The 72,089-nt window shown below is 34.5% G+C and overlaps 4 protein-coding genes and 1 non-coding gene across 8 annotated transcripts; 1 reads left to right on the plus strand and 4 right to left on the minus strand.

Annotated features, from left to right (window-relative positions):
• Positions 1–20,232: 20,232 nt before the first annotated feature.
• On the minus strand, positions 20,233–21,999 carry LOC149495543 (uncharacterized). The gene is made up of 4 exons (XM_089723192.1): positions 21,109–21,999; positions 20,900–21,054; positions 20,680–20,809; positions 20,233–20,598 (listed from the first exon to the last, which is right to left on the minus strand). Exons 1-4 carry the CDS (start codon positions 21,997–21,999, stop codon positions 20,233–20,235), a joined length of 1,542 nt encoding a protein of 513 aa, XP_089579318.1.
• LOC119371225 (small nucleolar RNA R71) lies at positions 21,299–21,405 on the plus strand. The gene has a single exon (XR_005178804.1). It is a non-coding gene; the product is annotated as a small nucleolar RNA R71 (small nucleolar RNA).
• A 3,461-nt stretch (positions 22,000–25,460) lies between the features above and the next one.
• On the minus strand, positions 25,461–25,820 carry LOC119371224 (uncharacterized). Its single transcript, XM_037640991.1, has one exon. The coding sequence runs from the start codon at positions 25,818–25,820 to the stop codon at positions 25,461–25,463; it is 360 nt and encodes a 119-aa protein (XP_037496919.1).
• Positions 25,821–43,767: 17,947 nt separating this feature from the next.
• On the minus strand, positions 43,768–47,084 carry LOC105641404 (uncharacterized). Of its 3 annotated transcripts, none has more exons than XM_012225932.4 (4): positions 46,727–47,084; positions 45,098–45,317; positions 44,910–45,017; positions 43,768–44,321 (listed from the first exon to the last, which is right to left on the minus strand). In XM_012225932.4, the coding sequence occupies exons 2-4, from the start codon at positions 45,281–45,283 to the stop codon at positions 43,890–43,892; spliced, it is 726 nt and encodes a 241-aa protein (XP_012081322.1). In that variant the 5' UTR covers positions 45,284–45,317; positions 46,727–47,084; the 3' UTR covers positions 43,768–43,889. The 3 variants fall into 3 exon arrangements, with proteins under 3 accessions (XP_012081322.1, XP_012081323.1, XP_012081324.1); XM_012225933.4 differs by having other exon boundaries at positions 45,098–45,284; positions 46,727–47,083; XM_012225934.4 differs by having other exon boundaries at positions 45,098–45,287; positions 46,727–47,082.
• Positions 47,085–47,275: 191 nt separating this feature from the next.
• On the minus strand, positions 47,276–52,752 carry LOC105641405 (zinc knuckle (CCHC-type) family protein). 2 transcript variants are annotated; one of them, XM_037640992.2, is made up of 5 exons: positions 52,340–52,752; positions 50,738–50,860; positions 50,416–50,515; positions 49,515–49,609; positions 47,276–47,563 (listed from the first exon to the last, which is right to left on the minus strand). In XM_037640992.2, the coding sequence occupies exons 1-5, from the start codon at positions 52,670–52,672 to the stop codon at positions 47,417–47,419; spliced, it is 798 nt and encodes a 265-aa protein (XP_037496920.1). In that variant the 5' UTR covers positions 52,673–52,752; the 3' UTR covers positions 47,276–47,416. The 2 variants fall into 2 exon arrangements, with proteins under 2 accessions (XP_037496920.1, XP_012081325.1); XM_012225935.4 differs by having other exon boundaries at positions 49,515–49,636; positions 52,340–52,748.
• Positions 52,753–72,089: the final 19,337 nt, after the last annotated feature.

Raw genomic sequence — 72,089 nt, forward strand, 5'->3', positions numbered from 1 at the left:
GTTTCGATGCATAGTAGGTACTCATCCGGAAACTCCAATTCCCAAGGTTCATCACTTGCAATTGGATTTTCTGCCAGGAATTCTGCTATAGCCCGACCTTTGACCATTTTCTTCGTTAAACTCTGCATCCATGCTAGACATCTGAATTAACCACTTAGACAACCGTCCCTCTAGAGTAGGCGTTTTCTGCAAGTACTTCAGAGGATCAATCTTGGAGACAAAAGTGACCTTGAAGGAATCAAAGTAAGGCCTCAACTTCTTTATCGACCATACTACTGCCATGCATGTTTTCTCAATCAGATTGTACTTCTCTTCTGTAGGCAGTAGTTTCTTGCTAATGTAATAGATAGCCTTTTCTACTCCAGCTGTGTCCGGCTGTACCAATTGCTCCCACTCCTGTGTCTTCTATAGATAGATACAAGATTAGAGGTTCTCCCGGTCTTAGTGAACTGAGCACCGGTGGATTCATCAAGTATTTCTTTATGTGGTCAAAGGCCTTCTAGCATTCCTCGTTCCACTTGACTGGCTGATTCTTCTTCAGTAGCTTAAAAATTGGAGCACAGGTGATGGATAACCTCGAAATGAACCTGCTGATGTACTGAATTTTACCCAGGAAGCTTCTCACCTGTCGTTCTGTTCTCGGCGGTTCCATGTCCTGAATGGCTTTTATTTTGTCGGGGTCAACCTCAATCCCATTAGGTCCTACAACGGAACCTAACAACTTTCCCTTTGTTACTCCAAATACGCATTTCTTGGGATTGAGTCTCAAGTTGTACTGCTTCACTCGTGCGAAGAACTTTTCCAACATCTCTGCATGTTCTTCCTGTGTCTTTGTCATGATCACCATGTCGTCCACATATACTTCTAACCCTTTATGGATCATATCATGAAACAAAGACGTAGCCATTCTCTGGTATGTTGCCCCGGCATTCTTCAATCCGAATGGCATCACTTTGTAGCAAAATGTTCCGAAGTCCGTGGTGAAGGCCGTCTTGTGCTTGTCCACTAAAGCCATCAATATCTGGTTATATCCGGAGAAACCATCCATGATAGAATAACATCCCATTCCGGCAGCACTGTCGATTAAAACATCTATGTGCGGAAGTGGAAAGTCATCTTTGGGTGAGGCTTTATTCAAGTCTCTGTAATCAACACAGACCCTTATCCTCCCATCTTTCTTCAGTACCGGGACTATATTCGCCAGCCATTCCGGATAATGAACTACTTCTAAGAATCCTGCATGCAACTGCTTCTGGACTTCCGCTTTGATCTTGTCTTGCCATTCTGGTCTGACCCTCCTCCTTTTCTGTTTTACCGGCTTAACTCTCGGATCAGTAGGAATGAAGTGCTCTGCAATTGATCTGTCGATCCCTGGCATGTCCGCATAGCTCCAGGCAAACACCTCTGAATTTCTTTTGATACATTCTTGAAGATCCTGTCTGAGTTCAGGTTTAAAGTCTGATCCGATTTCGATTATTTTAGGATCTTCAGTGGTGCTTAAGTTAAATGCAAAATGATGCAATGCATTTATGTCAAATATGCGCGTGGTATAATCAATGCCATGAATGTGACAGTTAGGAAAACAAGAAAACAAATAGTCAAAGTTCACTTCCATTGATTGAAATAAAAGAGGAAAACCATCCATATTGTTCTCAAAACAAGCATCAGAAAAGCAAAATACAGGATTAATTGCCTGTTCAATACATTCATTACAAGTGTCTTTTATTGCCTGGACCACTTTATCGGCATTCGTAACCTCTTCTTCTTCCTCTGGGGTAGCTTCTATCTTCTCTTCAGCTAGCTTCGCCTCCAATGCCTTCCTCTCCGCCTCTTCGGCGTCTTCGGCAGCTAGAACCGACTGTAGGATGCGCGCCTTGGCCTTTTGCTCTTACGCCAACTTGGAAGTTTCATCCCCAATCCCCAGAAAGTCTTCAAACTCGGATATCTTCTTCAACCAATCAGATTCAGTGCTTGCTTGTGTCATACCAACTATAAACTCAGTCTCATCCACCAGCTGTTCCAAGGAAGGTTCGGGCGACTTGATCAGCTTCTCCTCATAATCAGTCATAAATATCTCCAAACCGGGGTAGGTCTTTCCCCTACTCTGAAATTCCCCTTCAGCTTGTGGAACAAAGAAGATCTAATTCACATTCGACGCTCTGATTGGAGACCGAACCTCATATTTTTCCTTCCTTATATTTTCAGAATAGTCCAATCCGCGCTTGTCTTGTTGCCCTAATGCCGATGAGAGAGGCTCAAACCTTCCTTGCAACTCCCGGCCTAGACCCTTGCCGTATTGCCAATTCATCTTCTTCATCATCTTCCTAGAGAAAGGACTCATTCTATTCATTGCGCTTTTGCTCTTGGTGAGGGACGCATCGATTACTGCCACCTGAAAACCTGTTAACGGTACTGCCAGCTCTAAACCTTCCACTGTTGCCACACTCAGATCCTCTTGCGCGTTGACTGTCACCACATCCGTACCCCACGAAATTTTTACTTTTCTGTGCAGAGTGGACAGAACTGCGCCTAAAGGGTGTAGCCATAGTCTTCCTAGCAAAAGAGCATAATTGGCTAAGATGTCAAGCACCACTACATCTACCCAACGTTCCACAGCTCCCGTGGATATTTTTGCTTTAAAAGTCCCTTTTGCATTCCGCATAGTGTTATCATAAGCCTTGATCACCATATTTGACGGTTCGAGTTCAGACTCTTCAATTTTAAATTTGGATAGCATCTTTTGCAGACATACACACAGTGCTGATCCATTATCCACCATCACATTTCGGGTATCTCGTCCATTGATGGCGATTTGAATATACAACGGCTTACAGTGGTTTGTTCCTTCTAGTGGAAGGTCTGAGTCAAAGAAAGTGATCTCGCCTATCCTCCGTTGTAGCACATTGATCATATCAACACTTTGAATTCGCGCTGGCACTCTGACAAAAGTCATGGCTTCAAGTAAAGCTTCCCTATGTTCCTTAGATGCTATCAACAAATCCCATATTGAAATGTCAGCTCTTGTTCTTTGTAATTTACTCAGCACCGAACTGGCAGTCACCCCATTAGGAGCCTTGTTCTGACTGCTTTCTCCAACCTCAACAGCCTTCTTCTGTCCTTTTACTGCCTCTTCCTCTTTCTTCTTTTCTTTCGGCTCCTCTCCGCCTTTCTCTGTCATTCTCTTCTTCGTTCCGTCAACAGCAACCTCTTTCCCCTTGGTCTGCATACTGCTCTCGGGATTGTATACCCGCCCACTCCGGGTCAAACTCTGAACACCTACCTCGTTCACTTCCTCCTCACTGCTATAGTACCACTGTTCTTCTTGATCAGCTAAGCTCTTCTGAATGGCCAGCTGGAGCTGTTCATCTTCATCCTCTGGTACATCACCCACTTTCACAGTGATACTTTTCTCGATTTCAATCTTCACTGGCATCTTCTCTTCCTCATCACTACTACAGTCATCCCATATGTTTAACATGGCACACATCCGCTCTTCCCATTCTGCTTCAGCCAATACTACCTCTTCTGGTAATCCACTCCCGATTGCATTGACCGATCCACCTATTTGAGTCTTACGGGAGGGATAAATATAATGATATTGGGGAAGCGGGTTGTTCTTGGTGCTTGGCTTATTCTTGTCTGAAGGCTTGGTAATCTTCCCACTGTCAATCAAATCTTGAATATCATGCCTCAATTTGAAACATTCATCAGTTGAATGCCCTTTGCACTGATGATAATCAGAATTTCTGTCCATGTACCTCCCTCGCACGGGCTTAGTTGGATCGACTGGCAGCTTTGACAACACTCCGTTCTTGATGCATGACCTTAGCACTGTGCTCAAGGGTCTGCCTAAATCTGTGAATTCTCTTCTGGCTCTCTCATTAACTGCCCCCACTATGGCATTACTGTTCCCTGACTGGTTCTGATTACTGCCCCCGGCACCTCTATCACCATAAGAAGTCCGGTAGTTGCCAAACCCTCTGTTCTTTTTCTTTTCTTCCTTATACAGCTCTTCAATGTTCAGGCCAGCGCTTTGAACTAGAGCAAAATCGGTGAGAGGTTGGGTCAACATCCTTTCCTTGAAGAAGGGCAACAGGCTCCTACTGAAGATACGGATCAATTCTTTATCCTTCGGTCTTATCTAAACTCTATACAGCTTCGTTCTCCACCTCCTATAGTAATCAGAAAAGCTTTCATCCTTCCCCTGTCTTAAGCTTTCCAAGTCGCGCAAGCCAAACTCGTCACTCTCGTCAGTCTTGAAGTGTTTAAGGAAAGCGGTCTGCAACTTGATCCAATTCTTCTGCACCTCTTCATCTAGACCATCATACCATCTCCGGTAGTCTTTGTGTAGTGTTTGCGGAAATGCACGCAAAACATCTTCCTCGTTGTATCGGTTCATCTGAGAGACTCGTAGGAATTCGGATAGGTGAGAACGAGGATCATTGTCTCCTTCAAATATAGAATGCTTGAATGTTTTAAATGAGGCCGAGCTGGTCGGGTGCAAAACATACTCAGTGATGTGAAAATTAGTGACTGGGTCTTTTTCCTTCATTGTAGCCATTTTGTCAAATCTTTCCTTCAGCTCAGCCATTTGCTTGAGCACATCATTCTCAACAGGTGTGACGTTTCCCACAGAAGTCTGATTATCTGACACAGGGTCGGGCACTTGCCTCTCTTCAACCACAGGCTAGCTGCTAGAAGGGGGAGTATTTTGGTTTTGAGCCCTGTCTTGAGCGAGAGCAGCTGCCACAATCTGAGCGATGGTCCTCATCTGAGCTTGTGAAAACCAGGGCTCACCCCCTATATCATCTGCCATTTCTACTGAATCTGAGTCGGGCTCTGAATCTGATGAACTTGGATAGTATACTGAACTGACCGGGATGAACTCGAGGATTGGGGATGTTCTGAGTAGACGCTGACCAGGATGTCGGTGCCAAACTCTCGAAGCAGTTTCCTGGGAAGGATCAATTCTGATAAAAAAATTCTGAGTTAAAAGGGGGTCCTGCATGTATGCATGCGAAAATGAAAGCACATAGGATGAAAAATGCATTTCTAATGTGCTAAAGCCAGCATGGAAATAAGATCTCGAGTTCAACGACTGGACCAAAAATTCGGTATGAATAATATAACAATAACTTATTTTGTATTTAAGCATTTCGAACATTATCTATCGTCGACCGTTCCTTTTGGATTTCCGATCGACCATTTTCTCTCAAATCCCTAACTTTTGCCTCGAAATGAAACAATTTTCGAGCGGGATTTTATTATTTTGTTATTGCGTATTTTATGTATCCTTACTTTTTGCCTTGGAACATATGGCCCCAAGCAGGATTTTCATTTTATTCTGTTACAAATTTTCTAATCTCTCACTTATTTTCAGATAATGCGAGAAATGTAAAAATACAAAGGAATCACAACCCCCTTATATCTCCCTTTTCTTTCGGGTATCGATTCACTATAAGCGATTGCATAATATTATTCAAAAAGAATTTGAAATCCAGTCTTAAAATCAAGGTCAAATGTCCATACCGAACATTAGCTCTTATTAATGTATGGCTGAAAAAGAAAAACGTTACATGGTGCATGAATGCCACAACATATGTACAGTTTATATCAAACAGGGGAACGGGAGTTGGGAAATGTATGCCTTCCAACCTTATTTCTCCCACACACGAATTCCGTTGGTATAAATTCCGACATCTGTTTCCTAGGAATTGGTCTAATCTCGACAACCAACAGGGGGTTTTGAGATTGACGATATTAACTCTCGGAAATGAATGTGGTATAACAACAGCAAACAGAATCGGGTGCACCTTAGGGGAAGTAACTAAGGCTTTTATCTATGTGCATTGGCTTTGGTCTTATTGGGTTAACAAAGTCTGGGTTCCGCAAACAGGATTCGGGCTTTGTTGGGCCTACTCCTTTTGACGCACCTTTGAGGTACTAGGCTTGCGGTTGGTAGTAATGTTAATTCTCGGATGGATGCACCTAAAACGCGAGGTTTATGCTAGATCCACCGTCAAACTTAACACCAGTACCGAAAGGTAGTACGGGTAGAATGAGGTGAGAAGAGAGAAATGCGAATGAATGCAAAAATCCTATGAAGGAAAAAGAAAGCAATTAAACACATACGGACGATTAATAATTTTCCATCGGCTTTTCTAACCAATTTTATTTAGAAAAGTAGGCTTAGAGTCAATTCCTAATTGCAACCATTTGATTATTTATTAAAAACAACCGGGGATTAGTGGGTGCAAAATCCCCAGTGAAGTCGCCAAACTGTTTTCGCCGAAATCCCGAACCCCGGAAGGATCTCGAAAAACGTCTTTTTTATTTTGTTTATTAGTGTTTTGGAAAAAAGTGATAAAAATCCTTTTTGGATAAACGATGCCGATAAATCGGTCTTACAAAATGATTTTTAGTCGCCACCCATTTTTTCGGCAATGGGACCGTTTTTATTTTAATTTTATTAAATGACTCCATTTTAAACCCAATTTTATTCAAAGCCGAATTATTTAGAGAAACTGGTCAGGCGTACCAAGTACGATTCTAGGTAAGGGAATTAGGTACGTCGGCCCGTTGGAAGCCGACGCCCGGAAGACCGGCCTCTTTTAACCTACGATTTCTAATTGATTTTATTTTCGAAAAGCCAATTATTTAAACCCAATCCGAACAAATCGAACCGAGTTCCTATGTGGAAAATTATTTAATCGTCCCAAATAAATTCATCCATTGCATCCATTCATAAATAAATCATCATATCCATCATCCACCCATAATACATATCAAATAAAGATAAAAAGACCCGCTCTTGCCTTATGGTTAAAGGCGGGCCACAAACCGAGTTTAATAATATAATTAATGATAAACAATAAGAAATAAATCCTAAAAATCTCATAATCATCAATAATTAATTGATTTAGTTTGATTAAGACTCAGTTTGCCCATAATTGATCATTTTCTGGGTTAGGATTAAAGTCTACTTAATGAAATGAAATTAAAACAAAATAACAAAAATAAATTGAAACTAGGAAACAGTCGCGTCACGCGGGTGTTCTATGGAAGAATAGTCGCGTGGCGCAACTCTTATCCTTTATTCTAGAACCCATAAAAGTTGTGTCACGCAGCTGTTCTATGAAGAATAGTCGCGTGACGAAACTTTATCATATTACTGGAGCTTGGAACAGTCGCGTCACGCGAGTGTTCTATGGAGAACAGTCGCGTGACGGAACTCCTACCTACGTGACGGAACTGTTTGTGACTTACTCCAAATCCTCAACTTTATTGATTATTTATTCAAGATATCATATTAAATACAAATATGAGGATAAAAATATATTGGGTATACAAATAGCTGCGTCACGCAGGTGGTCCAGTCCGATTCAAAGACTTTTGGACATGAACAGCCGCGTCACGCAGGTAGTAGCTGCGTGACGCGACTGCTCTGGTCCGTAACTACCTTTCAAACTATCTTTTTTACGTTTCTTTTTTGTTAACAGTGGTTTAACACAACTCAAAAATACTCAGAAATGGGCAAAATGGCATTTAACCAATACCAAATTAACCAAATACTAGAAAAATGAGATTTTTAAGAGATAGAATATTAGAAATGAAAAAGAGAAGTTAGAATCGTTACCTAGCCCTCAGATTTGAGGATTGCATGCACTGGAATTAGTTCAGAGACGTTGTATCACGATTCCAGAAGCGTGGTTATCCAACAAACATTTTCCTTTTATCTTTTCTCTTTTTTTCTCTCTTTATCTTTTTTTTTTTTTTGTTTTTCTTTTGATTTCCAAAACCAAAAATGTCTAATGGTTTGATCTTCCTCAAGTTTACTCACTTGAGTTCTTGGGGAAGAAAACCCTAGCCGTTTTTGTAAACTTAGGTTAAAGCTTTTCAATTTTTTAGAGCCAAGAATCAGAGAAAAATGTCAAAAGTCTCGTTTTTGCTGTAAAATGTTGTATTTATATGGCTAGGGCAACAGGGCAGTCGCGTCACGCGGGTAGAAGCTGCGTGACGCACTCGTAAACCTGCGTGACGCGACTTACTTTTCGTACTGTTGCCGCGTATCCATACAAATAGTGCAGGCCGTTGCACGGGCGTGCGCCAGAGGTGTCAGCCCTGTTAGAGCTGCGTGACGCAGCTAAGAGTGATGTCACGCAGGTACTAGCTGCGTGACGCAGCCCTAACACGGGTCAGGCTCCTTTGGGCAGTTTGATTCAATTTTTGGTTCAAACACTTCTGGTTTATTGTTATACCTTGTCCCTTGTCCTCATATCATCATTGGGTCAGGTGGAGGCATAAAATCACGCGTCAACAGTAGGGCAGGCTACTGCGGGTCCTGCGGGGCCTAATCAGGGTGATTTGGTACAGCAGTTGGTAGCTGCATTGAGGCAGGTTGCGGGAGCTGTTCCCCAGGCTCCAGTCGCACCAGCCCTTGGTCCAATCCATTCCCCGGTAGAGAGACTGAGGAAGTATCGTGTTGAGGATTTTATGGGTCGGAGAGATGATGATCATTCTACAGCAGAATTCTGGCTCCGAGCTACAGAGAGGGTCTTGGACCAGATGCAGTGTACTCCTCTAGATAGATTGATCTGTGCTATTTCCTTGCTGAAGGAAGAGGCTAACCTATGGTGGGAGTCTATGGTTAAGACAGCGAGAGCCGATGATATTACTTGGGATTTCTTTCTCTCTGAGTTTCAGGAGAAGTATGTGGGGGAGCTATACACGGATCAGAGGATAGCAGAGTTCCTTGAGCTTAGACAGGGACGGATGACTGTCTCCGAGTATGAGCGGGAGCTTCTGCGGTTGAGTAGGTATGCTTCAACGTTGGTCCCCACTGAGGCAGATAGGTGTAAGCGATTCCGGAAGGGGTTGCTGGATGAGTATAGGATGCACTTGACATCCCAGGTCCACACCACATTAGCTGGTTTGGTGAAGGCTGCTTCAGAGCTTGAGATTATTCGGAATAAGAGACAGGCCAGAGGTCAGAGGATCCAGCAGAGCAGTCAGTATAAGAGATTGCAGAGTGCTACGTCTGGACAGACTTTAGGGGTCCAGTCTAGTAGCAAGAGACTTAGAGGCGGACTGCAGATGGGGGTCAGACCGGGCCAGACAGTTGGTCGGGGTATATTTACGAGATCAGCTCCTCCAGCTTCATCTGTTGCTAGTGGTGGAGGTGCTGCATGGCCAGGTCTACCAATTTGCAGTCAGTGTGGCAGGAGACATGTTGGGGTGTGTTGGGGAGCTACAAGAGCTTGCTATAGATGTGGATCCACTAAGCATATGATTAGGGATTGTCCTATGACCGTGACTTGTCCAGCTCACCAGTTTGGGAGGCTAGCTCCCTATGTTCAGAGAGGCAGAGGTAGAGGCCGTAGTGAGGGGTATGGTACTAGGAGTGAGAGACCAGTTTCTGAGACTGTGGGGAGACCAGAGGCTAGAGCATAGGCGAGGGCTTATGCCATCAGGACCAGGGAGCAGCGGGATGCGCCGGATGTCATTGCAGGTACCTTCTCTATCTTTGACACTTTTGTACTTGCTTTCATTGATCAGGGCTCCACGCATTCATACATATGCATACATGTGGGTAGACTGGGTAGTATGCATGCTGATACATTAGAGCACAGTGTTGAGGTTACTAGCCCTTTGGGTCAGAGTGTAGTAGTTGATCGGGTGTATAGAGATTGCCCTGTAGTCATTCATGAGTATGTATTTCCGGGTGATTTGATAGAGTTGCCTTTTCGGGAGTACGATGTGATATTGGGTATGGATTGGTTGTCTAGACATGGGGTCATTGTTGATTGTAGACGTAAGAGGATTATGCTTCAGACTCCATCTGAAGAGGAGATTGTAGTTGTGGGGGAGAGGATGGATTACCTCTCTAATGTTATTTCAGCCAATACCGCTAGAAGAATGATACAGCATGGCTATGAGGCGTTCTTGGCTTGTGTACTTGAGCCTGAGCGGAGATCTCCCAGTGTCCATGAGATTTCGACAGTGTGTGACTTTCCAGATGTATTTCCTAAGGATTTGTCTGGTTTGCCTCCTGCGAGAGAGGTTGGGTGTAGTATCGAGGTTGTGCCGGGTACTGCACCGATATCCATTGCTCCATACCGGATGGCTCCTACTAAGTTGAGAGAGTTGAAGATTCAGATTCAGGAGTTGCTCGGTAAGGGTTTCATTCGACCTAGTGTATCTCCTTGGGGCGCTCCAGTATTATTTGTGAAGAAGAAGGATGGTACTTTGAGATTGTGCATTGATTATAGGCAGCTTAATAAGGTGACACTGAAGAATCATTATCCATTACCTTGAATAGATGATTTGTTTGATCAGTTGAGAGGGGCCACTGTGTTTTTGAAGATTGATTTGAGATCAGGATATCATCAGTTGAGAGTTAGAGAGTCAGATGTACCTAAGACTGCTTTCAGGACTCGATATGGTCACTATGAGTTTTTAGTGATGCCATTTGGGTTGACTAATGCCCCAGCAGTGTTTATGGACCTGATGAACCGGATCTTCCATCCTTATTTGGATCAGTTCATGGTGGTTTTTATTGATGATATTTTGGTGTACTCTCCGACTAGAGAGGATCATGATCACCACCTACGAACAGTTCTGCAGACCTTGAGAGACCGACAATTGTATGCCAAGCTCAGTAAGTGTGAATTTTGGTTGACTGAGATTGCTTTCTTAGGGCATGTTGTTTCTACAGAGGGTATTCGGGTGGACCTGAAGAAGATTGAGGCAGTGCTTGATTGGAAGCCACCTACGAATGTCACAGAGATTCGTAGTTTCTTAGGTTTGGCTGGATATTACAGGAGGTTTGTCAAGGGGTTTTCTCTTATTGCTGCCCCTTTAACTAGACTTCTCCGTAAGGATGTCCATTTTGAGTGGACTAATAGATGCCAGAGTAGCTTTGAGAAGCTTAAGGCGATGCTTACTGAGGCTCCAGTTTTGACACAGCCAGCTCCAGGCAGACCATATGATGTTTATTGCTTCGCATAATGGTTTGGGTTGTGTGCTTATGCAGGAGGGCAAGGTGGTTGCTTATGCTTCCCGACAGCTTAAGCCACATGAGAAGAACTACCCTACCCATGATTTGGAGTTAGCAGCAATTATGTTTGCCTTGAAGATTTGGAGACATTACTTGTATGGTGAGAAATGCCACTTGTATATAGATCATAAGAGCCTTAAGTATCTGCTTATGCAGAGAGAGCTTAACCTGAGGCAGCGCAGATGGTTAGAGCTACTTAAGGACTATGATTTCACCATTGATTACCACCAGGGTAGAGCTAATGTAGTGGCAGATGCACTCAGTAGAAAGGCATTAGTTGCTCTTCGTGCTATGAATGCACGCTTATCTGTGACTAGAGATGGTGCTCTTGTAGCAGAGCTTATGGTGAAACCTAGCGTACTGCAGCAGATTAGAGATGCACAGCAGGGTGATGAGACTATTGCCTTATGGAAAGGCCTAGTCAGAGAGGGTCAGAAGAAGGGATTTGAGATTAAAGATGACTGTTTGTACTTTGGGGATCGGATCTGTGTACCTAAGATCTCAAATTTGAGGAGGAGTATCCTAGAGGAGGCCCACAGTAGTCTGTATTTTATGCACCCAGGTAGTAATAAGATGTATCGGGATTTAAGAGTGCAGTATTGGTGGCCGGCTATGAAAAGGGACATTACGGATTTTGTATCGAGATGCTTAACCTATCAGTAGGTTAAAGCTGAGCGTCAGGTCCCATCAGGTTTACTACACCCTATCTCTATTCCGGAGTGGAAATGGGATAGGATTACCATAGATTTTATGATTGGGTTGCCTACTACACCTAGGAAGAAAGATGCTATTTGGGTCATAGTTGACAGATTGACTAAGTCAGCGCATTTTCTTCCAGTTAGGACCAACTATACGATGGAGCAATACGCGGAACTCTACATTGATGAGATTGTGAGATTGCATGGAGTTCCTTCTTCCATTATCTCTGATAGAGACCCGAGATTTACTTCAAGATTCTGGAAGAAGTTACATGAGGCTTTGGGTACTAGACTGCATTTCAGTACAGCTTTTCATCCTCAGACAGATGGTCAGTCAGAGCGGGTTATTCAGATTTTAGAGGATATGCTGAGAGCTTGCATCATTGAGTTTCAGGGTAGTTGGGAGAAGTACATCCGACTTGTGGAATTTGCCTACAATAACAGTTATCAGTCGAGCATTCAGATGGCTCCCTTCGAAGCACTATATGGCAGGAGATGTAGGACTCCACTATGTTGGTCAGAATTGAGTGAGGGCAAGATTATAGGTCCAGATTTGATTCGAGACATAGAGGATAAGGTCAGAATTATCAAAGATAGATTGAAAGCAGCTTCAGATCGTCAGAAGTCCTATGCCGACTTGAAGAGGAGGGATATAGAGTATGCAGTGGGTGATAAGGTTTTCCTTAAGGTATCTCCGTGGAAGAAGGTATTAAGATTTGGAAGAAAGGGTAAGCTTAGTCCTAGGTTTCTTGGTCCATATGAGATCATTGAGCATGTGGGTCCGTTGGCCTATAGACTAGCTTTACCACCAGACCTGGATAGAATACATAATGTCTTCCATGTATCTATGTTGAGGAGGTATCGATCTGACCCATCGCATGTGATATCAGTTGAGTCTGTTACCATAGAGCCAGATTTGACTTTTGAGGAGGAACCGGTGAGGATACTTACTAGAGAGATTAAAGAATTAAGGAACAAGAGAATTCCTCTAGTAAAAGTTCTTTGGAAAACTCACAAGACCGAGGAAGCTACATAGGAGAGAGAAGATGACATGCGACAGCAGCATCGTCAGTTATTTACACCAGATAAATTCGAGGACGAATTTCTTTTAATGGGGGGGGGGAGAACTGTAACAGACTAATTTTCTTTTAGTGTCGGTAATAGTGATTTACCAGTCTGTGAATAGTACCATCGGTCCGGGACTTGGTATTATTTTAGTCCGGAAAAATTACTATGCCTATTTAATATTTTATTTACTATTTTTGGAGCATGTTTGCATGATTTAGGCGGGTAGAAAATATTTCATGTATATTATTGGAGAGTTTATGTATTAAATGCATAATATTTCTAGTGTGGTATATTAAGAAATAAATGAGGAATTATTTTAGTGGAGTTAATTTAATTAATTGGTGGAGTTAAATAATAAGTAGAAGAGAATTATTTGAGGAATATTTAGAGCCATTGGATGAGATTACTTAGGACTTGATCTTAGCCACACATTTGGCATGAAATTAGGAAGTCAAATTTGACTTTGTCACCTTAAAGTTATCACCACAACATTTTTCTTTCTTCTCTTCTCCTTCTCCACGCCATTTTCCTCTTCTTTCTCTTCTTTCATTTTCTTCATTTTCTTACCTCCAAATTACCACCAAGCTACCTAATTAAACCATGAAATAGTATTTAATTCTTAAGAATTAAGTAGTAGAAGTTGAGATTGGTGATTGAAAGCAAAGAGAAGTGAAGTTACCATTGAAGCAAGTAAGTTGTGATTTTTGAGTTTTGTGAATTAATAAGTAGAATTCATGGTTTAGACATGTTATTGATGCATTAAATCATGCTCCAACTATTTCTTTTGTCAAGTTTTGCTTTTAATGTTGATTTCTCATACTTTGAAGAGGTTGGAGAACCATCCTCAAAGGGCAAAGAGAAAGCCAAGGAGTAAGGCTTTCCAAGCTTATTTAAGCTTGTTAATAAGGTTAGTGCAATCATATTCTCTTTCCCTTTCACTTGTTGGCCGGTGTCGAATTCGCCAAAATTAATAATCTCACTACCAATTTAAAGAACTTGAAGAAAATGGTGAGTAAGGTCGAAATCCACAGAGACTAGAGATTAAAAATATTATTTTTAAAACCAGAAAATAAAAATGAATTATGAATGGGAGGATTGGAAAAATTATTGAATCTAGCAAAAATAGTAATTTAAAAATGGGAAATTCAATTGGAGAAATATTTCCAGCCAAGGTCAATCTTGTACTAGTTCTTCGTGTTGATCACTAAATTCAAATTAACTCATTAACATAATCAATAAATTGGTTATGGTTACCAAAAATGCTTTAAACAACCTAGTCTTTCCGTAGTAACAGAATAAGCAAGACAACGCGCTTTGATTAATCCCTTACCAATAACTAATTTTGACACGCGTCTAAAATTAAAATATATTGGTAGCATTAAGAATAAGAAAGACCCAATTCAATCTAATAAACAACATGTGTAGTCTATTCAAGAAGATTGTTTATCCCTTTAATATAACTTGAAAATCTGGCTCTAAACAAGCTATATTAATTGCTACAAATTGTTAACTCGATCAAACAATTACAGATTTGATTGTATTAACTAGCACCTGTCACTCTAAATTAATCAAATAACTGGCCATTTACTTAATTAAATAGAACAACAACATCCATCTAAACCATTAATTGCAAGAGATAAACAAATATTGAAGAGTTAAATGAGTAAAAAGAAGAACAATTCTCACAACACTTCGGTAGAACTAGCACTTGATTAAACCTTAAGCTCGAATTGAAATAATTCAGCCACGTACGGCCATTTCCAAGCTTACAAACTAAAGAAAAGAATTATTAACTCAAAACTCCGATATCCCAACTAATAGCCCATCTCTCCCTTTTATAGAAGAGAAGAGAAGACTATTTCAAAGGAAACTGAGAAAAATATATTTACAATCAAATCAAATCCAACAAAATAAAATCCCATGATCCTCTCTATTCTTCAAAACCTTTGAATAAATCTTCCAAAAAAAATCCAGCAGCTCCTCATCCTCTGACTTAGTGATTTTATCCCAAAAAGGCAAATAAATAAAGTCAAACTAATACCTGCATCTATTTAATCACATAGACCAACAAACCCATCAAAAATACCAAATTATATGACTAAAATAGTCACATTTTCATAGGTTATTCGGCACAAATAATAAACCCATCAAATTCCCCCACACTTAATATTTGCTTGTCCTTAAGGAAAAACTCAATCTACACAAAAGGAAATTCACCCAACTCTTCACAACTCTTATAAGAACATCTTTAGAAAAGCAACCTTAATTACAAAAGTAAAGCTGAGTTGAATATTCAAATCTGAAATCTATGGAGAATAAAGAATTGAATTTACATTCTTTCAAACATAATAGACTAGGCTTGAACTTTGTAATTTTAAACATGCAATTTAAATTCCATATCAATTAAACCATTACTTAAAGAATTATTTGTTAAACAGCTTGGTCACAGAAAATCATTGCAATCACACACAAAACAAATAATGCTGAACTTTTATTTACTTATTTATTTTTTTTTTTTTTTTTTTTGTGCTTGAACATTTATCAATTGCCTGAGTGTGTCATCATTGGTAACCCGCTTGCCGGTACTTGGAGTCACAAACTCAAGTGGCTACTAACACTACTCTTTGCCCAAACTCGGACAGCGGAGTACCTCGACTGCTCAAGTCTTAATTTAATTACTTGCTGTTTTTTTTTTTTTTTCCAATTTAGTAACCTTAAATTCAAAAGTAAACACACACATACTCATCTCCATACCCAAGCTGTTTATACAATAATTGGAAAAGCAATGGATGTGAATTATGATCAAGCAATTCAGAAATTTAACCATGATTCATTCAAGCCTCATATATTATGTCAAAAAGAATAACTACATTCAATAATTTATTCTAAATGGACAAGAGATAATAGCTACCAAATTAACTTTACTTAAGTAATTAAGAGGGTTTTTCTATTGAATTCAAAGGGCTGTTCTAGGTTAAGATAAAATTCCCTAATCATCAGAATTTCAGCTACCCAAAATCAATATCAAATTCAAGCAAATATTAGAACAAATTACTCACATTTTAACAAGACCCAACAAAATTGCTGATGATTATTACAATACCCAGCAAAATTTAACCAAAACAATTAGCAATTGAACCCAAATTTCATATTAATGATTTTTCTAGCTCAAAATTCCCTCCCCCACACTTAAATTACATTGTCCCAATGTAATACCCAACACAAATCCAAGCAAATAAAAACAGAAATTGAAATTTATGTCCAAGAAAACTTACCTGAACTGTTGGACTTGTGATCTAAAACCAAAACAGGGGACGCATCTATTGGGTACAAAACCTTCGAACACTGCTACTAGAAGAAGAGGGAATGGCTCCGAAGCTACTGATTGGGCTCTATTTTTGCTGGCGTTGGGCGATCTGAACAGAGACTGAATGATCTCTGCTTCGCGTGGAGGAGAGAGTCTGGGAATGTCGGCTGAATGAAATTCACTTCTCCTTTTCTTTTCTTTTGTTCTCACCTTACTCACGTGCTGTATATATGAGTCAAAAACAAAATAGGAGAACATAATATAATAAGAAAAAGCCCACACTTGACGCTCATAAGGCCTATTAAAGTTTCATATTCCATTAAACTCTCCCAAGGAAAGATCACGGCTTCTGCATCCAAAAACAATCAAATTGGATCATTTTATTAAAGAAGATGACTAAAAATAAATAAATAAATAAATAAAATTAAAATAAAACAAAAAGAAACTTTATTATTTTTTTATTCATTTACTCTTTTATTTTCAAACTTCCTACTTTCAAACCTGAACTTTAGGAATTTCCAATGATATTTCCTCTGTTGCTGATCGAAATCCCTCATAGAATGGTTTCAATCGGTGCCCATTAACCTTAAAAATTTTATTAGTCTCTAAACTCTGAATTTCCACTGTACCATGAGCAAAAATATTGATAACCACAAAAGGTCCAATCCATCTTAACCTTAACTTTCCTGGAAACAATTTCAGTCTTGAATGATAGGGTAAAACTTTTTGGCCAATTAAAAATTGCTTTCTTGAAATTGAATTATCATGAAAGGCCTTAGTTTTCTCCTTGTAAATCCGAGAACTCTCATAAGCATCATTTCTAATCTCTTCCAGCTCCTGTAATTGCAACTTCCTATGTTCTCCAACAGCATCCACGTCCATATTGCACTTCTTTACAGCCCAATAAGCTCGATGTTCTAATTCCACCGGTAAATGGCATGGTTTCCCAAAAACCATTCGGTAAGGAGACATTCCTATAGGTGTTTTATAGGTTGTGCGATACGCCCACAGAGCATCATCTAAACGCAAACTCCAATCCTTTCGATTTGGACTCACTGTTTTCTCCAGAATTGACTTAATTTCCCTATTCGAAACTTCCGCTTGCCCGCTTGTCTGAGGATGGTAGGCAGTAGAAGTTCGATGAGTAACCCCATATTTCTTGAAGAGAGCTTCCATTGTCTTATTACAAAAATGTGTCCCTCGATCGCTAATGATAGCTCTTGGAGTTCCAAACCTGGCAAAAATATTAGACTTCACAAAATCCACAACAGTTTTAGCATTATCATTTCGACAAGCCTTAGCTTTTACCCACTTAGAAACATAATCAATAGCAAGCAATATGTAAGTGTAACCAAAAGAAGCAGGAAAAGGACCCATGAAGTCTATACCCCACACATCAAAAATTTCACAAATCAAAATAGGATTAAGGGGCATTTGATCTCTATGTCCTAAATTTTCAGTTTTTTGACAATTAGCACAAGCTTTATAAAAAATATATGAATCATGGAATAATGTTGGCCAATAAAATCCACATTCAAGAACCTTACGAGCTGTTCTCTTAGGTCCAAAATGACCACCACAAGCATAAGAATGACAAAATGTAAGAATGGACTCAACCTCATCATTAGTGACACACCTTCTAATTATTTGATCTGAACAATATTTCCACAAATAAGGGTCATCCCAAGCATAGTATTTGGCATCTCTTTTAATTTTATCTTTTTCATGCTTAGTTAAATCATCAGGCAATGATCTAGAACTAAGTAATTGACAATGTCAGTAAACCAAGGAGTACTATTACTTAAAGAGAAAAGATACTCATCTGGAAATGCATCATTTAAAGGTAGAGTTTCCTCTGTCAAAGGTACCCGGCTAAGATGGTCTGCCACCAAATTTTCAGACCCCCTCTTATCTCTAATTTCTACATCAAATTCTTGCAGTAACAAGATCCATCTTATTAGCCTAGGTTTAGCTTCTTTCTTCTTCAACAAATATCGCAGAGCTGCATGATTAGAAAACACAATAACCTTAGTGCAAAGCAAATAAGAACGGAATTTTTCTAAAGCAAATACAATAGCTAACAGTTCTTTTTCCGTTGTGGAGTAGTTGCTTTGAGCACTATCAAGTGTTCTTGAGGCAAAATAAATAACATGAGGTTCCTTGCCAATTCTCTGCCCAAGAACAGCCCCTACAGCATGATTGCTAGCGTCACACATTATCTCGAATGGAAAATTCCAGTTTGGAGCTTGAATAATAGGGGCTGTGATCAACTTCTCTTTCAATATGTCAAATGCTTGCTTACAGGCTTCATCAAACTGAAAATCAACATCCTTTTGCAAGAGTTTACATAAAGGTTGAGCAATATTTGAGAAGTCCTTGATAAATCGTCGATAAAAGCCTGTATGTCCAAGAAAAGAGCGAACTTCCCGTACACTTACGGGGTAAGGTAAAGATTTTATAACATCGACTTTTGCCTTATCTACCTCTATACCCCTAGAAGAAACAATATGACCCAAAATAAGCCCTTGATCAACCATAAAATGACTTTTTTCATACTTAAGAACAAGGTTAGATTCTAAGCATCTTCCCAAAACTTTTTCAAGATTTATTAAACATTCATCAAAAGAATTTCCATAAACAGTAAAATCGTCCATAAAAACTTCTATAATGTTCTCTACAAAATCAGAAAAGATACTTACCATACACCGTTGAAACATTGCTGGGGCATTGCAAAGCCCAAACGACATTCGTCGGTAAGCAAAAGTTCCAAATGGACATGTGAATGTTGTCTTTTCTTAATCTTCGAGTGCAACTGGAATTTGATAAAATCCTGAATATCCATCTACACAACAATAATGAGTTCTACCCGCTAACCTTTCAAGCATCTGGTCAATAAATGGCAGCGGAAAGTGGTCTTTCCTCATTGCTGCATTTAGTTTCCTGTAATCTGTACAAACACGCCATCCATTTTGAACTCGAGTAGGAACTAACTCACCATCGGGATTTTCTACCACAGTAATGCCCGTTTTCTTAGGTACTACATGAACAGGGCTTACCCACTTGCTATCCGAAATTGGATAAATCACACCAAAATCCAAAAGCTTTACGATTTCTTTCTTGACAACCTCCATCATAGGTGGGTTAAGACTCCTCTGTGCTTCTCTCCTTGGCCTGCTATCTTCTTCAAGCAAAATTTTGTGCATGCATATGGATGGACTTATGCCTTTAATGTCAGCAATAGTCCACCCTATAGCATTCTTATACTTCATAAGAACCTGAATTAACTTCTCCTCCTCCTCCTTCTTGAGTTTATTTGAAATAATCACTGGAAGGGTTTCTTCTTCACCCAAAAACACATACTTCAATTGTTGGGGCAGCGGCTTAAGCTCCAATTTTGGTGGCTACAAAACAGAAGGCAAAAGAGCATGGTGACATTTAGGTAAATTAATTATAGGTCCATCACTTACCTTAGGGTCTTGTGCTTTTAATGCAAGCACTACTTCATGCAATTCTTCTTCAATCACAATCTTTTCTTCAAGCTTTCCAAGGCTCTCTGAATTTAAGTCATTGCAAAGCACAACCTTAAGCTTATCTTCTTCGTTCAAATGAAACACTTTTTCAGTCAATGGTTCAATAACATCTATGCCACAAACAGAAGAAACATCATTGGGAAATTTCATAGCATCATAAACATTAAATTTAATCACCTCACCATCAAATTCCATAGTTAATGTCCCCTCATACACATTTATCTTAGTTCTAGCGGTACTAAGAAAGGGTCTTCCAAGCAGTAAATTACATGAATTAGAAGATTTATCATCCTCCATATCAATAACATAAAAATCTGCTGGAAATATTAAGTTATTCACCTGAACTAACACATCTTCCAACACTCCCTTGGGGTAAACTATAAATCTATCGGCAAGAACAATAAGTATCTCAGTTTCTTTTAAAGGGCCAGCATTTAGTTGCAAATAAATAGAATAAGGCATTACATCTATTGATGCTCCTAAATCACACATAGCCCTATCAATCCCGAAATTACCAATTTGACAAGGTATGGCAAACATACCTTTGTCTTTGCATTTTTGGGGTAATTTTCTTTAAAGCACAGCAGAAACATTTTCTCCCACATCAATATACCCAGATAATTTCTTTTTATTAGTGCACAACTCTTTAAGAAACTTTGCGTACCTGGGTATTTTCTTGATAGCATCGAGTAGTGGAATATTGATTTCCACTTTCCGGAATATGTCAAGAATTTCTTTCTCTTCTTCTTCCCTTTTAGACTTGGCAAATCTTTGAGGAAAAGGGGGCTGAATCTTCAGAATTTCAGACTTCTCCAACTCTGCACCATCGGTTGGCTTGACCTTCTCTACTTCTTCCTCCGGTACCAAGTCACGTACACAATTTTTTGCTGCTGGAATTTCCAGCTCCTTGCCACTTCTCAAAGTAATTGCATTTGTATTCTATTTCGGATTCAAAATAGTTTGAGAAGGTAACTTACCTTGAGACTCTAACTTACCTAATGAAGTGGCTAATTGGCTAACTTGGTTCTCCAAATTTTGGATGCTAGTTCGTGTCTCTTGCTGAAATTGCATAGTGTTAGTAGCAAGTGATTTAACAATGTCTTCAAGAGACATACCTGAACTAGAAGATCCATGATCAGGTGCTGGCTGCCTGTTCTGAAATTTTGGAAAATTTGATGGCTTTGTTCCGTAGCTCAAATTTGGATGGTCTCGCTAGCCCGGATTATAGGTATTTGAATACGGATAATATTTCCGTTGAGGACCTGAAAAATTTCCCATTGCATTGGCTTGTTCTTGACTTTCATCTTGCAAAGTTGGACACATGTCTGTAGGATGTCCAGTATAGGCGCAAATTCCGCAAGCTTTAACTTGCTGCCCTTTCCCTATAACTAAATTCTGAACCAAAGATGTTAAATCATTAATTTTATTTTCAAGAGAAGAAACACTTACCTCACTAATATTTCTCGAAGGTTCATGGCGAGACCCGAATTGTTGAGAATTTGCAGCCATCGTGGAGATCAATTCCCTTGTGGCTTGGGGAGTTTTATTATCGATTGCTCCACCACTTGCTGCATCTATCATTTGCCTCTCCATAGGTAATAAACCTTCATAAAAATATTGTATTAAGGCTTGATCAGAAAACCCATGTTGCGGACAGCTTGCGCACATTTTCTTAAATCTCTCCCAATACTCATGTAGAGTGTCATTATTCTTTTGTCCACTCCCACAAATATCTCTTCTAATGCTGACAGTCCTTGAAGCAGGAAAGAATTTATCTAAGAAAGTTCTTACCATTTCTGTCCATGACGTAATCGATCCGAATGGCAAATAAAATAACCACTCTTTGGCAGAATCGGCTAAAGAGAAAGGAAAAGCTCTTAATTTTATTTGTTCCTCAGGAATTCCATGGGGTTTCATGGTAGAGCATACAACATGAAATTCCTTTAAATGTTTGTGAGGATCTTCATCCAACAAACCTCTAAAAGTGGGCAATAATTGGATCAAACCTGATTTAAGCTCAAATGCAGCCTCCAAGGCTGGGTATGTGATGCAAAGAGGAGTTTGATTAATTGGAGGTGTTGCCAACTCCCTTAATGTTCTCTGATCATCCATCTCCTCTTCTGGTTCAAACTCACCTGAACTTTCAGAAAGTTCAAGAACAACAGTCTCTTCTGGGTGTGAAGTAGTTGTAGGAACTTCAGGATCAATTGTTTGCTCTAGAGTTACTGTAGCAGCTGTAGACAATTGTTTCTTCTGCTTTGCCTCTTTTCTCAATCGTCTAGCAGTTTTCTCGATTTCAGAATCGTATTGGAGATCGCCTGTACTATCTGATCTGGTCATAAAAAAAACAATATAATTAATTAACTCTAGTCCCCGGCAACGGCGCCAAAATTTAGCCGGTGTCGAATCCGCCAAAATTAATAATCTCACTACCAATTTAAAGAACTTGAAGAAAATGGTGAGTAAGGTCGAAATCCACAGAGACTAGAGATTAAAAATATTATTTTTAAAACTAGAAAATAAAAATGAATTATGAATGGGAGGATTGGAAAAATTATTGAATCTAGCAAAAATAGTAATTTAAAAATGGGAAATTCAATTGGAGAAATATTTCCAGCCAAGGTCAATCTTGTACTAGTTCTTCGTGTTGATCACTGAATTCAAATTGACTCATTAACATAATCAATAAATTGGTTATGGTTACCAAAAATGCTTTAAACAACCTAGTCTTTCCGTAGTAACAGAATAAGCAAGACAACGCGCTTTGATTAATCCCTTACCAATAACTAATTTTGACACGCGCCTAAAATTAAAATATATTGGTAGCATTAAGAATAAGAAAGACCCAATTCAATCTAATAAACAACATATGTAGTCTATTCAAGAAGATTGTTTATCCCTTTAATATAACTTGAAAATCTGGCTCTAAACAAGCTATATTAATTACTACAAATTGTTAACTCAATCAAACAATTACGGATTTGATTGTATTAACTAGCACCTGTCACTCTAAATTAATCAAATAACTGGCCATTTACTTAATTAAATAGAACAACAACATCCATCTAAACCATTAATTGCAAGAGATAAGCAAATATTGAAGAGTTAAATGAGTAAAAAGAAGAACAATTCTCACAACACTTTGGTAGAACTAGCACTTGATTAAACCTTAAGCTGGAATTGAAAGAATTCAGCCATGTACGGCCATTTCCAAGCTTACAAACTAAAGAAAAGAATTATTAACTCAAAACTCCGATATCCCAACTAATAGCCCATCTCTCCCTTTTATAAAAGAGAAGAGAAGACTATTTCAAAGGAAACTGAGAAAAATATATTTACAATCAAATCAAATCCAACAAAATAAAATCCCATGATCCTCTCTATTCTTCAAAACCTTTGAATAAATCTTCCAAAAAAAATCCAGCAGCTCCTCATCCTCTGACTTAGTGATTTTATCCCAAAAGGCAAATAAATAGAGTCAAACTAATACCTGCATCTATTTAATCACATAGACCAACAAACCCATCAAAAATACCAAATTATATGACTAAAATAGTCACATTTTCATAGGTTATTCGGCACAAATAATAAACCCATCACTTGTTTAAGTTGTTTTTACATGGTTAGGTTTTTGAATGTATTTTGGGAACTTTGTATGTTTTGGTTAAATTGATGACTTTTAATGTTAGATATGTTCTGAAGTGGGATTGGAACTCATTTTCGACCCCTTTACACTTCCCATCTATTTCTGACTTCTTCATGAAAGTTGTAGCTCTATTTCTCAGCTTTCCAAAACATATTCTTATGTCTAATTCCAATACATTTAGCTCAACTGATGATTTAAATACCAAAACTGGTTTTGTTATGGTGTCTTACCTGTATATCCGAAATGATTGTCCATTTTGACCACTCAAATGGAAACCTAATGTCTTATGTTCTTCATAAAAGTTGTATCTCTACGTCTTAGCTTTCCAACCCATCCTCTTGTGTCCAATTTGGAGATACATAGCTCAACTTATGGCTGAAACACCCAAACTGACTCTATTGTGATGGGCCACATGCATCACTAAATTGAGTGCCCATTTTGACCACTATAATGACAAGATTAGGTTCTAAGTTCTTCATTAAAGTTGTTTCCCTATGCCTTGAGACTTCTCTCGTTCTGGATTGGTTTAATTTGAGTGTTTGGTTAAGTAGGAATTCAATAAACATTGGACTTGGTTCTGCTAAATCAGGTCTGATCTGTTGGTCTGTGTTCCTAGCTTTTGTTTGCTATATTACCTATTGATCAGGGCTGTGATCCCTTCTTAACATTTGTACCATTTTGTCTTATCTTTCTAATGAATCTGATTTCATTCAATTTGGAGTCCCATAACTCAAGTTATGTTTTAAAAACCCAGCAAAGGTCAAGTTTATGAACATGCTGAAAAGTTCTTGATTTATGTACTTTTATACTATATTAAGTATATATATCTATAGTGTTTTGAGTAAGAATTTTGAAATGATGGGTATTAAGAAATGAAGAGTTTTTGATTAAGAATTATTACTTTGTGAAAGAATGATTTTGATTTGGGCTCTACTATGCATGATTGAAATGTGGTATGATGAGATTGATTTTGTTATGTGAAGTTATGATCATATGCTAGGGTTATCAGCCCTTATAAATAGGCGGATGTGCTTATTTGTGTGATGGGGGTGGTGCTTTCATAGACCACGATTGTGTGATGGGGGTGGCGCTTTCATAGGCCACGATTGTGTGATGGGGGTGACGCTTTCATAGGCCACGATTGTGTGATGGGGGTGGCGCTAACATAGGCCACGATCAAATCTGCTTATGTTCATTCTGCATGGGTACGAGCCTTAACTAAAGAATGAAATTTATTTTTGCTAATAAAAGAATGAAGATAGATTTGTATTTATAATCGTCTTATTGCTTTCACAGTGTTTTAATTAAATTAATGCGATTTCGGTATCTATATACTTGAGTAATTTAAAGCACTTGCGAGACTAGCCTTGGCTATTCTTGGTATTTTAATTGTTGGTTATTTAGCACCATTGAGTCTTCCACTCAGCGCGTTGATTTTTATCACGCGCAGGTTAGGAGCGGAGGGTGTTCTGCAAGACCAGAGGAGTAGCATCAGAGTAGATATCACATTTTAGGTAGGATATTTTGTAAATGGTGATTTTTGGCATATATATAAATATTGTGTTGTGAAGGTTGTATATAATAAGTTTATAATGTATTAAGAGTTATTATTATTTAAGGAAATAACATCTTATTATATTTTTGGTGTATGATGATTATATATTCCTTGAAAAGAATGTGTTTAGAATATTATGAGTATATTGATGGATATTTAGAAGTGCTTGTGGTATGTTGTGAGTATATTGATTGGAGTTTTGGGGTTTGGAGAAAATTGGAAGTGTGTATATTTTCTTTGTGTGGCAAGGTAATTTTTAGGGGAAACCCTTGCGAAATTTTCATAGGAATTTCCTTCAATATTTTGTTTTTAAAAAAACAATGTTAATTACTTGCCTCCTTATGAAAATCTAACCACTTCTAATTTGTGATCTAGCTTTAATAAGTAACATAAGACGGTGCTCCGGCACCGATTGTGGCATCCGCCGTCTGGTTCTCCGGGATTGGCCGGTGGGTGTTACAATACTACTTCGTCACCAATCTTCAAAGTGAGCTTTCCTTCTTTCACATCAATGAGTGCTCCTGTAGTGGCCAAAAAGGGTCAGCCAAGAATGATGGGTATGTGAGCATCTTCATCCATCTCCAGTACCACAAAATCAACTTAAATGTAGAATTTTCCAACCTCCACTGGTACATCTTCTACTATCCCAGTGGCATACTTAATGGACCTGTCTGCTAGTTGTAAGATCACTTGAGTTGGCTTGAGTTCCCCTACATCCATCTTGTTGAAGACAAAATGCAACATCAAATTAACATTGGCTCCAAGATCACAGAGCGCCTTATTGATATTCATAGCTCCAACCTCACAAGGAATGGAGAAACTTCTAAGGTCCTTAAGTTTGGGAGGTAGCTTATTTTGGATTAGTGCACTGCAATCCTCAGTCAGAGCCACTGTTTCATAGGCTTCAGACTTCTTCTTCTTCGTCAATATCTCTTTTAAAAATTTTGCATAACATGGCATCTAAGATATAACTTCTGTGAAGGGCATATTAACAGATATCTGCTTTAGCATGTCTAAAAATCTTCCGAACTGCTTGTCTAATTGTGCTTTTCTTAATCTTTGAGGAAAAGGAAGTGGTGGTTCAAAGGCTTTCATCCTTTTTTGAATATCCTCCTCCTTGAGTCTTTTCAATTCTTCCTACTTTTTGTCTTCCAATATTGGCTCAGATTCTTCCTCTAGGTCTATCACTTCTTTATCCACTTGCTTCTCCTTTTATGGTCTCAGGTTTGGATCTTCCAAAATTCTACTGCTCCTTAGAGCTACTACATTGATTTGCTCTTTTGGATTAGGAACTGGTTCACTGTGAAGTTTTCCATAAGCTCTGGAATTAGAGGAGCTAGCTAGTTATACAATTAGATTATTCATTATCTTCTGGTGAGCAATTAGCTCATCCACCTTATCGGACAGTTGTTTAATGCTTTGATTGTGATAATCATTTGTTTCCTTTTAGGTTTGCATAAAACTTTGGAGCAAGGCTTCAAGGTTCAATGGTGGATTTTGGTAAGATTGTTGGAATTGTGGTGGATTCTGTTTCTGGTATCCAGGTGGTGGTGGTCTTTGGTTAAGGGCTGAATTTTGTCTAAAAGTTTGGTTTTGCTGGTTTGACCAAGAAAATTTGGGGTGATTCTTCCACTCTTGTGAAAAGGTATTAGACAATGGCCTTGATTGGAAATTATTGTGAACATAATTGTTTTACTCCACTGTACATTCAGTCATCCCAAATTGACACTCTCCATTTGCTTGATCAAAATTTCCACAGGCTTCACATCCTATCTGCGGCATTGCTACTTCATTTACATAGAACTTGTCAAACTTATTGGCCAAAGCATGCTGATAAGAGTGTTAATCCATCCACATCCAAGACTCCTGCTACTTTCCTAGGTGCACGTCTTTCCTCATTCCATCTATAGCTGCTAGCTACCATTTCTTCCAACAAGCTATATGCTTCTGAAATTTGCTTTTTCAAAAATGATCTGGCTGCTGTGGCATCTAAGGCACTTCGGGTGGTTGGTGTGGCTCCATCATAAAATTGTTGAACCAAAGCTGACTTTTCAAATACATGGTGCCGGCATTTTCATTGGAGATCTTTGAATATTTCCAAAGCTTCGTATAAAGTTTCGTCCTCCATCCGAAAATTGGATATTTCATTCCTTAGCCTTATAGTCTTGCTAGGTGGGAAATGTTTTTACAAAAAAGCTTGAGTCAATTCATCATATGTGATGAATGATCCTGCAGGCATAGAATGTAACCAAAGCTTCGCTCTATCCAAGGGTGAAAATGGAAATAGCCTCAGTTGAATTGCTCCATCTGATGCACCATTTATTTTCAGAGTGTCACAAATCTCCAAGAATATTGTAATGTGAACATCGGGATCTTCATCTGGTAGCCTAGCAAATTGTGACTATTGCACCATAAAAATCAAAGATGGCTTGATTTCAAAATTGTTTGTAGGTACTGCGGTCTCACTACAGCTGGTTGTTCGCCATCTGGATTTGGGATATTCAATTCCCAAAAGGTTCTCTCTTCGACCATCACATCCAACTGCCGATCTCGGTTTGGAATTTCATCTTTGGTTCGATTTTGGATGGGAATTTCTGGTGGGCCCGCCACTTTTTTGCTTTCTAATGTTGGGTCTGCATTGCTACGTCTTCTGGTTATCGGACTTCGTCTTCTTTTTTGATATCTTGGGTTCTCTCTTCTTATCACACGAGTTGTTCTTTATCTCTAGATATTATAGGTTAGTCCTCCTTCAGGGATAGGTATAAACCATTAAATCAACTATTTGTGGTACGCATTAAGCTAATAAATATCTCATGGCTAGATTATCTTGAATATTGATTGATTAACCTTATGATATAAAAGGATATATTAGAACTTGTTATAATCATAATAAAGAAATTCAGAGTTCTAATGTTCCACAGAGATAAAGCTTATTCACATTTAGCAGCAGAAACTCATTAACAACTTAGCATTTCTGAAAAGATTAACAATTGTGTAGACAAAATATAATCAAACAACACTTCAGAAAATAAAAGAAGATAAACATAGAGATTTATAGTGGTTCGGCACTAACTCGCCTACATTCACTCCCCAAGACTCATCTTGAGATCCTCTATTATATTATCTCCTTTCAAGTGTAATAGACAAACCAACTTTACAAAGAAATAGATCAACACCTAGATCTAACATTTATCCCACTAGATTTCCAAAGGTTCTAGTCAACCTCAACCCTTTCTGTCTTTGTAGAGAATAGAAACTCACATCAAGACATTAGAATCTCACACAAGGATAAGGTCGCTTGATAACTTATTACACCATAGCTTTTCACCTAAGCTATTGCATAAAAGTTTTTCGTTCAAAAAATCTCTAGTCTACAAACAGATTACAAAAATCTATATAGATAGAGAGAAACACAATTATAAGCACAAGAAGAATAGAAAACATATTTTGAAAATAGAAATAAAGTTCAAAACTGTTCTTCAAAAAATGTTGTTACCAAATTTTCTTTTCTCTTTGAAAAATATCTCTTGTAGCAAATAGATGAAAAGAAATAAAGGGGGTTGAAGAGAGAGCTTTGAAAGATCTGAAACTTTTAATCAATGGACTCTTACTCTTGCAAAAATCACCACAGCTTTCCAAAGAAAAACGTTTTTATAAGAGGGGTGAAGATCCCGTTACAAAAGACGTTGATATAGCAAAGAACGAATCATACTTCTAGACAGCTTAATATCCACATCCTTTACATTTTCATCTTTTTCTAATTTTGAGGATGGGCTCATTGGTGTGCTACATACCTTGGCATTCTCTATTTTGAACCTTTTTAACAGTTCTCAAGTGTGCTTGCCTTGGTTTATGAAAATTTCATTATCACATTATTTGATTTGAAGTCCAAGGAAGAAGTTTTATTCTCCCATCATACTCATTTCAAACTCACCCTGCATAATATTAGAAAATTCCTTAAAAAGAAGGTCATTAGTAGAACCAAAGATTATGTCATCAACATAGATTTGCACAATTAGAATATCAGGTGCTTTGTTTGTAATAAATAGTGTAGTATCCACCTTTCCTCTAGAAAAACCATTTTCTAACAAAAACTTACTTAATCTTTCATACCAAGCTCTAGGAGCTTGTTTTAAATCATAAAGTGTTTTAGTAAGTTTGTAAACATGGTTTGGTTTAGCAAAAACTTCAAAATCGAGTGATTGTTCTACATACACTTTTTTATTTAGACAACCATTTGGAAAAGCATTTTTCACATCCATTTGATACAACATGAAGTTTTTAAAACATGCAAATGCACAAAGCATTCTAATGGCCTCAAGTCTAGCAATTGGAGCAAAGGTCTCATCAAAATCAATGCCCTATTCTTGGTTGCAACCTTGAACCACTAACCTTGCTTTGTTTCTCCCAACATTACCATGTTCATCAAGCTAATTACTAAACACCCATTTTGTTCCAATAAGAAAATGGTTTTTAGGTTTAGAAACAAGTTTCCAAACTTGATTTATCTCAAACTGATTCAATTCTTCTTGTATAGTAAGAATCCAACTTTCATCATTTCGAGCATCTTCTAAATTTTTAGGTTCTAATTGAGAAATGAAAGCAACATTACTAAAATATCTCTTAAGTTGAGCTCTAGTCATCATCCTTTCTGAAGGGTTGTCAGTGATGTCCTTTTGACGATGATACTTGTGGAATCACCACTCTTTTGGTAAATTAGAAGCTCTATTTTCTGTTTCTGGCATTTGACTTTCAGTTACATTCTGATCTTCATGTTCATCTTCTGGTTCAGCCTGATTATCAACATTTTGCTCATTCTCTGGCTGTTCTAGTTGTTCTAACTGTTCATTTTGCTTTTCTTGATTGAAATCTACAACATCGTCATTTTGTAAAATTTTAGAAGTAGAATCAGATTCATCAAAAACAATATGGATAGATTCTTCTACAAGTAGAGTTTTCTTATTAAACACCCTATATGTTTTAATATTACTAGAATATCCTAGAAAAAATCCTTCATAAGATTTTGCATCAAATTTAGCAAGGTGATTTTCTTGGTATCTGGAATAAAACATTTACACCCAAAAATGTGAAAATAACCGATATTTGGTTTTTTACCTTTGTATAGCTCATATGGAGTCTTTTTTAGTTTAGATCTTTCCAAAGTCCTATTTAGAATATAATAGGCAGTGTTAACGGCTCTTGCTCAGAAATACTTTGGTAACTTAAAATCACTCAGCATGGCCCTAGCCATCTCCTGAAGTGTTCTATTCTTGCGTTCCACTACTCCATTCTGCTGGGGTGTTCTAGGTGTTGATAAGTTATAAAAGATTCATGATTCTTTGCAAAAAGCATCGAATTTCTGATTTTCAAATTCTCTTCCATGGTCACTCTAAATGCCTTGCAAAGATGAACAAACATGTCATATGACTCATCCTTATTTCTAAGAAAGAGTGTCTAGGTGAATCTAGAGTAATCATCAATAATAACAAGTGCATAAGATTTACCTCCAAGACTAGAAGGAGTAATATGTCCTAATAAATCAAGGTGCAGTAATTCTAAAGGTCTTGAAGTAGAAACCATGCCGTTAGATTTGAAAGATTTTCTGGTTTGTTTGCCCAATTGACAAGCATCACAAATGTGATCTTTTTCATACTTTAATTTTGGCAAACCACGAACTAAATCTTTCTTAGACAGTTTAAAAATAAGGTGCATGCTTGCATGTCCAAGTCTTCTATATCATAATCAACTAGAATTGTCAACAGAAACTAAGCATATGTCTTTATGCATATCAGAAAGGTCTACTAGGTATAGATTTCCAAACCTTTTCCCCACAAATAAAGTTTTGTTATCATGCATGTCCTAAACTTCACAATAAAAGGGTTCAAAGATCACTCTTCTATTTTTATCACAAATTTGACTTACACTTAACAAGTTATAATGTAATCCTTCTAGTAAGCATACATCTTCTATCGAAGGATTAGAACCTACCACATTAATATCAACAATTTTACCTTTAGCTTTGTCTCCAAAGATCACTATACCTCCCTTTTTCTTTTCTAATCAGGTGAATTTCTTTCTATCACCATTCATATGCCTAGAGCAAGCACTATCCATGTACCACATTTCTGTTTTCAACTCACTTCTTAGGCACACCTGAAAAGATCACGTAGATTTAGGTACCCAACATCTATTGGGTCCTACAGGATTAGTGGTAACAGGTGTAAATCCTTTCACATTCATCTTGCTGTGATTTTTCTTTTTGTTGAGACTACCAGATTTTTCAAAGTGCTTCTAATGTTCTAAAGTCACAACATTAGAAATAGCATTTTTCTTAATAGAAACATGATTTTGTCTTGAAGTGCTAATTTAGCTAGAACTTGTCTTTTCTTTAGAAAATGATTCTGAAATTGACTTTAGAATTCTAATCTCAATTTTCAAAGACTCATTTTAGAATTCAGAATTTTACATTTTTCTTCAAAGTGTTTCAGATTTTCAGAAAATTTCTCATTACATTCTTTCATATCTTTGATCCCTATAATAAGATCTTTGCATGTAACTTTTTGATAAAAAGCATCTTTCGAATGATTATATTCAGTTTTCAACTTATTGAAATCTCTCTTAAAAGCTTTATACTTTTTAGCAAGCTTTTCAAAGTCAGTGCAAAGGTTATTATTATTATAAGTATCTAGAAGATCACTTTTAGATTCAGATTCAGAGATAATAACATCGCTTTCTTCATGCTTTTGGCCTGCTGTATCTGCTTTGCTACTTTCAGCTTTCTTTGTTGAAGTTCGAGTGCTGATTTCTTTGGAGTCACAATTGATAGTGGCCATAGACAGATATTCACAATTTCCTCCTGGTCATTTTGACTTTCAAAATTATAATCGTCTGAGTCACTCCATGTAGCTACAAATGCCTACTTTAGCTTTTCTTTCTTTGACTTCTTTTTCAGCTTAGGATAGTTTGGCTTGATATGACCGGGCTTGTTGCACTAATAACAAACCACTTCAGAGGTTCTTTCTTAGGTAAGTTGCTACTTTTAGGTGAAAAATTCTTTTTGATAAATTTTTTTTTGTGGCCTTCCACCTTTCTTATAGAACTTCGTGAATTTTCTAGTAACAAGTGCTAAATCATCACTATCAAGATCAGAAGAACTTTCTTCACTAGCAATAACTTTCAAAGCCAGTCATTTCTTTTTCTTATTTTTTATAGTCAAAGAAGATTTAATCTCTTCTGAAATAAGAGCTCCTATCAAATAATCATAGGTTGCTGAAGTCTCCTTATAGTTCATGATAGTTCCAGTAGAATCACACTTTTAGGGTAGAATTCTAAGGATTTTCTTAACAAGCTCATCTTTTGAAATTTCCTTTTCGAGAGTTCTCAAAGGATTAACTATATTTGTGAATCTGAAATTTAGTTCAATAATAGTCTCTCCTTCTTTCATACTAAACATTTCTTATTATCTCCAAAGGATATTAATTTTAGATTCCTTAACTCGGTCAGTACCCTCATAGGTAACTCTAAGTTTTTCCTAGACTTCCGTTGCAGATTTACATCCAAAAATTTTATTATATTCTGTTGAATCAAATGAATAGTGAAGGATATTGATGGCTTGAATTTATAGAAATGTCATTCCAATCAGCATCAGTATACTCTTCTTCTGTCTTTCGAACTCTTACATTTTTCATAGTTTTCATAGGAATACAAGGACCAGTAATGATGTTCCTCCAACAGTTTATGTCAACTGATTTTATAAATTTTTCCATTCTAGTTTTCCAGTAAGAGTAATTAGAACCATTGAACAGAGGTGGTCTAAAAATAGATTGACCTTCTGAAGATGTAAAAGAAAGTGGGGCTACCATGGGATCTTTTCTCTTAATCGGTTAAGCTTCGTTAATTCAAGAGCCAAAGCTCTAATACCATATTATGGGTCCCGTTTATTTATGGCACAACCCAAGAAGGAGGTGAATTAGGTTTTCTACAAATTTGACTTTCAAAAACTCAAGATCATAATTCTGTTGCAGCGGAATTAGAAAACGTTTGTGAGAGTTAGTTATCAAATTTAGAACTTTCTCACAAAGTTGTTGCAAAATTAGAAAGAACCCTTGAAGAATAGTTATTGCATTTAGAACTACTTCACAAAGCTTATACAAGATTAGAAAACTGATTAAAACTCAGATTGTTATTTATACTGAATATAAAAGCTTAGATTAGAAATTAGTATAATCACAATAAAGAAATTCAGAGTTCTAATGTTCCATATAGATAAAGCTTATTCATGTTTAGAAATAAAAACTCATTAACAACTTTGCATTTCTGAAAAGATTAACAATTGTGTAAACAGAATATAATCAAACAACACTCAGAAAATAAAAGAAGATAAATACAGAGATTTATAGTGGTTCGGAACTAACTCACCTACATCCACTCCCCAAGACTCATTTTAAGATCCTCTACTATGTTATCTCTTTTCAAGGGTAGGAGACAAACTAACTTTATAAGGAAATAGATCAACACCTAGATCTAACCTTGGTCCCACTAGATTTCCAAAGGTTCTAGTCAACCTCAACCCTTTCTGCTTTTGCAGAGAACATAAACTTACATCAAGACATTAGAATTTCTCATAAAGAGAAGGTCACTTGATAACCTATTACACCATAGTTTTTCACCTAAGCTATTACACAAAAGTTTTTTGTTTAAAAAATCTCTAGTCTACAAGAGATTACAAAAATCTACATAGACAGAGAGAAATGCAATTATAAGCACAGGAAGCATATAAAACAGATTTTGAAAACAAAAATAAAGTTCAGAACTATTCTTTAGAAAATGTTGTTATCAAATTTTCTTTTCTCTTTAAAAAATATCTCTTGAAGCAAACAGATGAAAAGAAATAAAGGTGGGTTGAAGAGAGAGCTTTAAAAGATCTGAAACTTTTAATCAATGGACACTTACTCTTATAAAAACCACCACAGTTTTTGAAAGAAGAAAACGTTTTTATAAGAGTGGTGAAGATCATGTTATAAAAGACGCTGATCTTTAGCTTTAAAGAGCATTTTGACTTTTCCAAAATAAAAAGATATGTAAATCTTTTGTAAATACTCGATTAATTTATTGCCAAAAATATTTAATCCAAAATCTTTTTCATTTAGGTAAATGAAATTAAAAGAGATAAAAATATCTTTAAAACGATTTTGAGAGAGATAAAAATAGATTTTGTGCTTCTAAGTAAATATTCTCTCTATCCTACAATATATCCTAAGATAATAACCACTAGAAAAATCTTCAATAATTTTCATAGTCTTCAAAGAATCTTGGATTGTAGGAACTTACCTTCTTTAGCAATTTTCATATTAAAAATCTGCATAAAAGAACTTTAGCACATACAAGAATATTGAATTTATTTGTTTTGCATAATCATCAAAATCTGAAGATAAAATTGACCTTTGAGCCAACATAAAGTAATTAAAACATGTGCCCAGATATTATATAAATATTAGTCCAAAAATTATTAATGTAGGGGTATATATGGAAAAAGAAGGATAAATGTTATGATTGAACTAATTTAATTACCCCTTCTTAATCTATGTGAAAAAGAAGTGATATTATTTTTTGGGCACGAAGGGAGTATCATGTTAAATTTTTAATGTGATTTTATCATCCCATTGCAATACGCGTCGTGAACTTGTATTACATATATATGTTTACTTATGATTTAGTTGTTTTGGATATTTTGTTATTATTATTTTAAAAAATTTTCTTTTATTATTAAAATTTGGAAAAAACTTAACATAGCCAAACATCTAATTTCGTGCCATCAGGCCTCCCCAATACACCCATCCTAGCTCGAAAATATTAAGTAAAAAAATCCGATAAACTATACATCAGTTTGAAGTATCTTCTTGAGATAAAAAAAGAAACAGTAACAATTGAAGAAAATATCTTATAACCTCAACAGTAAAAATTAAATCCATGCAAGAAATGACATTGTTGCTATTATGTTAAAGAATTAATAAGTATTTTGTTTATTACATAAAAAAACCAAATTAGTAACAAGTTATTAATGACAAAATATGAATTACTTGGATGAAAAAAATATGAATTACTATAGATTAAAATAAATTGACTTCAAGATATCAAAGTTACTATTTTCTATTTCATGTTACTTTTAGTATAAGTAGTTTATAAAACGAAAACAAAGATTTAAATTCATATTTTAAAGGGTATTATTTGTAATATATAGTTACATGGATAAAATATAAATAAAATTACAGATAATATTAAATCACGGGAATTTATGTAATTATTGATATATAAAGTTAAAACATTATTTAATTTTAAATGGATTCAATCACTATCGCTACACCTATATAATCTTATATTGAAATGTTAAAAAAATTAATCTATTACAATATATTGATAAATTGTATTACTTCATCAAATATAATATAGTGAGTATTAAAACTATATTCTTTGAGAAATCAATTTAAAAAACTGTACTCTCCTGAAAAAAATAAAAATAAAAAGTTATAATTGACATATAGAATTAACGAATTCTAACTAATTATAGCTTTACATACTTTAAATTAACAAAAATATTAATATGGTTTAGTGGTAAATATCAAGTAGGGCTAGTTAACATAGTGGGTAATCGATACCCGTAGACTAAAACCTATACCCTATTCGAATCTATCGTGCGTAGTAATTTTACCATCCATACCCGTCTTCAACATGTTTACAATTGCCCAAAAGGTCAAAGGTTCAAACCTCCACACCACATTTCTATAATAGTATTATAATAGATAAGTGGGTAGGACAGTTTAATATAGTGGGTAATAGGTACCCATAGACTGAAATCTACACCCTACTCAAATTCATCGCGCGTAGTAATTTTACTACTCATACCCAAATCCACAATAAACAGATTTAGTCGGGTCAGATACCCTTAAATAATTATTCTGCTTCCATCCATAGTTATAACTATAATAGTATAGGAAGAAAAAATATGATTATCCTCACTACTTATGTAATAAAGGAATAAAGGCCAAATAGCCTGCTGAACTTGCAAATTAGGATCAAAAAGCTTCATTTTGATTACTTGAAGGTATAATTACTTATAGATATTGATGTTGTGTCATATGCTTGACTGGTAGTGTGCTAATTTTTGTGTTTTAGGTTGCATTTTGCATGAATGCCTGTATATGCATTATTTATTATTATTATTAACTAAGTTGCAAAACTCACTCTTCTCTTATTTAACTTTTCAAGAAGTAGAATCCCCGTCGATTCAGCTAAAGCTCTGCATCCTTCTCAGCAGGGCTATAAAAATAAATCTCTAATTTCAGTAATTACTTAAAACATGTAATTTTTATGAAGACTTTTATTATTTCTAGTTAGTATTGAACTCCGCAGTTGTAGGATTTATATATCTCTAATCGTGTAGTAATATGGGTATACTATTCTATAGACTTATGAATGTCTTAATTATTTATCTAACGCATGCATAAATCAGTAGCCCATATTGTGAATGAGGTGTATTACACATAGGCCCAAACTATGTATTACTTGAGATGTTTGAGATTGGGCCAGGATCATGTGATTACTTGATATAAATATATGTGTGTGTGTGTTTGTGTGAATTAATTTGGGCTTACTGTTTCTAGAATTTTGTTTGGCGTGTATGGACTTAGTAGTTTAGGCTTACTGTAAGCCCATAATGAGGTGGAATACTTCTTACCATCCAGAAGGATTGAATCATGGCTTTGTATTCGTCTTTCCCTTCAGCGGAAGGCAACCTTTATCAGTAGGCCATGAAATGGAAGTTCAGTCTTCTTTCAGGGAAGGAGCCTCTAAACAACCTGACGAACCGCGTTAAAAGTGCTCTCGAAGGTCTTAAGCTTACCTTAGTCTTAGTGCTGTCCAATCCATAATTTCGGATCGTGACAATTACTAATAGAACAATAATTAGTTTTTTCAATAATTAATAATCGCACTATAAATTGATTTAACATTTTCTAAATTTATTTTATAATTTAGAATCCTCTATTTAAAAAAAAAAAAATCTTATAGAAGTTACTACATGTCTACATCTTCTAAATTTATTATAGATACTTATTTTCTTTTTTATGTTCAACATATTTTTAGATAGTGATAAAAATTAATAATACCTTAAGTAAAAGACACATATGATTAATGATTCCTAAAATTTCTTTCTTTTTCCATTCAAGTAATTTTATGGTTTAAGTAATTGTTTTAATTCTAAAAGCACTATTTATGTCCATTGTTTTTAGTTTGGCTAAGAATATGAATTTATTGTTTTTAGTTTATTAGTGTAGAAATTCTTTTATCATTTTTAAATTTATAGAAAAAGTTGGATGAGTAGTTTTTGTTATCATAGTTAAGGAATAATAATAAAAAAAATGAACGACGAATATTATTTTTTGCATCATATTAATTTATTTATATTTTCAATCAAATTTAATTCATACCAGTTATTTATAAGTATTAAAGTACATTGTGTGGGCATACGACTAGTTTTTATATGTTTAGCATCCACAAAGATTTTCTATCCATATTGATAGAAGAATTCAATAGAATCGACCGAGTATTATTTAGATTAATTCAAAATAAAGTAACGCTCGATCAAAGGATCTATTTATTATACAATTAATGTTTGATATTCTCGCTCAATATTAAAATTTTGAGATTTTCGCTCGGCATTTATCATTTTATCTCCTTGTTTATAATTAGTACAAATATTATAAATGTTTGTATTCAATCTAAGGAGAGGACACACTCATTAATCCAATTTTCTAGTGTTCCTTCAAGCTTTTTCTTATCTTTACTTCTAGCACATATCATTCTTTTTTTTTTTTTTTTTTTAATCTTCTTCTCAACCTTTCCTTGGTTACACTGATGGGCTTTAATGTCAGTTTAGCTAAAATAATAAGCTTTCTTTTGAGGATATCAAACTATCCTTCTACATCAGTAGTCTAAAGAATAAAATTGGTAGACAAGTACTTCTATAACTTTGTACTAGATAATTCTCTAATTCTTTTAATCTATGCCCCAATCTAAAGAAACAACTAAAGGAAAAAAAAATTTTTTGAAAAAAGGAAAAGATAAAGAAAACCTGAAATATCAAGTAAGGCCATTAACTTTATAACTCAGTAAAATAATAAATGCAAAAATATAAGGAAAAAAAAACACTAGGGAAAAATATATAAAATATCATCTCTAGTTGTTGGAAAATCTCTCTCTCTTCCCCAAAAGTCATCATTTCTTCTTCCATAGAGTGCTACTGGTAAGCTTACCACTGGTCACCCCCTTTCTATCTGGCCTATTTTTCTTTAATTTTTTTGAATAACACTTAGATTTATGTCTATATATATATGAGTTATTTGTTGTCTATATATTGAGATTATTATTGTATATTTTAAGATTTTGCTATCAGATCTGGTTGTTTTAACAATTTTAAATTTTTTATCATAATTGTTATGATGACTTTATTTATGATATTTTGTTATTTGGGCAGTTATGTAGAAAGATGTGCAAATCTCTTCTTTGATAAACGAAGAAATTTGAGGATAACTAGACCGGATTTATAGCAAGACTATGAATTCGAACAGTGGCCATGAATAGCTACCAAGCGGTGCGAGCAACCGCCTCTGACACATGTATTATACTTTGTCAACTTGATCGAATATTTCAAATTAAGATTGTACTTTTTTATTATTTGTTCTTTGTATGGGTGATTTACTATTAAACTTCCTATAAAAAGGTATAGAAACTTATCGATCTATGTTCTATATCTGTACACGGTTAATTTAATTCCCAGTTTTGATTTCTTCTCAAAAGTAAAAAACCCACTATGGAGTGTTCAATCAAATTTTATTTGTTAATTTGATAAAGTTTTATTTTAATTTTTGTTTGCACCATAAAACAATTACGGCTGACTAACAGTTTGAGTGTGCCAAGTATTGAAATTTACCAACTACGAAATAAAGTGTACCACCTGAACTTCTTAATAAAAAAACTGAAGGTTTTAGCTTCACGATAGACGCTTCACCAACTGCTAAAAATTAATAGATAATACAAAAACTAGAAATTCTAGAAAAATTATATAAAAAATAGAAATTACTTGAAAATTGAAATATTATATTAATAATGACCGAAATGTAAAAGACAATTTGAGATTGCTTGAAAAATGAAATTATAATGAACATAAAAGAAATTGAAATTGCTATTTGCTTGAGAAATTATAGTTGAGTTTGATTTTTTGTTTGAGTTTTTGGAGTTGACTGTTGGGAGAAGAGACTTACTCAAAATTAATTAATTATGGGCCTTCAATATTGAAAGGCCTAATCAATTAATTTTAATCCTAAATAAATTATAAACCTACAAGTCAAGTCCATAATATATAAAAATTAAATATGGTGTAAACAATTATTAGTATTGAAAGAGGTAAATTTTAATCATCGATGCTCAATGAAAAATTATTATTATTTGAATCATTATTTTAGTTTTCATTAAATAATAAAAACAATATATTTATATATAAAAGATAAAAAAATAAATATTTTATTTCATAAAAACAGAAATAAAAAAAATATTTTAAATATTTAATAGTTTGAGTAAATATTTCAAATTATATTTTTCTTCTTAGAGAGATGGTTAAATAAACCTATTAATTCTTTTTGAAAATCATGTCCATGTTAAAAAATTACGCATCACTTTATCTTATGAATAAGATTCTTTTAATAAATGTAACTTACCGTATACTGTAATAGGGTTTGATTTTTGGATGATATATATATATATATAAGGGGAACCATAGATAAGGCATGAATTGAATTAACTCCATTTTTGTTAGTTAGTTCACTCTATATATGTGAATAGAACATGCATCATTAATTTTTTGGCGATCACATTAGTTGGAAATTTACTAAATGCTCATCATACTTTAAGTATTCTCTACATTATTTCTCCATCATACGACAATCCTACTCAAACTTGCCAATGACACGACGTATTGACAAGCACAATATTAGCAACAAACGTGAATGTTTTTTTTTTTTTTTCTTAATCAATAAAAAGAGCTTAAATTTTCTTTTTTTTTTTTTCAAATTTAGCTAATATTTGTAATTTTATTGATGAATGATTTTTACTTATCTTTTATTGTCAATTTTGACCTTCTCTAGATTTTGATTGAGTGTGGTCGACTAATGCAGTTCCGAGAGTGAAAAAAATCTACTTGGCAGACCTTGGGCTTGCTGATAGCGCGAATTGCTCTGAGGATCCATCAATAATCCGTTAATTGTAAAACCATACCAAATTCTTTCAAGTTTGCAGTGAGATGGGAAGGACATTGTCTCAACAACCAATCTTTCAACTTAAGATTCTAAAAATAAGGATGAATGACCAAAGAATGATCATATGGATGTGAGCTGGTGTGTTATGGGGTCAATTAATTGATAGAGTTATACTATTAACCATGCATATTGTAATAATATAGTTTGATGAATGATTATTTTTGAATAATTATTTAATATATTGAATTTGAGATTTGTGTTTAATAAATTATTTTGCAATATATTTAATAATAACGTGTGTCACTGATCTTATACTTGTGATTGATTTAAAGGATAGAGATTAACTCATAAATAGAAGATTAAATCTTCAGTTCATATAAGATATAAAGTTTAGTTCACAGTCTAAGGTTGAATTAACACACTACCAATATGACTGTAGCACAAGATTATATGTGTTTATCTTGATTATGGGAATGGTAGAATTTCAACTTCTTGTGCTAGTGCATTTTGTATGTATGAACTGGATCGAGTTAATTGAGAATATGGTTTTTATACTGACTTAATAAAACAAGATTCTCTGAGGCATTAGAAATAATATTTATACTCTTAATCTTGATTCAATTAATGTGGTCAAATGTATGTTGTCTATCTTTGTTTTGATTCATTAAAAAGTAAGTTTTATTTTTAGAATAATAAAAGTGGTAAATTGAACAAAGGCGGTGTGCATTTGTAAAATATTAATTGATGATAAAATCCATGTCTGGGTATAGAGAATGATGATTCTCCTTAGTAAGATTATAAGTTTTCATTGTGTAAATTCTACAGGTGAATTTTGAATCCGACACGTAAAATAAGTTAAGCAATAGTCTTAAGGTTCTAAATTGCTAATTAAATAAATTGTCAATAATCTAATTTAACTAGTTATAATTCCCCGCTTCACGCGCTGAGTATTAATAAATGATTAACTTTATTTTGAAACTTAATTGGAGGTGTTTTTGATAAAATTTTAAAATAATAATAAATTGTCCTCATTTTTCTTTAAAAAATATTGATTATTTAATATTGTAAAATAAATAAATATAACTATATATATAAATATATATTTATAACATGTTGTTTATTTATTTCTTTCTTTCCCTTTTATTATTCCATATATCAATATCAAAATTTTCACTTACTTAAAATATTAGAATTTCAAATGTCAGACTGGATCTATTTTTTCATCAATGCCATTAAATTTCCATTTGAAAATGCCAATTTTTTTTTATCAAAATTAAAGTTATAGAGCTTAAAATTGATAAATAAAAATTTAAGGGCACAATAAATAACACTCTATGAATTTAGAAACTAATTTATGTATTTTAACTAAAAAATTGGTATTTAAATTTTTTCTAAAAATTTAAGGGGGACCCATTGCCCCCTTGGCCCAGTGCTGAGTCCTATCCATTATGTATTAATCCAACGAACTGATAATTAATTTGAAATAATTTACAGGTAAATCAGTTTGAGATTATTCTTTTTTATATATAATTTAAATTATTTAAAAAATCCTTTAAATATTAGTTTGATATTAATCCTTATTTAGAAAAAAAAATGATACTATAAAAATAATGATTAAAAAAAAAGTTAACAATTCACAGAAATCCATTGTACTATGACAATCGGCTACTAAATTAATAAATAAAAAATACAATGTAATTGAAAAAAGAATGCTAATATTTGAGCCAAATAAATAAAAAAGTAGTAAAAATAAAAAGAAAATTAAAAGAAAAAACATCTATATGAGACGACTAAGATTGTAATTGAGAGAGTAAATTCGGTTTATACTATTTTTAAAAAAATGAGCTTACTTTTACAATCTTGCTATGGTGATTATTTCGCAATTCAAAAACTGAAAACAAACAATAATATTTTTAACAATTAAAAAAAAAGAAAAAGATAAACAGAAAATAGAAAAATAGAATACCCAAATTATATATATACACACGAAAAAATGTATTATGTAAGGCCAAAAAAAATGTAGCTAAAAAACAAAAAAACTCTAAAACTTTCTCTTTGTTTCAGCTTTATATATATATATATATATATATATATATATATATATATATATATATATATATATATATATATATATATATAGGCAATGCATATGAAATCTTAACATGAGGTGTTTTATAAATAGTTATGTTTTGAAAATTTGAAATTAATAAAGAGTTAAATTATGGATTGTTAGTGGAATAATTCATAATTAATTATAATAAGAATTTACTAGTTCTAGTAAATGTTTTTGTTATAATTAATAGACTTATTAATTTTATTCCTATGATCTCTATTGTGTCTGCATTAATAGGAGCCAGTGTGAGATATTTTTTAATATTTAATAAATGAAAAGATTTTATTTTATTTAAAATAAAATATTCTTTTCGTTTTAAATTTTAAGCAAACTGCGTTTAGAACAGAACAACGAGTCTTATCAATCGTTCTGTTCGCGGAAGACAAGGTATAGAAGTCTATTTACCGTGTTTTCTACCTATCAAAGAAAACACACCCTTAAAACAGTTCTTTCTCCCTCTTCTTCTCACTAGAAAAGTCTACCCACACAGACTTGGTTTCTAGCTTTAACAAAGGTCAAATAACAGAAGGCTTTGGGTGATTCAGGGAAAAGATAAACGGTATTCCACTGTTTCATTCATGAAAAATAAAGGAAGATGGTGAGAGATTCTGCACTACAGGAGGTAAGTAGAATCTACTATTTATGAAATATTCATTTGGTTTACCTATGTGTATGTTTGTTCTCTTAAAAAAAGAAAGAAAAAAAAAAAGAAGAAATTAAGAAAGAGACATAAGAGGTCAAAATAAAAGTACAATGGTTTCAGAAGTCAAAGTCATGCTCCAAAACACAATTTCTCCGGGCCATTGTTATCAAGTTGGCGATCCAAATCTAAAAAATTAGTCTGGTATAAATTTTGTTTCACTTTCAAATTCAAAATTTGTAATTTTCTTTTAAAAATAATATGTAAATCATATGATAAATATATAGGATAATGTCCAAGTAATAAGCAAATAAATTAAAAAACAATCCATAGGGGAGGAGGTGAAGAAAGATATCTGAACATCGTTCAGGAGGCAAAACTTGCAACAATCATATGATAAATATATAGGATAATGTCCAAGTAATAAGCAAATAAATTAAAAAACAATCCATAGGGGAGGAGGTGAAGAAAGATATCTGAACATCGTTCAGGAGGCAAAACTTACAACCCATTGAAAATTCGTGTAAAACCTTAAAACCATGTATGGTGTATTGTAATCAATCATATAATGGAACGAAAATTATATTATATGGTTGATTACATTATTTAAATTGACCTTAATTTTTAGTGTAATGTAATTGAAGTTCCACTGTAATTTTTATTATTTAAATTGATGTTCTATTCAATACATCAAAAAATATGTAAAAACGCCGTTGCATTCCTTAAAGCCCAAACCCATACCCATTCTCAACAAATCATGTCTCCTACTACCTCATCATCACTTCCAGTGATTGCTCCCTCGTTTTCCTTGTCAGCACAAGTACGATAAAAGTAGAAAGCATAATCTGTAATAATTATAACATACTCATTGGCAGGAATCACAAACAATACAAGTAGAAAACATACACAAGTTCAAACGTACATAGTTGTAATATTCAGAATTAAGAACAGAATTATAGAGAAAGTAACTAAGGAACATCCCCAGTTGTGTCATTAGCTACTGTAGGCTTGGTGTCCTCTCCAGAAGCAGAATTAACTGGAGGCTGGCTAGGCAATAACTGCATATTCTGCGCCATCTCCTTTACCTGCGGACATCTAGGCAACCTTCGCATAATCTGTGCCTGCAGAATCTCTTTAAGCTGCTCTATCTGTTCTCCTTGTTTCTCCACCTGCTCTTTCATCTCACGATACTGCTCTTTCATAGCAAGATCCTGCGCAGACAATGGCGATGTAGCACTGTCAGAGGCAGAGCTTGAATGGCTGTAGTAAACCGACACCTTGCGCTTCCGCTGGCCTTCATCAACGTCCTCCAAGTATATTTCTCTCTCATTAATGGAGGAATCAGGTCCAGAATCAGTTTGCTGTGCAGAATGTTGCTCTGATAGAGAATTGTAATCATCCTAGATAAGATTGATTACAATGATTAGGATAATAACATAGACCTATGTTGCACGGAACGGAAACGTGGAAGCGCGGAAACGGACATGGAGAATGGTGTTTTTTAAAATATAGGAAGACGGAAATGTTGGAAAATGCATAAATATGAAAAATATAAGGTTAAATTTATATATATATATAAAATAAATTACTATAAACTATTAAATATATTCAAGAAGAAGTCAACTCCAATCAACATTTAATCATATCTAAAAGAATTATAAGTTTCATACTCATAAAAATAGATATTTGTGAATTTGCATTTATTTATGTATTTATTTTAATTAGAGAAATGAGTTTTTGAGAGTTTCTAGTTTACAGCTATCGTACTTCAAGGAGGAAAATGTGTTTTCAAATCATCCAATTTGCGAAAACGGCTCCGAAACATTTCTAAAGAGTTTCCAAATATTCCCGTGCAGGAAACCTATCCGAAATACATAAACGGCGGCCAAAGAAAGTTTTTGTGCAACATAGATATAGACAAAACTATAATAAATGGCCATTATATAACTAACACAAGAGTATTTATGGTATAATACTTCAAAACTTACCACAACACTTTGAGAGGGATGGTCAACAACTGCCTGTCCTTCATATTTCCTCATCTGAGTGTAAGTGAATACCTCCTTGCTCAAAGGTTCAAGTCCAGATGGTGTAGCCTGATAAGTAGTTGACAAAGCATTTAAAAAAAAAAAATGTAACGAAAATTAGCATGAAATCAGAAACATACAGAACTTACTAAGTGTCGTGTGTGCTCTGCATCGGATATAGATTCCTCAATATGGCGAGATGGACCAACTCTCTTACTGTCGATCTTGCTTCGCTTATTCCTCAAGAATTGTAAGCACTTAGCATTTTTTCCCCGTTGACCTTTCCCCCAAGCTATGTCTCTAACGCACTTCTGTTTTTTTCCGCTTGAGCGCATTCTGCTGAGAAAAGTTCTTATACCGGTTGGCAGCCTTGTATTGTTCGTTTTCAATGTTTAGGAGTGGAATAAGAATAATAAAAGGGCCTAATAATATTAACTTTTGCTATTTACAAAGCCACCCAACATTTTTTTTTAGGCATTTTTTTCATTTTTTTTTTATGTTGGTGGTTTTCATTTTGCACTTGCATTTGTGAAATAACAAATTGAATAATACCAGAAAAGGAAACAAGTTTATATATAATTAGGCATTCAATAACAAGCTCAGGTAAAGCAAACTGGTATTTCACAGAAAAACTATATCTCAAAAATAAAAACTTGCTATCGAACAAAATTAACATTTCACAAAGCACATTTTCAATTTACAAGCGTCATCAAAATGTTAATTTAGCTGGGTAGCAATTTTTTAATTCACGCCAATCAACCTTTTTCTGCTACATATGGAGAGGATCGAAAAGAAAAAATTATGACTTTTATTATAATAAAAGTGATAGAAGACTTAAGGATTGAAGCTCACTTTTCTTATCTTCTCTTCACATGGACAACAAAGCTCTTCTTGCTTTTCATAACCATAGTAAATGCCATTGCACACCTAGCCAATCAAACTTATAATTTTACTTGATGTTCATTTTTTGATAATTGTTTTTTGTTTTTTTATAATTAGGTATAAAATTTATTGAATAAGAAGCTATTCAGTGTATCGCATATTTTTGAACTCTAAGAGGATTGGCATACGCAATCTTTCCCTTTTTTTTTTTTTTTTTTTTTTTTTTGTAGGGAGACTGTTTCTGTGGCTCCAATCCATGACCTCCACGTCACAGGTATACTATCCTTTATTTCTTTACATCCTTAATTTCTTTTCATATAAATTGTGTTATATAACCATATTTATCATTCTAATTATGCATTTTCATGTTTTTAATCTAATTTTTCATTTTCAATTTTATTAAATATCACCTAAGTTTAAGGATGAATTCTAAGTTTAAACCCAACAACTTTGGCAAACTCAAGAAGGAAGGTCCCTCTTAAAATTATCACCTACAGTGGTCATGGCTTCCTCTACCATTTTCTAACCCACCTTCCTCATCGTTCATCGCCAATAAGGTTAATACTCCATCATATCAACATAACCTTTTCGTTTCTACAGATTTAAACATCTGCAAATCTCTCAATTCTGATCCAACATTCCCAGATTATTCTTTTTTGTTCCCCTTAATTTTTGTTATGCTTGCTAAGCTTTAACTTTTCTTTCAATACAGAAGGATTGTATTGATCTTTTGTTCATCCTTATCGTTATTTTCTATTTTCAAATGCTGGAAAGCAAGTCTGATTGTTCATACAAAAAAAAAAAAAAAAAAAAAAAAAAAAAAATTAAGAAAAAATTAAGAAACCCAACTCATTGCAAACCCAACAAGATTAAGAAAAAATTCGCGATAAAAAAACCTGTGGAGAAGTTGGCCGAGCAAGGAACCCTCCCTACCGGCGGGGCGATCGACCACTGTTTGACTTACAGCGAGCTGCTGGCGGCAAAAGGATTGGCTGGAGGTTCAGCGGCGTTAGAAGAGAGAAACGAAGAGGTTAGCACTTAGCAGTGTTGAGCAGCGTGAAAGGAAGTATAAGTTTTAACCTAGTTTTCAGCGACCGCCGAATCGGTCGCTAACGGTTAAAATTCCGATCAGTAAATAGGACGAAACAGCAAATAAGCGAGGCAACCACACCTATACTGACCGATTTGAATCTGGCTTCGATAGCACATTTTCGTCATTAAATGAATTTATACTTATAAAATATTTCAACATAATTAAACTAAATCCATGAATTCTATACTTCAAATTCATTTGTACAAAAAAAGGAGACAAGCATTTTAAGTAAAGGTCAAAAGAGGATGGAGAAGAAGAGAAGAAAAGAAACAGTGATAAACAATGGGAGAGAAAAGATAAAATCATGTATCAAATTGTACACATGGGCATTCACTTCTATCTGATAGATTCGTTTATGGAATTCTTATGGATTAAGAATTTAAAATAATCATTTTGAGAACAATAAGTAATTGGAAGTTTGTAATAGTTAAACCCTTTTTAACACATCCATTTGAGCCACTTTTATACATAGTTAAATGCTTAAACATGAAAATCAACTTGACTGCAATGAGCGTGCTCGAGCTGCAGCTCTTTCTAGTGCCTTCAACCGGTTAGCTTCCATTCGTGCTTTCTGTTCATCTGTAATCACAACTTCATTAGACAAGCTTTCAGTTGGTGGCTCCATGCTACTCTGAGGTTCCTGCAATTAGGATAGGATCGACAGAAAACTCTGTTAAATATAAGCAAATATGTCAATTTCAGAGACTAAATTACATTGCCTGAACTTAAACAGAGGTTCAAATCACATGTTTAATTGTTGGTACGAATGCACGCTCATCTAATTATCTGAGTTTTCTTAGACTAAAATTGCTAAGATGGCATTAAAATCACGATATTCTGAAACACAGATGAAATGCATCAAAATATGCAGTTTGGCTAGAGGTATTCTTGGAACTTGAATGTATATTAGCATGAGAAATAGGTTTCAAAGCCAACAAAAGAACAAACAAATTGTACTTTTAAATCCTACAACATCTATAGCAATGCATAAAATTGGATAAAAGTAAGAAAAGTACAAAAATTATTCTTAAGATTGAAGAAAGAAGAATAGTATGTTTAGAATTAATTGCAACCTGAAATAGATGTTGGAAAAATTCCATTCCCAATTTTAAATTTAGGACCAGATTGAGATAATGTTAGTATTTTTAAGTCAATTAAATTTAATTTTTACTCAAACATAATAACAGATTATTTTCACCTTTTTAAAAGATAAAAATTCAAAAAAAAAAAAAACCTAAAATTTAAACACAAAATGAAAGATAACAAAAGTTTGGATTAATAAAATCCAATCTTTATTCAAACAAGCTAAGAGACATTAATATTTTCAAAAGATTAAAATTCAGAAATGAAAAAAATGAAAAATTAAAAAGAAATGGAAACTGAAATTGAAAACTGAAAGCAATAAAGTTGATTTTTGACAACTTACAATTTTTTTTTTCAGCACATATATATTTGATAGTTTTTAGTTTTTTATCTTTTGATTGGACATGGTTACAAATATACAAAAAAAAATATGAAACTATGATTATCATGATTTGAGCTGAATGTTTATAATATTAAAATATGTAGAAAATTTTCATCCTTTATACAAATTAGTCCTGCAACTTTTTCTCTTTCTATTTTTCATTTTTATTTTTTATTTTTAAATTTTTATCTTTTAAAAATGTGAAGTTTTTTATGAATAAAAATTAGATTCAATTGTAATAACCACAAACTAGCAAACTGTACCATAGTAACAAATTTAACAATGAACTCCAATTGTAATAAGTCGCGGAATTCAGGATAAAAAGGTTTATAAGGCCAAAACTATAACGTTTCGAGGGAAGAATATCACAACATTGTTCATCTTAGTAATCCAAAATCAATAATCAATTGTATAACATTTCATTTGAGCCTTTCCTCTGAGGACCAGTACTTTAGTGCTATTATTTAACAGAGAACAACAATATCGCTGACTACATTGAGGGAACAATTAGTTGATCCATCAATGCACAAACTTTTAGTATGTCTTCATTGATGTGCTTATAGATTTTCATGAATACTGCTCAAACACGAGTAATATACCAGGCAAAATGAAGATTTAAATGACAATTACTAATAAATTCAGAATTTCATATACACTTCTGGTATCAGTTTGTATAGAGCAACAAAAAACACTAGGTAAAAACACTTCTGGTATCAGCATATACTACTTAAGCTTGATTGTCTGGACATTTTAATCTTAAATCAGAGCTAATGTGCCCATCTTGTAGGATTTTCTGCAGATTTTGTTGTCTCGTACACCAAAGATAAAGAGCATGCAGATAGGATTTTTAAATTGTAGAAGAGTTAATTTACACATATTTCCACTCTTCTAGGTGTTTTAGTTTATTGCATTAGCTACAGAAAAACATCAGAAACAACATCACAAAGACTGTTGCTTCCGTTATTATCAGTGTATTCATAACATGCAAATGGTCATCTTCCGTAAAAGAAATATTCAACTCTACAAGACACAAGTTCCAGTTTTTGATAAAGAGATATAGCAAAAGAACTGTGACAACCAGGAGGTATAGAATTAAAGCAGTTAAATTAAAAGAAATAACACTTACTTGAGTAGCTCTATCATAAATCTCATGGAGCATATCTTCTTGCATAACATTTACATCATGGTCCCTCAAAAATTGACCTCCCGTCTGATTCAGCCCTACAGCTTCAGCAGGAGTTGAATGATCTAGGAGAATTTGACAGGTATCACTAAGAAAGAAATGACAAAAAAAAAAAAAAACTCGCACAAGTGCACAAACATGAGAAGTTATCTGATAGTGAAAGCAATAATCAAATGGATGTTGGAAGTTACCATCAGGATTAAAGAAAAAGGAGAGATTTCCATTCGTAAGAAAGATTGATATTACCAAAAAGGTCTAAACCCCTTTTGTTGGACAAATGACAAACCAAGAAAGGGGCAAGCAGTGTTGTCTATCACAGAACTAAGATCTTAATTGCAATTGAACACGTCAATTGATAAGCAAAAGCATTTAAAGATGGTTAAATTTAATGTCAATAAGAAAATAAGACACATTGCCTTGTTATCATCAAAATCAATCCATTCAACAAGTATTATCAACAGGACTGAGTTATCTTAAAACCAAATTTATTCAGTTCAAATTGTTTAAACTGAGGTAAGCCCAACAAATTTGAGGTGTAGTTCAAGCATCAGCAAATTATACACACACACATATTAACTGATTGGTAATTAAAAATAAAAGCACGAGGGATAACATTTATAGATCTGCTCTCAACTTTTTACTTTTAAAAAGTTTATTTATCCAAAAATAATCAGATTGTAGTGTTCAATTTTTGTCCCCATGGTTGGTCCCTCCAAAATTATTTGCACCATATTATAGCTCAAGCAATAATAAAAAAATACATATCTACTTGATGATTAAAGAAATTTTGAAAATGTGTAAATATACTACATCCAACACCTTATTGGCAAGATAACCAGAATACCTTGTTCAAGGTTTGGACCAACATGTTCAGTAGGTAATTCATTGAACTTTGTTGGATCCCCTCCACTGGCAACTCTTTCTCTTAACTCTCTGAGGCACATCTGGTCAAAAAATGAACAGGAAAATAATGTAAAGAGAAATCCATTGCAATTATATGTGTGCATGAGCATATTATGCAACAATGTACTAGTAAGATATAAAGAAAGAAGGTTAAATCTGTACCTCAATTGCATCTGAACAAAACCTCATCAACATAATGTATATAACTATCCAGCTGGAACAAATGACCTTAAACGTACAGGTAAAATGTAAAACTTGTTTACCTTTACATGTCTGGTGGCAGCAACTTGTTCCGTCTTATGTACAAATTGATCAAACGAATAATAAGGCAGCAAGCGGGAGTGCCATTCACTGTATAAGCGAATCAGATTTCCTAAATCGCTTACCTGTAAAACATAACTCTCAATTGAACTGAAAGACCGAAGACACGTGAACAAAATTAAGATAAGCTTTAGAGCATTTAAAACATAGACAATAATAAAAAGAAGACGAATCTTTCTAATTCCCTTATTGGAAAACTTATGCTAAGTTGGAAGACAAAAGTGCAGTCTCTAGTAAAAAAATAATGAAGTACCACAACTGTTGCCAAGGTGATACCTAATAACTCTTGGGAAGCTTGTAGTCAACTTTCTGGCTCAATATGGTCCAGTGTTTCTCAAATCCAGATAACATACATATTTGTACAGTGGAGAAAATTGAATAATCATAATATTTAGTAAATTGCACGAGAATGGCTTTGAGCAGCTCTTTCAATGTAATTTTAGAACAATTTTCCAGCTTGTATTTTTGCATCACACTTCCATTTGGTGATGGTATACAGTCTTCAAAGCAAATGTATATCATCTTTAACTAGATGCAGCAAAAACTTAGCTGATGTAGATGCAATAGTTGTAAAACGTGTGGCTCAATTAAACCTGGATCCAGGTGCACACAAGCACCCGGCCCTGGGCCTTAATAGTCTCAAGCAAGGCATATCTCAAAGATGCATGCCTAGCCACCCATGCATGTGCCTTTAAGGGAGTCTTGATGTGCATGAGAGAGTTCTATTAAGAATACTATAATTTCATGGAGTTAAATCTTAGAAGGTGAATATGATCTTGGATGCAGATAACTCATGTTGAACAATTTTTAGCACTTAGCTTCCTTGCAATACTGGTGGTTTACTTCTGAAGTAATCATTAGTGCTTATAAATTTAATTGCACCAGATTCTGCATAAACTTTAAAGAACTATGCACCTCAAGTTCTTCTTGCACTTTGTGCACTTAGTGCGCCTTTGACAACCAATGTTGCTTGGATTTCCTTAGTTGTTGTACAATTCGATTAGATTTACTAACTATTCCTCATTCTCATAAAGACTTTTCAAGAAAGAGCTTACTTTAAATTGTGATTTCTTATGAGGGATTCCATAATTCGCCATGTGAAAAAAAAAAAAAAAAAAGGATTAAGCGTAACCTGTATATGAACATGTGACTTAAGAGGAAAATCCAGTGGTTCCATATTATCATAATCAAGTCAATCTCAGATCACTCGAATAACCATGATTAAGTCAGCAATGTTAAAGTGAGAATCTTTGATTTCCTTTAACTTCTAACCAATGGCAAGAAAAATAAAACTTCATCCTTTCTTTGCCTTTCAAATTTCAATTACTTTCTAATTTCTATCTGTTCCGACCAAATAGAGACTTTTAATTTCACAAATCAATAACCGAATCCAAATATAAGATAGCAGAAAGTTCTTAAAATCGGTTGCAAATCAGAATTAAACTACTTAAGATCAATTTTAATCATTCGAATTAATATCGGTTTTAACAAACTAGTAGAAAAACAAAATTTCAAAAGACTGAAATCAAAATGTTAATGAATACCTCATGTCCGCGGCCACGATACTTAAAATTGCGAGGAAAATGGCGAAGAACATAGCCCAGGCCATCGTCGCCTAGAAGAATCTCAGGGGTGAGTTTTGGCCTTGTTCTGGGCACCTTCTTAGGTTTCTCCGATTTAGGCTTCGAATCGCCATTACTGGGCTTGAAAGGAAACGATCTAGAAGAATTCGAATTGCTGAGATTGCTAAATTTAGAATTAGCAACAGGGTCGGGGTTAGGGTTAGTATTAGGATTTGAATCAGGGCAGTCGCGCGACCAGTGGCCTGGGCGCCCGCATTTGAAGCATCCAGTCGGCGCTGCTTGTGCAGTGTCCATTTCGATTGCTGTCTACGTCTCTCTCGCCGTTGAGTCGGTGAATTTTGTACAGAGAATCTGCAATAGTTTGCTGCGTCGTCCATTGTTTTAAGCTATTCTCTACTTTCCGTTCGTTTTTGGCGGGAAAACCCCCCGCCAAGTTTCTCCTAGCCGGTTTATTACACTGCAGGGAGAGATAGGCACGGCAGTCTGAGTGAACCGCAGATTTCGGTTCATTGGACCAGCGGTTCGAGATTTTTAAAATTTTAATTCAGAATCAATTTTAAACCTCCTGGTTCAATTATGGCCGATTTCGGTATGTTTCCGATAAATTGGCCATTCGAATTACAGTTCTAATATGGTTTTGATATTATGTAAATTTTAAAAAAGTTTAATAAAATTTTGACTCCAAATTTATAAATAAATTATAATTTTAAAATATCTAAATTTTATTAACTAAATAAATTATTAGAAAATTGTCAAAGAAAAAAATTCCATTAACTTTTAACAATTTAAAAAACTTAAAACTATTACAAAAATATTATGATGGTTAAAAACTAAATCATTCCGGATACTCTTAACTTTAAGACTTGTAATAATTACATCTTAAAATGAACTTAAGCTCCATACACTCTAATTACAAATTCATTCAAAATTAAAACACTCTAATTACAAATTCATTCAAAATTAAAATTAAAATATAATAAACATGGCATCCACAGAAGTTAGCTAATCCAACTTTGGTTAGCATGTACTGAGCACGCCATTTAGCCCTCTCTTCTTCAACAATTCCTTTCTCTCTCTCTATAGCTTGGCTCTTTCCTTCATTAAACTGGACACTTATCTTCTCTTTTCATTGAGCAAGAAACCAAGAACACATCATTTGCTTAGTCACATTCAAGTTCAATAAACAAATCTGATGGTTAAAATACACAAAATATGATATATGATATATCATTACAGAATAAAGAAATAAATGATTTTTCCATTGACAGAGAACGAAATCAAAATTGTATAGAAGATTTGTTGATAGTGATGTAATGTACCCATCTCCTTTTATTTAATTAAACACCAAATAATGTTTTAATCGATAATATATAATTGCACTACTATTATTCCCCAAAATACATTCAAAGTTTAACAGTAATCTAGAATCCACCTAACCTAGAAGATGAAAACAAAATCTTTGAAAGAAAAACACAGCCACTATGAATTCCAGCAGAAGGAAAATTTGTGCATAAATAAGAAAAAGTTAAAATATGAAAGAAACGAACTTAATCCACTTGAATAGCTTATATAATAAAGTTTTGAGTGTTATGATTAATAAAAAATAAATTAGGAGTTAAAAAAGAAGATGGGAAAAATGTTTATAAGCATTAGATAACTCATCAAGAATTCAGAGACTGCATTGTCAAAGGAGCTAAAACTGAAATCTGAAGCTTTATAATAGTAAAAATTCCTAAGAAACCCACTCCCAAAATCACTTAAACATATTGGCTTCACTAAGAAAGACAAGATGTGTCGTAGAGAGAGACAAAGAGAGAAAGGAATTTTAGGGAGATCATTGACGAAGGAAAAGAGACAGTGTGGTAGAGAGAGACAGAGAGAGAAAAGAATTTCATTAACGAAGAAAAAGATACGGTGCCGTTGAGAGAAACACAAAGAAAGAGGAATTTTAGGGGAGATAAGACAGTGTGTTTAGAACTTGCTAACTAAAGTTGGGTTAGCTAACTTATATAGGTCCCACGTTTATTATATTTTAATTTCAATTTTGATTGAATTTGTCATTAGGGTGCAATTTTAACAAAGTTTAAAATTGGGGTGTTTGAGAGTTAAGTTTATTTTAGGGTGCAATTGTTACAAGTCATAAAGTTTAGGATATCCGGAATGGTTGAGCCGATTTTAAATGGCCTAACCAACAATTTCACCCTGAACTTTTTGATTAGTTGCAATTTCGCCCTCAATCAACCTTCGTATCACGAGCATCTTAAGCTTATCAACCTAGTTACAATTATACCATAATTTGCTTTTAGGATGCAATTGCATCCTAAAAATAAATTAAGGTTGACATTTTGATTAAAACAAGGTTAAATATTTTTGAGTCCCTAAATTATGATCAAATTAACACTTAAATCCCTTAACATTTGAGTAATTATTTTAAAGGACCTAAATAATACTGCTGTTACATTGTGAGGTCTTTCCATTCAAATTCTTACCTATATGGCTGAAAAACGAATAATTACTCAAACGTTGAGGGACCTAAGTGTTAATTTGATCATAATTTAGGGATTCAAAAATATTTAAACCCCACTTAATATTCGCTTTTCAGCCCATATAAACAGAAAAAGATAAAAATTTGGATGGAAGGGCCTCAGAGTATAACGGCAGTATTATTTAGGTCCTTCAAAATAATTACTCAAATGTTATGGGATCTAAGTGTTAATTTGATCATAATTTAGGGATCCAAAAATATTTAACTAAAACAATGTAAAAAATGGACTCTATAGCCAATCCAAGTGTTTTAAACAATAAATAATGAAATCAAATTCAAGTATTCATATAATAAACAAAAAAAAAAAAATCAAGATTGCGTCTTTGATTTTAAAATTATACCAATTTTAAGATGCAAAAATAATGAGTTGGATACTAATTCAAGGTTACACTTCCTAAGATGATGAAACAAATATGTTGATTCTTTTGTCTTTATCGTTGTAGCCAATATCTAATTTCCTACAAGAGAAGAAAGATAATAAGTTGAAGGACAAAAGAGGCAAAATGATAAACTATTTCTTTTTAATTCAAATGTTATCTATTACATCTAACTAAGTTTGGATTGGTTATAGAGTCTATTTTTATATTATTTTAATTATAATATCAACCTTAATTTATTTTTAGGGTGAAATTGCAACAAATTATAAGTTCATGGTACTCTAATTCACTTTTAGGGTACCATTGCAACCTAAAAGCAAATTAGGGTGTAATTGCAACTAGATTGATAAGTTCAGGGTGCCAAGGGTATAAAGGTCGATTTAGAATGAAATTGCAACTACTCGAAAAGTTCAAGTGAAATTATTGGTTAGGCCATTATTTAAATTTATAAATTTTGCTAATTTACTAATATAGAAAATTATAATTTTTCTATTTTGGGCTTGAATTAAATTAAAGGTTGGTGGGTTCCGATGGCTCGATATTTTATGTCGAGTTTCGATACGAAAAGCTGCTAGTGTTTTGGTTTTTATGTGGAAAATTGGATTATACAGACTCTTTTTGTGATCTTCGCCTACATTACAAGAAGGAGGAGTTGGTTCTATCTTAGGACAATCAGATAAGGGTTCCACCTCGTCGAAATTCCTAGCCACAGAGCAGGTGGTTACGTGAGTATGGAAAGGAAGACTCAATGAATTTAACTACGGATGGTAAGGGATGTGTTGGATGACCTTCAATTCTCATTACAGCCAATGATTTTCGTCGAGCTTTTTATGGGAAGTCTATCAATGATGAGGATATGGAAAATCAACATCACTTTATGGATACAAATTCTTTTACTATGGGTCAGGATAAAGATATGGGCCTGGAGGAAGAGGATGGTCTCATTAAGCCTTATCCTAAAAAGAGGCGTAAAAGTGGCACTAAAACTAAACATGCTACTAGTATTTCTATGCTCTTGCATTCACCTGCAAGCAACAACTCGACTAGTCCTAAGTCGATAAAGAAGATATCGGCCGATCCCGTCAAATGGGATGGCTGGAAGCTATGATCATCCTTAGTTAGAACTGTCAGGGGCCTGGTAACCCTTAAATAGAATAAGCACTCAAAGATTTGACTTTGAGCTATAAGCCTAAAGTGGTAATTTTGATGGAGATATTGGTCCATGAAGTTAGATTGAAGGAGGTGTATAAGTTTTTAAATTTTGACAACTTCTTTGCTGTCGACTGTGTTGGTAGAAGTGGGGGACTTGGCCTTTTTTGGAAAAATAGCACTAAGTTCGTAGTTATGGGATTCAACAAAATTATATTGATATCTTTCTCTCTTTTCCTTATTTGGAGTGGAGGTTTACAGGATACTATGAGATGTCAAATCGGAACCGTCGATGCGCCACTTGGAACCTTTTGCTAGCCCTTTCTTTATAAGATTCTCGGCCTTAGCCATGTGTAGGCAATTATAACCATTTAGCATCTATTGAAGAAAAATGGAGAGGCAGCGAGTATTCTAATTTCCTTCTTAATAGTTTCCCAGAAACAGTTTAAGAATGTGGGCTCTGTGATTTACTGGCAGCAGGGTATCAATTTACTTGTCGTATGAAAAGGCAAGGTAGATTGTTACTCACGAAAGATTGGATCGTGCCATGGCAAATCAGACTTGGTCCAATTATTTTCAAGACGCTACCGTGAATGCTTTAGTTGCTCCCACATCTGATCATGACCCACTTTTAATCAAATACAAAACTGATTGAGCATGGACATAATCTTAATAGGTCACGGTTTGGTAATCATTAGTTGGCTGAGCAGGATGCTCATTCAGTTCCAAGTACTAACATGATGGAGCATAAGGAAGCATGCACCGTGATGCTGAAGCAGTAGGTTAGGGGGTAGGAACATAGATTTTTGGTGTAAAAAGCAGCTAATTAAATGGATGATGGAGTCTAATAGGAATTCAAATCTCTCTTTGGATGATCAGCATCTTAGAGATGAATGGAGCCAAATCCTTGCTTGAAAGGACATGTGCTATTGTCAAATAGCAAAGCAATTTTGGATGTGTTATGGCAATAAAAACAACAAATTCTTTCATACTAAAATTAAGGTAAGGAGGAGAAACAACACTATTGTTGGGTTGCAAGATACAGATGACTAATGGATTATCGATTTGGGGGAGATGCAAAACAAGGTGCATAATTATTTTAATGAATTTTTTTGCTCCAATTGAATCAAACAGTTTGTGTTTATTAGGAGTGGTTCAACCTAAAGTTTTAGTGGAAGACAATATGTTAATAAAAGGGACTATATCCAGTGAGGAGGTCCGGAATACAGTGTTCCAGATGCATCCGAATAAAGCACTAGTCCCGATGGCCTTAACCCTGCCTTTTTCCAAAAATTTTGGAATATTATTGGATGTGACGTGGTGACGGCGAGCAGGGCATGGTTACAAAGTGGTACTTTTCCACCTTCCTTTATTGATGTTCTTATAGTTTTGATCCCTAAAATGAAAATGCCAGACTATAAAAGATTATAGACATATTTCTTTGTTTAATGTCCTTACAAAATTCTTTCTAAGGTTTTGACAAATAGATAAAAATTAGTCTTGCCCAAAATTATTACTGAGAACTAGTACGCTTTTATCCCGAGTCATTTAATTACAGATAATATTTTAGTGTCTTTTGAGATGTTATATAATTTGAGGAGAAGGACTGGAGGGGGGGGGGGTTTGGGGACTTGTGCTTTAAAAGTAGACATTAACAAAACATATAAAAGAGTCAACTAGGAGTTTTTGAGTAATATGTTACATAGGCTGGCTTTTCTGATGTTTGGGTGAACTGGATGTCTATGTCTATTAAGGATGTGAATTATTCTATTTTGGTGAATGGAATGGAGGTAGGTCCTATTAGTGCTCAGAGAGGTTTGAGGCAAGGGGATCCCTTATCTCCTTACCTTTTCTTATCTGTGCTGAGGGGCTCTCTGTTTTGTTCTCTGAAGCCGAGAGAAACGGGTGGATTCATTGGGGTAGAGCTGATAGTAGATGTCCTAGAATTTCTCACTTAGTTTTTGCAGATGACTCATTGTTTTTTCTTTAATGCTAATGTTATTGAGGCTAGTATAGTTAAGAATATTTTGGTTGAGTATGAAAGGGCATTGGGTCAATATGTTAACTTCCAAAAGTCAGGGATATTATTTAGTCCCAATATTAGAGTTAAGGTGAAAAATTTTATTTCTAATATCCTTGAAGTCCATAGCTCAATGGAGGCGGGGTTAGTTATCTTGGTCTCCCTGCGCTTGTTGCAGAAGCAAGAAATAAGTTTTTAGTTTCCTTAAGGATAGGTTATGGAAGTGGGTCAATAGTTGGCCAAATAATTTTCTTTCTCGAGAGGGACAAGAGGTGCTTCTTAACTCTATTGCTTAAGTTATACCTTCCTACTGCATGAGTGTTTTTGAGCGTCCTTAAGGTCATTGTGACAATCTCCAAAAACTTATGAATGGGTATTGGTGGGGAAGAAAGGAAGAGAAAGGGAGGGGCATTCATTAGCTCTCTTGGGAGAGAATATAAGGGAGAAAAGGTGAGGGTGGGATGGGCTTTAGGGACCTCCATGGTTTCAATATGGCCAAGCTAGGAAAATAAGGATGGCGATTAATTACCGAGCCTAACATGCTTTTTTTATAAGGTATTCAAAGCAAAATATTTTCCTAATAATTATTTTCTTAATGTTAATCTGGGTAATAATCCTAGTTATGTTTGGAAAGGTGTATTGTCTTCTCAATTGATATTGAAGCAAGGGGTGAGATGGAGCATGCGGGATGGTGAGAGTTTTTTTGTGAAAAAAGACCTATGGCTTTCTAAGGATAACTCTTTTGTGGTGGAAGATGAAGGGAGTTTATTAACCCAAATATGAGAGTCAAGGAGCTTATGGTAGAAGGTCAAAGGAGGTGGGAGGTGGGAAAATCATGTTTTTATTTAATGTTATAGATATGCAATTGATTCTCAATACTCCATTCAGTCTTAAAAGTAGAGGAGATCAATTAATTTGGCACCATGAGAAAAAAAAGGAATATATAGTGTCAAAATTCAGGTGTTTTGTAACTATAAAAGTTTTGGGTAGAATAGCTCATAGGACGGATGATAATTTTTAGAGTAAGACTTGGAAGTTAGGGGTGCCACCTAAGGTGAGGAAGTATATGTGGAGGAGCTTAAGAGACATTTTACTTATTAGGGAGAGGTTGAGAAGCAAAGGGTCAACAATTTGGCAAGATGCCATTTTTATGAGGAGGATGAGGACTCTAATCATGCATTGCTAAACTGTGAAAGGGCTAAAGGTTTTCGGAGGCAAGGAGACATTTGACTTTCTATTTCTAACGTTTCTTTTATAGAATATTTTTTGCAGGTTTTGGAAAGCTTAGATTCATCTCATATCAATTTATTTATTGTCCATGCTTGGCAGGTTTGGTAATTAGGGAATAATTTTGTATGAAACAATAAAATAGAGTCTTGTTATGAGTTCCATGCAAAAGCATCCTTAAGCTTACATGAATATGAATCTACTGAGGCATCACATTTGCATGCAATTGCTACAAGTCCTTTGACAAGAACACTTTAGGGGCATGGCACTGCCATGTTGACAGGGCAATTTTTACTAAGGTCCAAATATCTTGGTATGGGGCTGTTCTTGAGGATACTGAAGGTCGATTTATTCATGCCTTATTTGGTTTCTATGAAGGCAATCCAAGACCCAAAAATAATTAAAGCTCTTGCATTTCGTCACTCTTTGCTTTATGTTACTACACACATGCTTGGTATGGGAATTGTCTATTTAGATTCTTAGGTGATATTTCTTTGCTTTAAAGTCTAGCTTCATTGATAATTCTAAGTTTGGATTAGTCATTTTTTATTGCAAGTAGATTTTAGAGTATAAAACTAATATTGATGTCAAGAGGGTTTGGAGACAAGCTACTGTGGGAGCACATTGCATGTAGTGGTGGCCATTTCTCAATTTTCAGAACTGGAACTGCCAGTGCGGAACTGGTGGGAACCAGAACTAGTCTGAACTAAAATCAAAACCGATGGTCTATGGTCTTGTTCTGGTTCCAACATTTGACGAATCATGAACCGGCGGTTCCAAGAACTAGTAGAAACCGTCCGGAACCGGTGGTTTTTCCAGTCGATTAGAACCGACGGTTCCCACCGTTCGAACCAACAGTTCCAAACAAAATTTGAGTTTTAGTTCAAACGGCTATCGGTTCCAGCAATTTTTTTATTTTCCAAATAATTTTGTGAAATTGCCAAATTCACCTTGTAACAACTATAAACGGCTAGTTTTAAGGGTATTTATGAAAATTTAATTTTTTGGATTTATTATAAATATCCATTTCCATTTACAATTCCCTCACACAAAATTATCTATACTCTCTCTATTCTATATTATTCTCTACTCTATAATCTCTCCAATTTTCATTTATAATTGTTGTCCAAAATATTGCAAAATAATTTCTCCTCAGTCCAATCTGCAATTATTGTCCAAATTATTGTCAATTAATTTCTCCAAATCTTAATCCCTAATTTTTTATTCATTTTTTTCAAGTGACATATTATTATCCTATAATGATGGCAAGTAGAGGAAACTCAAGTTCCGTAAAGGGCAAGGGATGGAGAAACACAAAATTCATCTATGCATATGAACAACATGTTCGATTTCTCTCTTAACCAATTTGATATTGAGGGATATCCAAATGAAAATTTAGAAATTCCAACTCAAGAATCCGAATTTGATGAATACAACTTACGATAAGAGGAAAATCAAGGCATACAAATTGTTCGACGAGCAAGACAAAGTTCCGACATATTCTCCATTCATTTCAAGAAGAAATTGAAAGCTACAAAATGTTTGATGTAATTTGCAATTATTGTGGAAAATCTTATAAATACAAACAAGCAACCGTTTATGATCATTTTGGAAGCATTTGGTGGTAAAATATCCAACAAAAATAGGAGTTGATCAGTACACAAATTTCCGGGTACACAACTTCTAATTTTTCTTTATTTCACTATTCTGAAAAACAACAAAAAGAAGAATTAGCTAAAATGAACAAAAAGAAGAATTAGCTAAAATGATTTTTATGGATTATTTATCTTTTAGTTTTAGTGAAAAAAAGTGGGTTTTAATCAATATTGTCAAAAAATTTTAAATCATTTTGCTAAAAGAGTCAAAAATTTTATTTTCTGAAATAAAAATTCGTGTTTCAATTTTTTATGATATTTGGAGTGATTATTGGCAAATGCATTTTTATATAGGTAGTACATGTGATTGGATTGATAATTCTTGGAAAATTCAAAAAAGAATTATTACATTTTGTATTTTTTATGATAAACATACTGGAAATAATATATGTAAAATGATTGTTTCAATTTTAGATGAATATAAATTGACCAAAATTCAATTTCATTTGATAATGCCTCTATCAACACTAAATCAATTATTGAACTTAAAGCGATTTGTGAATAAAATTGTGGTGGAAAATTTTTCATATTAGATGTGCATGCCATATTTTAAATTTATATGTTTAAGATGGTTTAAAAATTCTTGAATCTTTTATTTCTCCAATTAGAAAAGCTATTTCATATTTATGGGCCCAAGTGATGAAAAGTTGGGCTAAATTTTGTAAGGAAAATAAAAAAAAAGATCAAAATATTTTTCAAGGAATGTCTCAACTCATTGGAATTCAACATATAAATTATTAAATGAGTCTTTTTCATATAGAGAATTATTGTGCATATTTATTACTAACAATATTGAAGAAATTAATTTATACCCACAAATTGGGATATCTGTGCAAAAATTTTGGATATTTTACAAATTTTTAATGTTGCTACTTATGAATTTAATGGGATTTATTATCCCACATCTCATTTATTTTTGCTTCTACGCATTAATATTTTTAGTGCATTTCGAGAATTTGAAATGATGTTTTATTAAAAAATTGTGTTTTATCAATGAAACAAAAATGGTTATTTTATTTTAAAAATATACCATCCCTTTTCTTCTTGCTTGTGTATTTGATCCTAAGATGTAAATTTCAATTTTTATATGAATATTTGACTCTTTATTGTGAAATATTAAATCTTGATATAGAAGATAGTGTTAATATAAATGTAGTATTGCATAAAGTTAAAAAAAAATGTATTATAGAATTATATGCTGAATTTGTTCAATATTCTGATTCATCTACTTCTTCTGATTGTTCTCAATTTAATAATCAATTATTCCTAACCGAAAAGGTAAGTGCTAATGTTGCTGAATATATATTATTACAAAGACAAGTTTGATGATAGTTAAAAGACCTAGAGGATCCAGTTCTTTTCCCGAACTTGAGAGTTATCTTACCACTATTTTCGAGTTTGATGATAGTTTTACAGATAATGAGTTTCCAATTCTAGATTGTTGGAGTCGTCACACCAATACATTTTCAACCCTTGCACTAATTACAAAATAAGTTTTAGCAACTCAGATCTCGATTATAGCGGTTGAACAAGCCTTTAGTCAAGGAGAAATATACTTGATGAAATACGATTTAGGATGATACCTGATTCACTAGAAGCACAATCATGCGTGGATGATTGGACTAGGTCAAACTAACAATATAAGAGAATATCAAAGAAAATGAAGATTTATATGATCTTTACGATATGTCCTCAACGAGAACATCAACTGGTGGAAATAGCAACTAAGTAAGGTAAAATGAGTGAAATTGATATAATGTAAGTAGGAATTACGTGGCTTTGATTCCTCTAAACCCCAAGAGGATACATAGGCTACTAATTTTTGAAAAGAAATTAAGTTCAATTTTTTTTTTAAAGTTCAAGCTTTTTTTTTAAAAAAAAAAACAAGAATAAATTAAGTTCAAGACTTTTTTAAAAAAAATAAATTAAGTTCAAGCCTTTTTTTTAAGAAAAAATCAATTAAGTTCAAGCATTTTTTATTTTTTTCTTGAAACTTTTTTTAGAAATTATTTCACAAATTTTTTAAATTTTAAATTTTTTTAAACAAATGTTCCCTAATTTTTTATTTTATAATTATGCGATTCGTTGAAAAATCAGTCAGAGAACTGACTAAAACCGTCAATTTTGGAACCGTTGATGAACTGAAACCAGAATCATAATCGTTCGGTTCCAAATCGTAATCAAAACTATTAGTTTTCGGTTCAGTTCCGGAACTGTGGTCACCCCTAATTGCATGCCTAGGGTATCCTACCACTATGCTCGTGTCCAAATTTGGATAGTGTCCTTTAGTGTTTGTTGGATTATTTTTTCTCGAGGTAATGATATTTCTCCTTTAAAAAAATTGAAAATTTTTAATTTATTTGCCTACGTATTCTCTTAGGGATTAGAGAAAACAAAGCCCACGTACTTTTTTTTTTCTTTATTACAATGGAAAATTCTCAATTATTCCAATTAATTTTAGTCATCGGTACCACTAGTCGCTATTAATGAGCCGGAATTATCATCATCAGTTGACTTTTTTTGGTCTTGGATTCTCAATGTCATTGTAGTCCAATCGTCAATGCATTCTTATCACATTATTTGGCGATAATTTTGACCGTGTTGAATCTAAAATTTGATCACCCGCACTAAATGCTTTTTTCATGACTTAATTTCGCTCGTGTTTCCTAAACTATAGACCCTATTGTTGAATAATCTTTAATATAGCCCAGATCTATTGTTCATAGAATTTGTTTGACAAGAATATACAATAATCGGAAGCGTACCTTGATCCATAATGGCAGATCTATGTTATGGGTTACCTCGTTGGGGCAATTCGATTGTCACCGTAACAGCAGATCTACGTTTCTTCACTCTGGCCTTTTTCCGTAAGTGCTCTCTTAATGGTCAGAGAATAATCAACAGCTGCGGGAGTTTCTTTTATGAGCTCTCTCAAACAAACTATTTCCGTATGTGTTTGAGGGAGCCGTCACACTCTCTTGTTTTTGTGTTAACCCTAATCTGTTGATTCCTTTTTCTTTTATAAGGCAGAGGAAGGGTATTAAAACCCTAACTGACTCTTATTCATTAAGCCCAATAACTATCATCTTGGGCCACCTTAATTAGAACCAGCCCTTCAATCATATGGGCCACATACAGATTATTAAATAATCTAACAATCTCCCACTTGGCCGATGTGCATTTCTTAAATCCATCATGTTTACTTTAATTAGAATTAAGATGATCAGATTACGGCGGTCACAAGTCATTAATCGACATGATTCCTTCCATATATCACAGACCACTTCAATTCATAAAACTTTAATGGAGAAACTATTCAACAAACAATACATTGATACAATCAACTGTTATTGTTATCTCACTCAAACCATTATTGTATACATCTATAATGTGGATAACACATAAATAAGCAAAACACATCTTTAATTGAATTCCCAAGTGTCACAATAATATGAGCAAAACAACTAGATGTATATATATATACAAGTTTAAACATCATGCTAACAAGGACTTATCTATAATGCCCATCCTATCAACATGGCCAGTGAAGATTTTGGGCGGTAAGCCTTTAGTTAGCGGATCCGCTATCATCAGATCAGTACCGATATGCTTAATTGACACTTTGTTTTTTTGCACTTCTTCTTTCACAGATAGGTACTTTAAATCCATGTGCTTTGCACCCTTAGAGTACCTATCATTCTTAGAGAAGAAGACAGTTGCAGAATTATCACAGTAAATTCTCAACGGTCTAGCTATACTGTCGACAATGCCTAGACCTGAGACAAAGTTTCGCAACCACAATGCATGAACAGTGGCCTCAAAGCATGCCACAAATTCAGCCTCCATAGTGGAAGTAGCAATGACAGACTGCTTTCCACTTTTCCATGATACTGCTCCTCCGGCTAGAAGAAACAAGTAGCCAAATGTAGACTTTCTCGAATCTACACAACCGGCATAGTCTGAATCCTAGTATCCCACCAGTTCTAGATGGCTGGACTTTCTATAAGTGAGTATATGATCCTTAGTGCCTTGTAAATACCTAAGTACTTTCTTTGCAGCTTTCCAATGGTCCATCCCGGGATTACTTTGATATCGCCCTAACATTCTTACGGTGAAACTAATATCCGGTCGAGTACATGTCTGAACATACATTAAGCTCCCAACCACTGACGTATATGGAATAGACTCCATCTCTTTACGTTCCAAATCATTTTTAGGACATTGCATTTCGCTGAACCTACCTCCTTTCTGAATTGGAACTATTCCTGCGGAGCATTTTTCCATTCTGAATCTCTCTAATACCTTATCAATGTAAGCTCTTTGAGACAATCCTAACAGTCCTTGTGATCTATCACGGAATATTTCTATTCCAATCACAAAGGATGCCTCTCCTATATCTTTCATTTCAAAGTTCTTAGAGAGAAAACCTTTTACATCATGCAACAACCCAACATCATTCGCAGTAAGAAGAATGTCATCAACATATAGGACTAACATAATGAGCTTGCTCCCATTGACCTTTATATAGATACACCGATCAACAATGTTTTCTATAAAACCATATGAAGTGATGGTATTATTGAACTTAAGATACCATTGACGGGAAGCTTGCTTCAGTCCATATATTGACTTCTTTAACTTACACACCAAGTTTTCCTTTCCTGTGATCACAAACCCCTCTGATTGGTCCATATATACTTCCTCCTTTGAGTCACCATTAAGAAAGGCTGTCTTTACATCCATTTGGTGAAGCTCTAGATCACAATGAGCCACCAAAGCCAAAATAATTCTTAAAGAGTCCTTTTTGGAAACTGGAGAAAAGGTCTATTTATAATCAATGCCATCCTTCTGAGTGTAACCTTTAGCAACAAGTCTGGCCTTATATCTTTCAATGTTGCCCTTAGAGTCTCGTTTGGTCTTAAAAACGCATTTACAACCAACTTGTTTTGACCCCTCAGGCAACTCGATTAAATCCCAGACTTGATTGTCACTCATTGATTGCATTTCTTCCTTCATGGCATTAAAACACTTTTCAGAATTATCACATTCTATGGCTTTCTGGAAAGAGACTGGATCCTTATCAATGCTCAATTCACATTCATGCTCAAGTGAGTAAACCACATAATCACTAGAAATAGCTGGCCTTCTTTGCCTTTGTGACCTCCGTAATGCTATTTCTTATGAAACCACTTGATCATTTGTGAATTGTTCATCATTTACTAGTTCATCATTTATATGGTCATTTTGTGGGTTCGGAATGTTGTTTTGTTGTTCAACCATGTTGTTAAACCGTGATACAACAAGTGGAACAACAACCGAAGAAAAGACATTAGGAAAATCCATCTGAGTTGGATTTTCAATCTGAATCTCTTGCACATTCACCTTACATGGTTCACTGCTCCCACTAATTTGGCCATTTTCAATAAACCGAGCATTACCAGACTCAACAATTCTCGTACTATGGTTAGGACAATAAAATCTGTACCCTTTTGACTTTTCAGGATATCCTATGAAAAATCCACTAACCGTTCTAGCATCAAGCTTCTTTTCATGTGGATTATATATCCTTACTTCCGCTGGGCAACCCCAAACATGAAGATGCCTCAGACTAGGTTTCCTTCCCGTCCACAGTTCATAAGGGGTCTTAGGAACTGCCTTACTAGGAACCCTATTAAGTAAATATGCAGCAGTCTTTAATGCATGCATCCATAATGATAAAGGTACAGTACAATTATTCAGCATACTCCTAACCATTTCCATAAGAGTACGATAACGCCTTTCAGCTACACCATTCTGTTGAGGTGTACCTGGCATTGTGTATTGCGCACAAATACCACGACTTTCAAGGAACTTTGCAAATGGACCTGGACATTGTCCATTTTCATTAAATTTACCATAATATTCACCACCTCTATCAGATCTCACTACTTTAACCTTTCTATTTAACTGCCTTTCTACCTCATTAATGAATATCTTAAGGATATCCACTGATTGAGTCTTTTCACGCAGTAAATATATATAACCGTACCGTGAGAAATCATCGATAAAGGTAATAAAATATTTTTCACAACCCCAAGAGGGAATATCAAAAGGGCCACATATATCAGTGTGCATAAGTTCAAGCAATTCACTGCTTCTTGTGGCTGGATTCTTTAATGTGTGTTTAGTTTGCTTACCTTTAATGCAATCTATACATACAACCCAGTCAGTGAAATCCAATTGAGGTAAGATTCCACCTTTCACTAACCTCAAAATCCTTTCTTTGGATATGTGACCTAACCTTTGATGCCACAAGAAAGCAGAAGATTCATTATGAGCACTACATTTAATACCTATATTGTGTTCTCATTAAACAGGGATTCAATAAATTCAGCATCAAGATTAAAACGATACAAACTATCAATCAAAGTACCAGAACCATAATAGTACTTAAGTTTGTATAATGAAAAAACACCATTACAAATCTTAAAACTGAAACCAACACTATCCAACCTCCCTACAGAAACTAGATTTCTAGCACATTCAGGAACATAGAAACACTTTTCAAGATCCAGATAACGACCAGTGTCCAGGATCAATCTATAAGTCCCAATTCCTTCTATTCGTGCCTTCATTTTGCTTCCCATGAATAGGAAATTTTCAGTTTCGTTTATGGGTTGGATCGAAAGAAATCCCTGTATAATCTGAGACACATGAGTAGTTGCACCAGAATCTAACCACCAGGTATTATTAGGCACTTCAATAAGATTTGATTCAAAACATACTGAAACATAAAGTATACCTTTCTTTTCAAACCAAATCTTCCTTTTAGGACAGTCCTTCTTGAAGTGACCATTCTTCCTACAGAAGTAGCACTTCAATTCCTTACGGATTTGGCCCTCATTAACCTTCATTAGGGCACTGTCCCTTTTCTTGCCTTTCTTCCCTGATTTTTTGTTGCTGCTACTAGCTCCATTATGAAATGTGAGATTGATGGAGTGTTCCTTCAATTTCTTTAATCTCCCTTCCTCTTGTATTAACATGGCCTTGATTTCCTGAATGTTCCATTTTTCCTTAAGGGTGTTGTAATTCACCTGGAACTGACCAAATTCAAGAGGAAGTGAGTTACTAATAAATTGAACTAAAAAGGATTCACTCACATACATTCCCATTGATTTCAATTTGGCTGCCAAATTCTGCATGCCAGTCACATGATCATGAATGGATTGTGACCAATCAAACTTCTTGGTCGTTAGCTCACTCATCAAGCATCCTACGATAGACTTGTCAGCAATGTCCGATTGGGAGTATTCCTTAATTTTCAGCATGTATTCTCTAGCATTGTCTGTTCTGGGCATTGATGGCTTAACATTTTCAGCCATTGTCATCCTCATTAAGTTCAAGCTCAGCCTGTTAGACCGCTTTCAAGCCTCATAATGAGACTTTTCAGCTTCAGTGCTGGTCTCTATAATGGATGCTGGCTTTTCAGAGACTAATGCCAAATCCAAGTCCAGAACTCCTAACTGATAATGGATTTGTTCGGACCAATCAGCATAGTTCAATCCATTGAACTTAATCAACCCAGTGCCCATAGCAAACATGTTAAAGGAAGCTGCAACATTACATATACTCATACGTTAATGCTTTGAGTAAACATAAAATGGATTCAAACAAATAACAACTTTAATTATGCATCTAAATTCACCTTTGGGTAATATTTAAATGCATAGCTTTAATCAATAATGATGCCAAGAAGAAAAATACTTTAATAGACTTTCATTGTGGAGCAACTTGCGAACCTTTATGCAAGTCAGAGAGAAGCACGCCCGTGCTCCTTTCTGCAATCCAGTTACTTTTTTTTTTTATTCCATTCAACTATTCAATAATGCTCCATACAATATGCATGTTATCTTTGGATATACATTCATATTAATTCGTACAATGATAAGTCTCTTTAATGCCATTGATTATAATTAATGGTCTACCTTTGGGTAACCTAACAAATTATAATCAACGAGCTCAATTGTTCAATTTTCACTTTCATGTCATATAACGGCATCACACAAATATGAACAATTGAAAACTGCATAATCAATGTCTAAAACAATCCAAACAAGGCCATTTTGGTGACTAACAAGCTTTCCATTCATTAAACATTGATTTATGCAAAACTTTTATGAGATTCAATTAATATCGTAAAACTTTAACGACATAACCCAATAATATGTCATAACCATTCTCTATAAATAACAACAAAATAATTTATAAAACATAAAGAAAACAAACAGTTTTCAAATTTCTATAATTTTGGCTTCGCTTATACCATATAAATCAATTTGACCATACGAAATTAATTTTCATTAATTAAGCCAAACAAAACGTTATCATACAAATCTAGAACAGGTATAGGCTCTGATACCACATGTTGAATAATCTTTAATATAGCCCAGATCTATTGTTCATAGAATTTGTTTGACAAGAATATACAATAATCGGAAGCGTACCTTGATCCATAACGGCAGATCTATGTTATGGGTTACCTCGTTGGGGCAATTCGATTGTCACCGTAACAGTAGATCTACGTTTCTTCACTCTGGCCTTTTTCCGTAAGTGCTCTCTTAATGGTCAGAGAATAATCAACAGCTGCGGGAGTTTTTGTTATGAGCTCTCTCAAACAAACTATTTCCGTATGTGTTTGAGGGAGCCGTCACACTCTCTTGTTTTTGTGTTAACCCTAATCTGTTGATTCCTTTTTCTTTTATAAGGCAGAGGAAGGGTATTAAAACCCTAACTGGCTCTTATTCATTAAGCCCAATATCCATCATCTTGGGTCACCTTAATTAGAACCAGCCCTTTAATCACATGGGCCACATATAGATTATTAAATAATCTAACACCTATTACACTGATGTTCCTAAGTTTTAATTTTTTAGGAGAACATATAGCAATTTTAATTGAAATTCCAAAAAACTACATCCATCAGTTTCGTCGTTGGAGATTTGATGGAATGCTGACGTGGAAGAGAGAGAATGGTTGTGGCAATAAAAAGTATGCCACATTACCTGACTCCAACAAGCTTTTTGACTCAAAGTTTTTTCTCTCTCCTGACCTCTCACTTCCACTATTTTCTCCTCGGCTAGCGTTCTAAAGGTAAGATCTCTAAACTGAACAGTTATTCTCTCTCTTCTATTTTCACTTTGACGAACATTTATATCTCAATTTTTTATCTGATGTTGAAATCGTCCATATTAAGCATTCAAAGGAACATGGTTGGTGTAGAATATGCAGATGTGGACGGGAAGCAGTCTTGAAAATCTCATGGATGGAGACAAATCCTGAAAGATGATTCATAGGATGCATGAACTATAGGGTAATAACTTTTTTTTGTATAGTGTTATAAACAGAGACGAACTCTGAAATTTTATTATTTTCCTTTCTAATCTCTAGTTGTTGTCGTTTTCTTGAATGAGTGGAATCCAATTATGGAACCTAGATCCAATTGTTGTCCTTTCAGACCTTTAGTTGTTCTTGTTGTCTCTTTGAATGGATGGAATCTAATTGTGGAATCCATATCCAGTTGTTGTCCTTTAAGATATCTAGTTGTTGTCATTTCCTTCAATAGATTTTTTTGATTTAGAGTTTGGGAACATGACAAAAATGATTAGAGAGGATGGAGAGAACAAACAAGAGAGAGAAGGATCGATTGTTTTGGGTGGTACCGCTCACCGTTCAGATGGCTTGTTGAAAGACAAACCACCAAAAGAGATAGAGCAAGAGAGAGATACTTTCACGATCATGAGAGAGAAAAAAAATTTGAGTCAAAAAGCTGACTCGAGTGAGGTAATGTGGCATACTTTTTATGCCACAACCATTCTCTCTCTTCCAATTAGCATTCTGTCAAATCTCTAACGGCGAAACTAACAAATGTATTTTTTTTGAAATGTCACCTAAAGTTGATATATATTTGTGTAACAATTAAAACTTAGGAACACAATGTAATAGGGTTTATAGTCCAAGTACCACGAGTAAATTAAGCCATTGTTCCACTATAACAGTAGAAATTGGACAAGTAAAAATATCTTTTGCAATTTAAGCTAAGACTAGAAAGCGATTTGAATGTTTTTTTTTCCACAATCCAAAATAACAAATTTTGTTGGGTCTTCATTCTGCATCATCACCTAAAAACTCAAAATCTATACTAATATGTGTCTAAATTTCTATGTATGAATGTGGACTCTCTTTTGATTTTTTTTTTTTTTTGGCAACATTTTGCATGAAAATAAATTGTGTAAAATGAAATTTAGTGGATTGTATAGTTTATGGAAGTGATACTTGAGGAAGGGGAAATACTGACTTAGAATACTCATCATACAATTGATAGGCATACTTTAAAACATTATTAGCAAGAGAAAAATTATTTATTTCAATATTAAAAGATCCATAATAAAGACAAAAAAAATTTTGTAATTCAACTATCTTAAATCTAGGACAAAAAAATGCAACTAAATTTAAATCATCAATTTCATTATAATATTTTAACCATTTAGTTTTCATTAAGAATATACATTTTTTTTAAATCATCATCATTTTTAACTATGGCGCTACTTATTGCCGAACAATGAGATGAAAATAAAAGGAAAGTAGAATAATAAACACCACTAAAATTCTAGTACAATTTTCAAAAACTTGTAAAATATCTAATTTTTTTTACACATAGGCCAAATAGTTGGATAAAGTTGAAAATGCACTGTATGCAATT

The sequence above is a fragment of the Jatropha curcas genome, chromosome 6 (genome assembly GCF_041381405.1).
Source record: "Jatropha curcas cultivar XTBG-Jc1 chromosome 6, XTBG_Jcur_1.0, whole genome shotgun sequence".
Taxonomy (NCBI): domain Eukaryota; kingdom Viridiplantae; phylum Streptophyta; class Magnoliopsida; order Malpighiales; family Euphorbiaceae; genus Jatropha; species Jatropha curcas.

What these genes read in the sequence shown, in the direction of transcription:
- LOC149495543 (XM_089723192.1), bottom strand. Translation starts at nt 21,999, where the DNA reads ATGACCAGATCAGATAGTACAGGCGATCTCCAATACGATTCTGAAATC. An exon ending in CCTCAACGGAAATATTATCC is followed by an intron (nt 20,810 to 20,899) that starts GTATTCAAATAC and finishes ATTTCAGAACAG; the next exon opens with GCAGCCAGCACCTGATCATG. An exon ending in TCCAAAATTTGGAGAACCAA is followed by an intron (nt 20,599 to 20,679) that starts GTTAGCCAATTA and finishes AATCCGAAATAG; the next exon opens with AATACAAATGCAATTACTTT.
- LOC119371224 (XM_037640991.1), bottom strand. Translation starts at nt 25,820, where the DNA reads ATGCCATGTTATGCAAAATTTTTAAAAGAGATATTGACGAAGAAGAAG.
- LOC105641404 (XM_012225932.4), bottom strand. Translation starts at nt 45,283, where the DNA reads ATGCGCTCAAGCGGAAAAAAACAGAAGTGCGTTAGAGACATAGCTTGG. An exon ending in CAGAGCACACACGACACTTA is followed by an intron (nt 45,018 to 45,097) that starts GTAAGTTCTGTA and finishes ACTACTTATCAG; the next exon opens with GCTACACCATCTGGACTTGA. An exon ending in ATCCCTCTCAAAGTGTTGTG is followed by an intron (nt 44,322 to 44,909) that starts GTAAGTTTTGAA and finishes AATCTTATCTAG; the next exon opens with GATGATTACAATTCTCTATC.
- LOC105641405 (XM_012225935.4), bottom strand. Translation starts at nt 52,672, where the DNA reads ATGGACACTGCACAAGCAGCGCCGACTGGATGCTTCAAATGCGGGCGC. An exon ending in ATCGTGGCCGCGGACATGAG is followed by an intron (nt 50,861 to 52,339) that starts GTATTCATTAAC and finishes TATGTTTTACAG; the next exon opens with GTAAGCGATTTAGGAAATCT. An exon ending in TTTATGATAGAGCTACTCAA is followed by an intron (nt 47,564 to 49,514) that starts GTAAGTGTTATT and finishes TCCTAATTGCAG; the next exon opens with GAACCTCAGAGTAGCATGGA.